The following is a 72089-nucleotide window of genomic DNA, read 5'->3' on the forward strand; positions in this document are numbered from 1 at the left end:
GTAGGAAGCAAGAAATGTTCCCTCTCTGGAATCTGCTGTCTGCTGCATCAATGTGAAAAAAAATATTTGTTTTCAGGGCTCCAGCCTGTTTGTTGTCATGCTTATGTTTATGATCCTTCTGTCAACCTGAATCCACCACTCAGTATGAGGTGCTGAAAACTGTTGTGGAAATTTAAAATAAATGGCAAACACCCGAGGATCATCTTTGAAGAGGTTTAATCACATGTTCCAACATGGAGAGAGTAGGGATGGGTACCGGTATCCGGTGCCGTTCTGACATAAACGGTAGTAACCAGACCAAAAAGCAGTGCACATTTCGATGCTTTATTTCAGTGCTTTTTTTTTTTCCTGAGATGTCATACACTTTGGATTCTAGCCAATCATTTTACCTTTGCAAGGATAGTAGGCGGGCCCAGGTACGTACGTTCTTTTAGAGCAGAGGTACAGATTAAAAATGCCCAAGGCTGACACTGTCTTCTTGTTTGATAGAGTGATACCATATATGCCCTATAGCTGCAGAGAAGGCTAACATTGTTATCTTTTTACAAAAAACCCCCAGCTAAACATGAGAGGTTTTAGGACAAAGTTTGTGTTTTCTATTGTTGGAGCACCGGTTCCAACCAAACGAGGTATGTTGTATCAACAGAAAAGGCTAACTTGGTTATCATTTTGCAGAAATAAAAGAAACTGCTAAAAATAAAAACACAAGAGGTTTTTGGACAAAGCTTGTGTTCTCCATCCTTTAAGCACCGGTTCGAGCACCGTTTAAGCACCGGCACCGTTTCAAAAGTACCGGTTTGGCACTGGTATCGGATAAAACCTAAATGATACCCATCCCTGAGAGAGAGCGCTCTAGTCAAACCCCAAAGTGGTCTTTAAAGATGGATGCTGGCTGCTCATGTCTTATATATGAACTGGCCAAACTCACAGACAAAGAAAATTCCACAGGACATCACGTAACTCTATACGTCCCAGTTCAACTCATCCTTGAACCCTTCCCCCCTAAGGAGAATTACAACCAGCCGTCACCTCCCTTAGACATGGCGCCTGGATGTCTCTCACCCACATACATTGGCCCCACTGTGAAGGTCTGATAAACATAAAGCCCGCTTGTAATACTATTATACATGCTTATAACAGCTCTAGGTATTACAGTTTGCTTTCTTGGATCTCAGATACAGTTCTTGGTATTAGAGATTGTGTTCTTGGAACCAAGGTACAGTTATTGGTGTCTGAAATTTAGTTCTTAGAACTGAGATATAATTCTTGGTATTAAAGAGTTTATTAGTGGATTGGAGATAAAGTTGTTGGCATTTGGGATTGTGGTCTTAAACTGAGAAAAAGGTTTTGGTATGATAGATTGTGTTATGGGAATTTGGATTTAGATTTTGGCTTTGGGATATGGATTTTGGAATTATAATTATACTTCATTAATTATCTAAGGATTCCAAGCCCCTCCCAGAGAAAGAATTTGGAAGGATTCCACATTTCCTAACCTTTTCCTTATCATGCTATGCCCCCGGTGGTCCTTTTTTGAAAAGTTTTTAGGTTGGAATTCCCACCAATGAATGAAATTGGAAGGGAATGCTTTCCTTAGAATTCTTCCAAACTCAATAATAAAGTCAATGGGAGATATTCCAAAAACACGATATAATTCCTTTCCCTAACCATAACCATCACTTTAATGACGTTAAATAGTGTTTTCCAAAGTGATTTAAGTAAAATGAACGAACATGTGTAGATTGATTCCAAACAGTTCTCATGTTTCCTCATGAGAACCGTAAAGTGTTGACGATTTGTCACCTAGTGTAAATTATAAAGCTTTGGGAGTGAGAATGTGTTGACAATAAAGTATCCTGATCTACACCAAAGAGTAAAACAGTGAAATGTAGATTATCAAATATTAGGTCTCTCTCTTCCAAGTCTCTGTTAGTACATGACTTAATAATTGATCAACAAATCGCTTTACTCTGCCTTACAGAAACCTGTTGCAGCAGGATGATTATGTTACTTTAAATGAATCAACACCCCATTTATCTGATTTAGTGCTCAGCTCAGATAAAATAATTATTGTGGGTGATTTTAACATCCATGTAGATGTTAAAAATGACAGTGTCAACACATCATGTAATCTGTTATTAGACTCAATTGGCTTCTCTCGAAATGTAGAAGAACCCACCCACCACTTTAATCACACTCTAGATCTTGTTTTAACATATGGCATAGAAACTGAACATTTAACAGTGTTTCCTGAAAACCCTCTGCTGTCTGATCAATTCCTGATAACATTTATATTTACAATAATTGATTACACAGCAGTGGGGAGTAGACTTTACCTTACTATTCGTCACTGATTGAAGAAAATAAGAACAACCCCAGGTTTCTCTTCAGCACCAGGCTGACAAAAAGTCAGAGCTCTACTGAGCCAACAATCCCTTTAACGTTAACTAGTAATAACTTCATGAACTTCTTCACAAATAAAATTTTAACCATTAGAGGAAAGATTACTCATGATCATCTCACAGATGTAATATTATCTACAGCTACTTTTAGTACCATTGATATTCATTTAGACTCTTTTTCTCCAATTGATCTTTCTGAGTTAACTTCAATAATGACTTCCTCCAAACCATCAACGTGTCTTTTAGACCCCATTCCTACAAAACTGCTCAAAGAAGTCCTGCCATTAATTAATGCTTCAATCTTAAATATGATCAACCTATCTCTAATAATCGGCTATGTACCACAGGCCTTCAAGGTGGCTGTAGTTAAACCTTTACTTAAAAAGCCATCTCTAGACCCAGCTGTCTTAGCTAATTATAGGCCAATCTCCAACCTTCCTTTCATATCAAAAATCCTTGAAAGAGTAGTTGTCAAACAGCTAACAGATCATCTGCAGAGGAATGGCTTATTTGAAGCGTTTCAGTCAGGTTTCAGAGCTCATCACAGCACAGAAACAGCTTTAGTGAAGGTTACAAATGATCTTCTTATGGCCTCTGACAGTGGACTCATCTCTGTGCTTGTCCTGCTAGACCTTAGTGCAGCGTTCGATACTGTTGACCATAATATCCTATTAGAGCGATTAGAACATGCTGTAGGTATTACAGGTACTGTGCTGCAGGCAGACAGGAAGAGAGGACCCAAAATGCAGGACTCACGGAGACAGAAGTAACTCAAAATACACAGCTTTATTGCTCGGAAGAAACTGAACAGAAAACTAACTAAACTGGGAGTACAGAATAAACTAAACAGGTTGGCAGGCTGGCAAACAGAACACACAGTAGAGGTGAGGGTATGACGCGACAACGAGCAGGGGTAGATGCTGGGCGTTTATCAATATGCGTACTTGTGCGTACTTGCGTTCTCGTGTACTCGTGATACGTCATCAGTCGGAGACCAAGTACTGTTCCAATTGGCACGCATCACGCCGAGAACGCGAAAAAGTCCCGGATGTGTTCTCGATCCGCCCGCTTTATCGAGCATGCGTAGACTTGGGACAGCTAAATATCCCAGAATGCATTTCGTCCAAAACTCAACAGCGACTCCCGGCACATCGTTTCCAACCCCCCGTCGCGGACTTCTCACTACTCAGGTTAAAGAAACTCCAGCAGCTGTCTATAGTATTGAGTGTCCACTAAAATAGAAATAAAAGCGTTCTAACATCTCACCTGCTTGTTTTTATTAAGGTATGTACACGTATGTACATGTACACTATTTTTATTAATAGAGGTTTCACTACTGAGGTTAAAAATGATATATGAGTCACTTAGATCACTTCTAAATGTTAATGTTTGGTTTATTTCAGTGTTTTATTTGTTCCTGAGTAAACCGGTTTGGCTGTGATTAAAGTTAAGCTTCATAACATGTTACTCACAGTTAAATTAGGAGGGGACGGCAGTAAAAACTCCGGCCCTGTGACATCATCACGTACGCTGGTGTTCCGACTGTACAAATCACGAGTCCGTGCTCGCGTACTTGAGAATTGAGAAACGGCCCACGAGTCCGTGCTCGCGTTCTCGGCGGGTACGTACTCCCGTGCGTTCTCGGCGGGTACGTACTCACCGAGAACACGAGTACGTACTCGCGTACTTGGGCATTGATAAACGGCCGCTGACACTAAATACAAGAGGTGAACAGAGCTAAGAGGAAACAGCTGGGAGACATGGCTGACGCTGATTACACTGTCGAGACAGGGGCTGTGTCCCAATTCAGGGTATGCACGCTTGAAGTATACATTTCAAGCGCGATTACGTCACCGCCACGGGACGACGGCTGTCCCAATTCAAAGTGTACTTCAAATGCATACTCCAAATGCGCCGTCGATTTCCCCAAATATCAAGTGTGGTCCGGTGCACGCTTCGTGGCCCCATATATCCCACAATCCATAGCGCGGCGGTGGGTGTGGATAATTTTGCCGCAAAATACGGCAGAAGGGAGCGGCCGAAGAGTGAACTGTCAAAAGTAAGTACTGAATATTATGTCACTTATTTATGTGCGAATGTTTAAGAACATTAAAACATTACTGTTGGCCACATGTCGGCAAAGTTATGTGACATTAGTGATGTTTGTACTTTCAGCGGTAACTTGTTTTAAAGCCTCTACTTCTAAATATATATACATATATATATATATAGTTGACCTTGATCTTACAGAGAATGTGATGATTTTATGGATAATTAAAGTCAGTCATAAATCCACAAACACAACAAGCTGAAAGTCAGTGATGCTTCTCGGTTTGCAGTCCTGAATATGATGGCACAAGCAGGATTCACTGCACTGTTAATGTTAGCTATGTTATATTGCTGCCTCTGTTCGGTGGTGTCGCCAAACGGACTTAAACGTGTGTTTGAACGAGCTGACGGTTCACTCGTTAAGCTGAAAGAAAGATGCTTTAATCACAGGAGTCACACATGTGTCCACTGGACCATCTGGAACTCTTCTTGTTTAGCACTCGTAATAACACAAACACTAAATCCTCCTTCTCTTGTGCTGTTTTGTAGCAGTGTCTACACCTGAGACTGTCACCTGTCTGTCTGTCCTGCACTCTCTCTCTGTTTCTTTCTCTCTGATTGTGGAATAAAAGTATGAACATGTATTTATAAGTTACACTTGTGTTTGAATCCTGCAGCTTATCACACATTTGATTTCCATGTGTGACAACTGCAAGTGTCCAGAGTGAGGACAGACTGAGGGACCCACTGCTGCACATCATCTGTGAGGCTTTGCACCCCTGATGATCCACCAGGACAAACTCAGCAGTGTGTGAGGAAGAGGAGGAGGAAGAGCCAGCAGCAGCTGACAGATGGAGAGAATAGACAGACTGTTCCCTGTTTGTGAAGGACTGCTAGGAAAGTTTAACATAACTAATTGTCTGTCCTGAATCAGTCTTATTAGGTAATGTTCAGATAACTTTATCATTCCAGTGTTTTCAGTGTGGGAGAAAGTACTCAGGGCCTTCAAGTTACACACTATGAAAGGCAGCAACAAGTTTAATATTCAGAAACCTAAAGTATGTATCAGCAGCAGAATGGAGCTAAAAAAATAAATGTTTGTTTCAGTTCTATGAAGCTTTGAGTATTTTGGATTAGTAGCACTGCTGTGTTTGTTGCATCATATTGCTGTAATTGTTTATATGCTTTATATATTCTGAGCTAAGTTGATCTATAGTGTTACATCATATTCTATAAGGATGTTATGTGTTTGTATAGTTTCTGCCCAGTTTGACCCATTTAGCAGAAGTCAGCCTGTTTAAGGCTCTGATATCTATTCTGTATGACTTAAAGCAGTTATGACATGGTCTGATTTTCTCACCCAATAAAGGAATATTTCATATATCAGTCTGATCTTCATTCTATCAGAATCAGTTTTCACAGCTCGTACATTTTCTTTTTACACATATATATAAGCATTGAGCCAAATTTAGTAATGCCAACATATTACACGGACAATATTTGTCTCTTATATATAATACATCTGTATATACACTGTCAGAGATACTTGTCTTTGAGTGAAGATTGAAGGTGATAGGAAATATAAATCACTGCTACTTGCATATATATATATATATATATATATATATATATATATATATATATATATATATATATACATACACACAGTGTATATATATATATATATATATATATATATATATATATATATATATATATATATATATGACAATACATATAATATTGTCCATATTATATTAACATTACCACAGTGAGATGACTTTAGTCTCATGAACAACATTAGCTAATTATTATTTACTAACTAATCTTAAATGACTGTTCAGTACAGAAATGAAGCCCAACTATCATGTTTTACAGTCCTGTGGTCTCAACTAATCAAAGTGATGTCATGACAAAAATGAATGACCAACAAAACATTTTTTCTCCTTCATTTCTGTCACACAAAGCTGTATGAAACATTTCTCGCGGTTAGTATCATGGTTGCTAGGCAACCTGAACAGCACGACGAAGGCTAGACCGTCCCATTTCACAAGCCTCGCACTTCCGCACTTCCCGTACTTGTAGTACGCACCGTACGTAGTACGCGTAGTGTGCGTACTTCAAGCGTGCATACCCTGAATTGGGACACAGCCAGGGAGAGCACAAAGCTGAACGCACAGACATAAGGCACGGACCTACAAAGTAAAACAGGAAGTACGCGACAGAGAGATCCAGACGAGACACAGAACTTAACATACGCAGACTCATGAGCAGACAAAAATAACACCATGGACAGACAGAAGGAACACAGAAAAGAAGGAGCACAGAATAAACCCTGGAAGACCAAATGACAAAACCTAAAAACAAGAACTCAGGAAGTACTGCCAAACTAGAAAGCTGAAATACTAGGACAGAAACCAAAACAGACAGTCATACTTCATAATAAAATCAAAAGAAAAGGTACAAAAGCAAAAACACTGGGTCATCGACTCAGGACCGTGACAGAAATAACAGATTTTAGGGAATTTGTTTGTTTCAGATTTGTTAATAAAAACACAAACTGTATAGAAAATATTGGATTGTAATACAGTCAGATTGTTTTATTCTAGTAATAGCTCTCGTTTTCACTTGTGACTAAGTGCAGGTGTTAACAGAACAAACCGGAATGTGTTTCAGTACCTTCAGTTAATGAGTAATTAAATCTTGCAGAGAGTTAAAGGGGAGATTGTGGTATCCTGTTTGATCAGGTTCTGGATACACTGTAAAACAGATTTTTTCTCCTATGAAATTTTCCTGAATTTTCCTGTTATTTTTAAATACTTGAAATATAATTACAAAAGTAGATTGTGAATTCATGCATCACATGAGGTCATAATTTAAGTGGAATATATCGATCCAAAATACTTACTCCAGGCAAAGAATTTAAAGAACAAAAACACACCTTTATTTTTGGATGGGACGCTCAGTTTCGACACTGTGTGGAGCCCAGATATTTGGATATGTGTATTTCATATATATTCATTTTGTTTTCTTTTTTTTAAATGTACTTTAAGAAGCAAAAACAAGTGCAGACTGCAGGCTTTTTTGATCACAAGTTTACTTTGTACTTTAAGCACTTATACATATATTTAAGTTGTTACTTAAACAATTATAAGTTGTTGCTGTATCTGCAAAAATCATCCACACTAAAAAAGTTCCCAATGCCAGCATTATTTTGTGAAAATAAGCATAATTTTTCAGCAACATTTACAACTTTAGAGTAATGTATACTGCATCATGATACTATGTGACACATTGTGCTAGCTAAAGGTTGAAGCTTCATTCTGGCTGGCTAGCTGTATGAATGTCTATTAATAAGCACTTAAGCATAGGGAGAGAGCGAGTAGAGAAGCACTGTATAAGAATCAGTCCATTTAAATATACTGATAATGTCTAATTGTGTCATCAGCTAAGAAAATTAGATATTTATTTTGATTACACATTAAAAATTATGTAGGAGCAAGTCATGGATCATAGGTATTGATATGTAAATATCTGGATGTGAATAACTTGAGCTTATACTACAATGTATTTCTAACCAACTTGGCAACTCATCATTCACAGCACTTTCTTTAAAGATTTATTTATATTGGGGTCAAAATGAAAGAAAGACAGATGTTTAATACACTGGCTATAGAACACTTGCTCATAGATGCTTAATATTATTCATATTTTCATTCATATTTTCATACATGAGAAATGATTCAGTGATCCATCCTTGGTTATATCATGGTGACGAAGAAGCACATGAACACAAACAGCTTCTCTTTCTGTACTTCTTCCACTTCGTGTCAGCTAACCTCGCACACGTTGCCCTGAAAGAAAAACATAAAGGTATGAAATTCACTGTGAGGCAATGTTTGACATTAACTGTTAATACCTTATCTCTGTGATCCTGTCCTTTAGAGTAAATTGATATACATATCAGAATGTATATCCCAGAATCAGAACAAAACTAGATAAATATGTTGTCAGTGACTGCGACTGAAGGTGGTAGGGCTCAGGATAAAGAAAAAAAGAAGAAGTGAGCTTTGCCTTTGTCTAAGATTAAAATTAGCTTCAAACATTAAGAAAATGTTAGTAATACAAGCTAATTCAAGCTATGTATATTTGTATTGACACCAGTTTTATTAAGAATTTAATTGATTTGTTTTGTTTGTTGATAACTTGTCACATCTTATTGTGTTGATACTCAGTTTCACTTTTCACAGTTTGAATGCTAACAAATACCATCAAGTAGTAGTAAATAAAGGGGAAGTTAGGATACAGCATAATAAGACCACACCCTTAAGAATCCTGTGCATCTAATATGTCATAAAGTGAAAGATTTCCCTTAAATACCCCAAAGATATTCAAAACTACAGATGAGAATCGAGAACTGGTTTCCAGTTCAGTTCCTTGGAATTGTTTGTCAATTCAATTCAATTCAATTCAATTCAATTTTATTTATATAGCGCCAAATCACAACAAAAGTCGCCTCAAGGCGCTTTATATTGTACAGTAGATAGCACAATAATAAATACAGAGAAAAACCCAACAATCATATGACCCCCTATGAGCAAGCACTTTGGCGACAGTGGGAAGGAAAAACTCCCTTTTAACAGGAAGAAACCTCCGGCAGAACCAGGCTCAGGGAGGGCGGGGCCATCTGCTGCGACCGGTTGGGGTGAAAGAAGGAAAACAGGATGAAAGACATGCTGTGGAAGAGAGACAGAGATTAATAACAGATATGATTCGATGCAGAGAGGTCTATTAACACATAGTGAGAAAGGTGACTGGAAGGGAAAAACTCAATGCATCATGGGAATCCCCGGCAGCCTACGTCTATTGCAGCATAACTAAGGGAGGATTCAGGGTCACCTGGTCCAGCCCTAACTATATGCTTTAGCAAAAAGGAAAGTTTTAAGCCTAATCTTGAAAGTAGAGATAGTGTCTGTCTCCCGAATCCAAACTGGAAGTTGGTTCCACAGAAGAGGGGCCTGAAAACTGAAGGCTCTGCCTCCCATTCTACTTTTAAATACTCTAGGAACAACAAGTAGGCCTGCAGTGCAAGACCGAAGTGCTCTAATAGGGTGATATGGTACTACAAGGTCATTAAGATAAGATGGGGCCTGATTATTTAAGACCTTGTATGTGAGGAGCAGGATTTTGAATTCAATTCTGGATTTAACAGGAAGCCAATGAAGGGAAGCCAAAACAGGAGAAATATGCTCTCTCTTTCTAGTCCCTGTCAGTACTCTTGCTGCAGCATGCCTGTAGATTTTCCTTATCAGTTCCAGTTGCACTTGAGCTACAATCAGCTGATTTCAGTTCATGCACAGCTGAGGAAAAATAGTGGCACAGTCTACAGCGTGGATATAGACATAACATATTTTGCATTGCACAAAAAGATGAGAGTGCAATAGTAATATTAATAAATGCAACAATGTGTTTCAGGTCATTTTATGGAAAAACCCGAAAGTAACGTAATGAGTAGTATAATAAATTACCTTCTCCTGGGAGTAATTAAGTAACGTACAGCAATACTTTTTTTTAAAGTGTCCTGTGTAATATGTGTAATACTATGTGTGATTACTTTTTTGAGTAACAACCCCCAACAATGATCACTGTCCTACATGGAGAACTATGTCCAACATGCACACACATTTGACCACTCAGCATGCAATTTGCATGAATGTAATGTCTTCGATATGCTGCTTAGTGTGAACCCAATGAGAATCAACAAGGAATCAAATTGTTAAGTGATATTGATCATGTATTCAGAATCACTACATTTTTATCAATTCCCATCCCTAAAATCATTATTGTGGGTGATTTTAACATCCATGTAGATGGTAGAAATGACAGCCTCAACACAGCATTTTATCTGTTATTAGACTCAATTGGCTTCTCTCAAAATGTATAGATGTCCTTCTGAAAGTGCTGTCACTGATTTTTTAACTTTCTGACTTAATTTCAATCCTAAATTATTGTAGGGTCTACCTTTCAACAAGTGCCTTGAGGCGACTTGTTGTGATTTGGCGCTGTATAATTAAAATGTAATTGAATTGAAAATCCCTAAGTATGAATAAAATGTTTACAAAGTTATGATGCTGCAATGTAATGTACGTTGTTAGTCAAGTCCTGATGAACTTTCCTTGAACTAAAGCGATGCTAAGCTAGTCCAAATTTTGACCGGGTTCTAAATGTTTAAGAGAAATATATCTGCATGTTAGCTTCTTGAGTTGAAACCTATTTTTTTTATGCCATCTCACAGCTCAGTGAGGGTAGGGGTATATAAAAAGCGGCCTCGAGCAAGAAATAGTTCTTCTTTTCCACCTGTGTCGGGAGCTTCTGTATGTGTTATATATATATATATATATATATATATATATATATATATATATATATATATATATATATATATATATATATATATATATATATATATATATGTACATGTATATACATGCAACACACACATTTCTATTTTTATATTCCTTTTTTATATTTTATTTTATTTTTTATGCTTCTCACATTTGTACACAATATTGCTCGAAAGCTTGCACACAAGAATTTCACCCACATGTGCTGTACGAATGTATCAGTAATGCAACGTGACACTAAAAGAGTTATTTGATTTGATTTTGATTGGGAGTGCACACAGCAGTCAGAGAGGAAGGTCAGTGGGCACACTATTTCTGAAGAAGACAGAAGATCATCATCATTTTTTTTCTCATGGTTGTTATTCTCCCAGAAAAGCAAATAAAATATACCTGTTCTTGTCTGGTTCTTGTTAAAGACTTTAGTGTTTTTTGCAGATAACTTTTTTATTTATTTATTTATTTTTTTTACTGAAAACTTCATCAGAAATAGTGTGCTGACTGTAAAATCCGCCTCTGACTGCTATGCGAGCTCCCGACATGAAGGAGAGAGATTATTTATGGGAAACTGAATGCTCTTGTCAGGGCCTCAGTGCCAACTGCTCTTACCGTGATTGCTGTGGCCCTCTGTTTTTAACCTGTGTTAATGTTATTTTGTCAGAATTCTTTTTTGTAAAATACATTTAACTAGAATCTACACATTTACTTTTAAAAAAGAAAATACATTTTTATTTGCCTGTGGTTCTAAAGATCTGTGTTCTTTAAGTGTTCACTGATGCCTGATTTGTGCATGCACACTTTTATTTAATTAGTTTTATTATGTCTTGGATTTCTCTGAATTTTGTGCCTGCTACTTTGTCGGCCTTTGCTCCCCACAGCTTGTGTGATTATTGGCCAGGAGGGTTTGCAGTTTCCTCAAATCATGAGTTGTTTGCTGTTTTGATTATAACTTCAACTAGCTGCTGCTTATAAATTGCATAGTAAAACTGTATTACATGAATATGTTATTAATATCTGTATATTGGTTTAATTTTGCTGTTGGACAGTTTAGTGAGTAGTAGCAAGGGACTTTTTTTTTTTTTTTTTGATTTGGTACTGCCTGGAGAAAGTGCAGTTTGGCCTACAAAGAACACCAGGTTGGGGTATCACCTTTGAATGAGCTGGGTGTGGCGTTAGTCTCAGGTTTTGTGCTGAACCTTGAAACTTGTCTGTCTTGGGTAATCACAAGCTTATTTATCTTTGGTTAAAAAGTCCCTGAAAATGCAGACAGTCTATGAAAATTCTAACTGTGATTTCAGCATTCATGTTTTCTGTCAGGCAATATTTGCCAGGAAGTTTTGCAAAGAAACCAAGGTCTCTCCTTGAAATTAGCATGTGGAAAGCAACTGAATTGACACAGTTTTTGCTTTACACAGGCGCAGTTGTTCTACTTAATAATGTACCAAACCAGATGTATAGATACTTTAAACTTTTATCTCTATCTATGAGAATTCTTCTAAGTCCTGTTTTGTGTATTGATAACTGTGATTATGCAGAGGATGTTCTGAAGCAGTTTGTGAAAGATTTTGGTTTGATTTATGGTCTTGTTTGTTGGCATCTTTTTGGCTATAACACACATTCTTTAAACATTTGAAACCTTCATGGGTAAACTGAAAAAGATTGTGCTAAGGCCTCAGAAACCTGTGGAACAAATTCTCAAGTGTATCTATGAGAGGCAAAGTGTTTGGGGAAAAAAAGAAAAGAGAAGATGTCTGTTCCCTCTCGTCTTAAACTGCCTCATATCTTTGGACCAATAAGAAGTGATCTTGGAACTTGTAAGCAGTTCAAAAAATACACTGATGGACAGACGTTTTGTTTCTTGCTCCATGGGAGATAAAATTGTTATTGTGACATACATTTTACCGGATTGCCAAGTTGTCAAAACACTGTGTCGGGTCTTTGAAAAATGTAATGCCTTTTTCAGCTATCCATTGGACTCAACATGCCTTGGGATTTACTTTGTTTCAAATTTATTTAAATACATGTTGTATTTGTTCATGAATTAAAACAGAAAATGGTGATTTGGCCCCTGAAGTCTGGATATATGGCACTGGCGCTGCTGTATTAGTTGGCTTCTTTTTGCTTTACCCCCAGCATGCTATGATTCACAGTTGTTGATTTTCTGGATGGTGGAGGTGTATCCATAATTCTTTGCAAGTGGTTTACAGAACTGGCGGAAGATTCTTGGACAGTCAATATCAATAAGGCTGTAAAGGATGGAGTTACTCGAGATGCAAACTGGCCACAGTACAGAGTTCACATCTTGGGCAAAGCTGGTAAAGGGCATAATTGTATATTGCTACCAAATATTCTCTCATTAAAAACCGAAAGAGAAGTTTAGCTGTAATTCCACTAACAACAATGTGTTCATGTGAGTATTTCAAACATTTCCTATGAATATACCAGGGTGAAACTGCGGAGGTCGGAAGCAACATCTTATTTGCAGACTGAGTCTGATTCTGGAAGCAGATTGGGAAAAGGGAAGCTTAAAAGGAGGTAATTATGTTTCTTATAAACACCTAAATATTAACAGTTTATTATGGAAATTATAAGAAACAAAAAACAAAATGACAGTATGTTTACCAGACCATTGTTGCTCACCAGATTCAGACATGATCTTAAAAAAGCACTATGTAACTTTTTGACTTTTGAAAATCTGTTTTTTTGACTCTTTTTGATGCAGGCCTTTACATTAATGTTTTGGCTTGTAGCACTAAGCACTACCTAAATCATGTGTTGTTTTTCGTTTTTTTTTTAATTACTTTTTTGATTCATTTGAAGGCCACTGATCCAGTCGAGCTCTGATCAGGATTGGGACAATACTGCAGAACAGCCAGAGACCTCACCACCATCAGCAATGTAGAATAGACATTCAAGTGAAACTCCCCACACCTGAAAATCACTCCTCCATTTGTTCAGCCACCACCACCCTGAACTCCTTCACCTGTAATTTCACAACCAATTCCAAGACAGCTTGTACACCCCCTTGGAAGATGAGAGGAATAGAAATATTTTATTGCTATTATTTGCTGCTATTTTATAATCATCATTACCATTTCATGTGATGTTGCATTCAGATGCATTCAGATGTTCAAATATATTGGTATTATATTAGTCTTTATTACAGGTCCAAAGAAGAACCATTTTAAAGGGTTCTGTTGAATCTATAATTTAAATGTTATTAATGCTTTTATGATCTCTGTGTAGAGGGCAGAGACAGGAAAATACTCTCTGTGCCAAAATGAGACAGGAAACGAAACGCTGTCTGCAGAGCATGTTTTGCAGAAGTGAAACCAAAAGCAGAGCGAGTGCAAGCCAAGAGCCAAAGAGTTAGTATGCATTTATCTTTGATTTAAGCTTTTAGTAGAGGCTTTTGATCAAAACATTAATTCAGTAGAGTACACCTATAGGGATCACTGATAGGGAAAGTTCAAGTTGCTTAAGTTAAGGTCAACTAAGGTTCAGAAAAGCAGATGCAGTACAGACAGACAAATAGTGAGAGGTCATGACACGTCGTCGCAGTACACAACATGCACGCGCCCTTGCACGCGTACGCACACACACACATACACACCATGGTAAATCTATTTTGGTAGGGCAGAAATGCAGAAGTGTGCCGAAGTACTTAGAGGAAGTGCACCCGACGAGCGACAGCGAAGAGGGAAGCACCGACCGAAGACAATGTTTTTAGAGCAATGTTAAAGGTCATGGAACATTTTGTGGTTTGGATTGACGTAAGCTGTACTATTGTCTATTTTTGTAAAAGAGGGGGGCTTTGTTATTGTACCCATATAAAACCTTGTCTCATGATTGTAAGTTCAGTTCAACACTGATTGGGTTGTTGAACTCACACATGTGTTCATTAAAATGCCGTCTAAATTGCACACGCCTGGATCTGTGGTTTTTATGGATTCTTCTCTCAACATTGAACCCTTAACATTTGGGGGCTCGTTCCGGTGAAGAGAGGGAATTAATTTTGGTGTAGATGGAGAGATCCAGGGTCCGTGGTAATTGGACGGGCAGACGGTAATCAGTGGTGAAAGTGAGTAGGCATTCCCCGGGGCATTTAAAGGTAAGACACTGCCTGTTGAAATATATTTCCAAAAGGTGTCACATTGGGCATGTCAAATTAAAAGTCTGCTCACTGAAAATTACTGGTGAATGTCTGTTTTTTAATTTTGGTGAAGTTTTCATGAAGTTTACCGGGTGAAGTAATGATAATGAAGTATAAGTGACAGTACTGAGTAATGAGAATAAGTAAGTAATAAGTGAACTTAGAGTGATAGGGAATTTGGTCAATCTGTGGGTTAGAGTCCCATTGGTCATACAATCCTGAAGAAGTTTCTCGGAGGTGACGCTCCCTGCTGGGTAAAGACGTTTATCCTTCACCTACCCTGAAGAGTAGGGATAGTTTCGGGCAACATCCGAGGAGTACTGGGGAATCTCCGAAATTGTTGAGGGTTGTCCTCAATCTTAATCCTTGTTGGGGAGGGTAAGATTGTTGACTCAAATTATTCTAAATTTTTCTAGGACGACAGCGGCGTCTGTTAAGAAGCGCATTTTCTCGGAGGTAACGCTCCCTCCTGGATAAAGACGTTTATCCTTGACCTACCCGGAAGAGTAGGGATAGTACCGTCGACAGCGGGGGAAATCTGGGGAATCTCCAAAATTGCTAGGAGTTAGAGTCTCCTATTCTTGCGCTTTTTTGGCTACAGGTAAATTAAGTTAGGGCTAGAAATCTGGACAGAGCAGTTCGAGTCTGGTCTGGTGAATTGATTGCAAAAAACCTGAGGTTTGCCCGTTCGAGTCGGTTATGGAAAATTTTCGAAATTTGTAGGAGCGACAAGGCCTAAAAAATCTGTGCAGTTGTAATTAATAAGACGTCTGTAATATAAAATATGAGATCTATGAGTAAGATCAGTCTCTGTGTCAGTCATGCACAGCCGGATGTGCACTGATTGTGTGTGTAAATGCAAATGAGCAGCAGTGACGCGCAGAGAGGGTGGTTTCAATTTTGAGAGGACTGAGAGCTTTTTGCTAAATGCCTGTATATGAGAGGTTGGTTTTGCTTATTATGAGAGTGTAAATACAGTGTGAATATATTAGTGTGGATGCATAGGAAATGACTGAATTTTGATAGATGTATAGTTCGTGAGCCATAAATGTTGGTGTGTTCATTTTCAGTTATGTGTGTGTGGGGAGAAGCTGTGAGACGATGAGAGGTTTCAGTTTTCTTTTTCTTTTTCTTTTGACTTGCTCTTTCTGATCATGGAAGGCATGTCCAAAATACTCGTATGAAAGCGTATTTTGTGTGATTTTAATTGTGTGAAGGCTGTCAGTATGTGATTTGAGTGACTCTGCATTATTTGTCTGAGTGAGTGGAAAATGGAAGTTTGAGAGAGAGAGGCAGTGTGTGAGACGAGTCAGTCATGGCGTCTGAAAGAGGTTAGAATATTTAAAAGTGTGTGTGAGAGAGGAAGGTGTGTGTGACTGATGATGTCAGGGGAGCACCCAGAGAAATAGACAGAGTTAAATTCTAAGAAGATGAAGCGAATGCATGTTTTAAGGAAAAGTAATAAAGTAATAAAATTATATTAATTACAGGTTTTAGAAAAGAGACAGACTGAGAGAAATAAATACAGGAACTAACAATTACATTAATGAATTGAAAATGCACGTACACAAACTGTTACATGTGAAATTATTGTTGGAAAGTTTAATAAAGAAAGCAGTTTACACTCCTTTAATTTCCAGAACCAGTGTGTCCCCTAGATCTGATAACACTCTTGCCCAGTTGGCTCCTGTAGTAGGCGGGCATGGAAGGCTGGACAGCCCATGACGGGTAAGATCCCACCTCGAAACCCTGGGACAACCTAAGGCAAGGCGCAGTCACGATTGCTCGAACCTAAGTCCCGGAGTGACCGTGGAGTCACTGGAGGAGACGGGATTTAACAGGTAAGGCCACTGGGCACAGGCGGAGGGGAAATGTCATTAACAAGGATCAGTGATGAACCAGAGAGAGAAAATACACCCTGTCAAAAGGAGTTTGAAACACTGCAAAAGAAACATTTACAAGATCACAAAGATCATAAAGAAACATTTATAAAACCACACATACAAACAGAAAATGCACTAACCATACAGAGATAAGCTCATGAAGAGTAATGTATAGATAGTGATTAAAACTTGGCTAAGAACACAAACATATGTAATTAAATCAGCCTGGTAATTTCAGGAGGGTTAAAATGGTGTGAATGTTGAAGAAAATACACTTAAAACACACTTGGATAAAATAGAGTTGTGGAATAACTCAAACGAAGCTGTATGACAAGGTAGTGAGTTATGGAAAAAAAAACAAAAAACAAAAGAGGAGTAATTACTTAGGAGTGCTCTTGCACTGATTTATCAAAGTAAGTGATTAGTATAGAAAGAAAATGAAAATAATTCAATAATGTGATAAGGTTTACACATGTATTCCTCTTGTTAAGTTGGCTGTTGAGCTGTGGGTTTATGCAAATTAGCTGGAGTGAGTGAGTGACAAAGACACTTCCTGTGTGCGTGTGTGTCGGAGGCTTTCAGTTCAAGAGAGATCGGGGCTGATGAAGAGTATTGGGAGAAATATATAATGGTAAAGTATCAGGATATTTGATTACGGTGGTCAGGTCTGTTCAGAGGGGCAGATTTGGACAGGAAATTTATAATTTAAGGATGATATGTGGTTGAAATTGGTTTTTATCTTGTGCTGAATGAACACATGGTAAAGTGAGGAAGGGAGACATTGTGCAAACGGTCTTTGATCTTTTGACGAGGTTTTTGGTGTGTTGAACGGGTGAAATTTAAGATTGTTTCAGATTTTTGAGGCTGTTGTTTTATTTCCAGAGAGGGTGTTTAATTAAGACATGGATATGTCTGAGAGGGGCCCCAAAAATTTTTTGTAGTAGTGCACTCAGGAAAAAACCTGTCAGGTGATTTTGTTTTGTACTTTGATGAGCTAATAATCAGCTCTCTCTTTTTTCATTTTTGTTCTAAGCAGGCCTGGAAGACAGTGAACCGACGGCGCTGACAAAATTACCAAGTACGAAATCAGGTGGGCTTTTCAGATCACAATTGGCGGCGAGTCTCTGTCTAAAAATGGATTGTATCGATTCAATCCAGTCAAAAGTATAGAGAACTATTTTCCTAAACAGGAAAACGAAATAAAACGAATGATTGAGCTCATTTTGCTGATGTGGAGCATCTGATGACGTGCGCGGAGGGCTGCAGATCAGCAAAAAATATCATGTGTGAATGCATGGGAGTGAATGTGAGTGGTTGGACCAAGGGGGGAAATAAATAAAAGGTTGACAAACAGGAGAAGTGGGAGACTTAAATCTGGGGATGCTGATTTTGGGATATTGATGTGTGCTTTGAGAAAATTATTTACTGGGGTTGGATTATGTTATTACATTATAGAATGCTAAATGCTAAGAGGGAAACATTGATGTAACTCAAGTTACCATTAACTGAGGTAACACATGATTAATAACTGTTCTGTGTGAGGTTATTTTTGCCATGACACAGACTGGATCATAAAGGGAGAGTATGAAATGTAAAGTACAGGTTTTGTTTTCAGGAAATTCCAAGGATCCAGACCTTGCATGGAGCAACGAGTTGGAGAAGATTTGACATGATGATTAAATTGATTTTGTTCCTTAAACACAGGTTTTCAGGGCTGAAGCAAAACACCGGAGAGGAGAATTGCTGAGCGGTTCTGGGAAATGAAATGACTAACCTTTTTTCCTTTTAATTGGTTAAGCTTGGGTGGAGCATGTTGAGTTTTTTGCCACATGAGATGTGTCAAAAAAGAGAGGGATTTAAGATTTAATTTGTTTAATGTGAAAGGGGTTTTACTAGGATTTTATAACGATTGGGGTTGTTTGATAATTTAGATATGGTAAAACTGAGGCAGAGATTGTTAATTCTAAAGAAAGGAGTAAAATGAACTGAATTCTGTTTAGAAGATAAATTGCTGGGGTTAAAAAGAAGTTGTACACCAAACTTAAAGGGGAAATTGTGGGAATAAAGGATATGCTTTGGGGAAGATAGTGACGATTTTATGAGTAGAAAATGTGGGATTTCTTTTTGATTTTTAGGATAAGTTGTAACAGTGACATAATGCTAGAATGTTGTTATAAGGTAGGCTTTAGGGTAGAGGAGAGCTTTTTATGAGGATGTTAAAAGTCTCGCTGACTCAAATGAATAATATTGGAGATTATATATGTAGAAAGGATTTTTCATACACATTGCATTTTGGTGCCTTTAACGGAGTTGTGGCTCAGAGAGTCGTCTCTTGAGGGTCATAAACTTTTGGTTAACGTTATGATTAGCCAATCTACTGTGAGAATGACCTGAGTTTTGAAGGATTGCACACGCTTACAGACATACAGAGTTCATCAACACACAGGACAGTATTGATTTGAGGCCTAGGGCCTGAAATTCCTTTAGCTTTTAACTGAATTTGAGTTGGCCCAATAACAAGTGACAGAAAAGAGGAACTGAATAGGAGTTTCGGTGGTAACTAAACTGAGTGACATATAAAATATTGAGATAACAGATGCAGCTCTAACTTAGTCCTCTTATATAAAAAGCAGTTACAGAATACAGAAATACAGAAAACAGAAGCAAAGGGAGAAAGCTTATATATGTTGGTTAAGTCTGATAAAGTTTAAGTTAGAAGGAGTCATTACATTAAAAGCAGCAAAATGAAATAAAATGATATATTCAAACAGGTTATCACCCAGAAAATGGGAGTTCAAAATACTGTTAGAGTTCAGCTTTTAGCTATGATGAAGTTTATCTAGGAGCAATTAACTAGGTGCTTACACTTAGTGATTAAAGTGGTCGTTTTTTCTTTGATCCTTTTAGTAGAATAAGCCCTTATAATGATTTTATGATGATTTTGCTTGTGAGAGGTGACTTAGATGAGAGGTAGGCCCTTGCAGCAGTGACAGTTGTGTGCACAGGATGTCGATGATCAGATAAGGAGCAAAGAGGAAGCACATGCAGAGACGTGCTTCCTTCGATTCCCTTAAAGGCAGTGCTTGAAGAGTTTTACAAATGCTGAGTACGGTTGATTAAGATTTGAAAATAAAAGTCAAAAAACCAAATATGGAATAAGGTTCATGTTTTGAGAACAATTGAGGAAACAGAGTAAGTTAGAGCATAGTAGGGAGAAGGTTTTATCCATTACAGTTAAGGTGGATCTAGTCTTAGACTAGGATCTACTCCGTGAATTATTAGTTTCGGTTATGCTTTTCGTTGTTTTGGTGACCTCTGGATGTCATCCAGAGGTCAAAAGGGGAAGTGAGAGGAATAGAAATATTTTATTGCTATTATTTGCTGCTATTTTATAATCATCATTACCATTTCATGTGATGTTGCATTCAGATGCATTCAGATGTTCAAATATATTGGTATTATATTAGTCTTTATTACAGGTCCAAAGAAGAACCATTTTAAAGGGTTCTGTTGAATCTATAATTTAAATGTTATTAATGCTTTTATGATCTCTGTGTAGAGGGCAGAGACAGGAAAATACTCTCTGTGCCAAAATGAGACAGGAAACGAAACGCGTCTGCAGAGCATGTTTTGCAGAAGTGAAACCAAAAGCAGAGCGAGTGCAAGCCGAAGAGCCAAAGAGTTAGTATGCATTTATCTTTGATTTAAGCTTTTAGTAGAGGCTTTTGATCAAAACATTAATTCAGTAGAGTACACCTATAGGGATCACTGATAGGGGAAAGTTCAAGTTGCTTAAGTTAAGGTCAACTAAGGTTCAGAAAAGCAGATGCAGTACAGACAGACAAATAGTGAGAGGTCATGACACGTACGCAGTACACAACATGCACGCGCCCTTGCACGCGTACGCACACACACACATACACACCATGGTAAATCTATTTTGGTAGGGCAGAAATGCAGAAGTGTGCCGAAGTACTTAGAGGAAGTGCACCCGACGAGCGACAGCGAAGAGGGGAAGCACCGACCCGAAGACAATGTTTTTTAGAGCAATGTTAAAGGTCATGGAACATTTTGTGGTTTGGATTGACGTAAGCTGTACTATTGTCTATTTTTGTAAAAGAGGGGGGCTTTGTTATTGTACCCATATAAAACCTTGTCTCATGATTGTAAGTTCAGTTCAACACTGATTGGGTTGTTGAACTCACACATGTGTTCATTAAAATGCCGTCTAAATTGCACACGCCTGGATCTGTGGTTTTTATGGATTCTTCTCTCAACATTGAACCCTTAACAAAGACTAAGGGGACGGCACTTCTGACTCATCTGTGCCCCCTGTTTGATGGGCCTGATTTGGGGCCCATCATAAACCCACCTAGGCAAACACATTTGGGGCCACCATGGAAACTGAGGACAAAATTAGCTGGGCCCCAGTTGGGTTTCCAAAGTAGGACCGAAATATTAGCCCTGTTACTCCCCATTTTGGCCTCACATGTGTGTGTTGGCTGGGCCGTTTCCCTGGCTGCTCCGGACCAATCTGCCGGGCGACAGCTAGCAGAGCTTATCCTACCTTTGGCTGCACCAGCTACAGTAGCCATTTATTACAAGTGTCATTACTGCTAAAGGAGACTGAGGAGTAACTAAACATCTGACACAATGAGCAGGAAAGTGCAGGAGGGACAGGTGAAGAGGCCATGCTGCTAGCGAGTTGGCTACGAGGTAAGCTAAGCTAGCAAAACCCTAAAAACAGAGTGAGTGAATACTTTGGCTATAAGTTAGGGAGTGAGTACACAGTGAGTGTGGTTCGGATGAAAAGCCTGAAGATTACACTAGCTATCTATATGTTTTTAATTAAATTGCTACACAGATGAGCTACACAAAAACACCACTATGTGTTGGAATAGAAACAGGAAGTGATACTCTACCGTAGAGAGAGCAAACACCAAGTGACAGCGCAGGCCCCATCTTATCTTAATGACCTAATAGTACCATATCACCCCATTTGAGCACTTTGCTCTCGCATTGCAATCTTACTTGTTGTTCCTAGAGTATTTAAAAGTAGAATGGGAGGGAGAGCCTTCAATTTTCAGGCTCCTCTTCGATGGAACCAGCTTCCAGTTTGGATTCAGGAGACAGACACTATCTCTACTTTTAAGATTAGGCTTAAAACTTTCCTTTTTGCCAAAGTATATAGTTAAGGGCTGGATCAGGTGATCCTGAATCCTCCCTTAGTTATGCTGCAATACACGTAAGCTGCTGGGGGATTCCCATGATGCATTGTGTTTCTTCTTCAGTCACCTTTCTCTCTCACTAAGTGTTAATAGACCTCTCTGCATTGAATCATACTTGTTATTAATCTCTGGCTCTCTTCCACAGCATGTCTTTTATCCTGTCTTCCTTCTCTCACCCCAACCGGTCGCGGCAGATGACCCCGCCCCTCCCTGAGCCTGGTTCTGCCGGAGGTTTCTTTTTGTTAAAAGTGAGTTTTTCCTTCCCACTGTCAGCAAAGTGCTTGCTCATAGGGGGTCATATGATTGTTGGGTTTTTCTCTGTATATATTATTGTAGGGTCTACCTTACAATATAAAGTGCGTTGAGGTGACTGTTGCTGTGATATAGTGCTGTATAAAAAAATTGAATGGATTTGACATTTACTGATGCACTAGCATGGTTTTTGTTTAGTGTATTTGCGGTGCTGGGCAGTTCAGATCCCATCTTGCACCTTGATTTGCCTCTAACAATATTTCCAGAACAGCCTTTCACCCTCTATGAAATAATTTATTTTTCTCATTTTACTCACTCAATTTCATCCAGCTCTGATTTCATGGCTCCGTAAGCTTCTTGTATTGCTCCAGCCTTCTCTCTCAGGTACCGACTGTCTTCTGTCTCATGGCTGTTCAGATTTTTACAGTTTTCGATGAGCTCTGGAACCGAAAACAGAAGCCCTACTGCCCCTGTGCCAATCTGAAAGTGAGCATTTAAGAATAAGAGCTCCAGGATTTACAGCACTGAGATTATTTTATATTGAAATATTAGTTCGAATCTGAGTATGTTGTTTAGTGCTGTGATTAGTGGTTCTAGAGTATTTCTTAACCCCGCCCATTGTAATGGCTGTCTGATACTCACTTTTCCAACTGCTGTAGTCGATGCCTTTAAACCCAGGGAATTGGCTTTGCTGACCCTATATTTCATGAGCTTTTCTTTGACCAACCCTGTAACAAAGTCTGAAAGCAGTGGCACCTCCGTTGTTGACTTTTTGAGGAGGTCTGACTCTATGTCGTTCTTAAAGATCTTCTCAAGAGGCAGCTGAGATAACAGCTTGATTAAACTGTCCTTCTCATTTAATATCAAACCCTTGCGTTTGGCCATTGCTCTCAGGATCGCCTCCTTCACATATTCTTCTGGAGAAACATTTTTACCCCGTTGCTGTCTGCCTGTTGTTTTTGTTAAGAGGGACTCCATGAGTGCTGTGATTTCTGCTGTAAGAGCATCAAGGCTTTTTGAAATATTTGTGGCCTCTTCCATAGTCCTACTTGATAAGACAGCACCAACAACATCAGAACCCACACTAGTAGCCAAACCGAGACCTGATGCCACTACTCCTGTTCCAGCTAACAAAGGTATCGATAGTCCTCCTGTTAAAACACTTACTACACCTGCTACTGTCATGGCAGCTGCACCACCCACAGACACTGAGCTCCCGACAACTTTAGTGACATTGATAGTCTTCTGCTGTTCCTCCAACTGAGTGGCTAGCTCGTTCAACTTGTCTATACTGTCCTTTTGTAGATCCATCCATGAGAAGATTTTATTCACGATCTTGTCTGCATCATCCATCTTGGTGTCACACCTAAGTCACCAGCTCTATAAGAGGAAAACATAAGTACAATCAGAAATAAAATTCAAACATTTTGTGATAAAAACAATTTTAAAATTAATAACAGAATTGTAGAATTTCCAATGTTTAAGATAAGATAAGATAAGATAAGATAACCTTTATTAGTCCCACATGTGGGAAATTTGTTTTGTCACAGCAGGAAGTGGACAGTGCAAAAGTTATATACCAAAAATTAGAATACAATAAGAATAAAATACTGTACACAACTGTACAGAATAGAATAAAATAAAATACTATATACAGTAGAATAAAATAGAATAAAATATACAATAGGATAAAAATAGAATACAAATTCTATATGCAACTGAGTAAAAATACAACTTTGTCAGAAAAGAGTATTGCACATTAGTGTTATTGCACATGTGTGGATGTGTGTGTTTGATCAGTTGAAGTCTTTGTTGTGGAGTCTGACAGAAGTGGGGAGGAAAGACCTGCAAAATCTCTCCACCGTGGTGCCGCAGTCTCCCACTGAAGGAGCTGCTCAGTGCTGTTAGAGTTTCCTGCATGGGGTGGGAGATGTTGTCCATCAGGGATGACAGCTTAGCCACCATTCTCCTGTCACTCACCACCTCCACTGGGTCCAGAGGGCATCCTAGAGCAGAGCTGGCCCTGCGGATCAGCCTGTTCAGTCTCTTCCTATCCCCGGCAGAGATGTTGCCACCCCAGCAGACCACACCATAAAAGATGGCTAAGGCCACCACAGAGTCATAGAAGGTCTTCAGGAGTGGGCCTTCCACCCCAGAAAACCTTAGTCTCCGCAGCAGGTACAGCCTGCTCAGACCTTTCTTGTAGAGGGCGTCTGAATTATGAGTCCAGTCCAGTTTGTTGTTCAGATGAACACCAAGGTACCTGTAGCTGTCCACAGCCTCAATGTCCATACCTTGGATGTTCAGTGGTTGCAGTGGAGGATGTTTGTGCCTGCGGTCTCACATACTGTGGTCAGTTGGTGAGGTAGTCCAAAATCCAGGTAGTGAGGTGATGGTCCACTCCAGAGTTCTCCAGCTTGTCCTTCAGGACCGTGGGAAGAATAGTGTTGAAGGCACTGGAGAAATCAAAGAACATGATTCTCACAGTGCTCCCAGCGGTCTCCAGGTGAGCGAGGGAACGATGTAGGAGGTGAATGACGGCATCATCCGCTCCAATGCCAGGCTGGTAGGCAAACTGAAGTGGGTCCAATGATGAGCTCACCAGGTGCCGAAGCTGAGGCAGGACGAACCGCTCCAGGGTCTTCATCAGGTGGGATGTCAGAGCCACCGGCCTGTAGCTGTTGAGGTCCTTGGGGCGTGAAGTCTTTGGCACTGGTACAACACAGGAGGTTTTCCAGAGCTGTGGGACTCTACCCAGCCTCAAGCTCAGGTTGAAGAGGTGCTCCATCACCCCACACAGTTGGTCCGCGCAGGACCTGACGACCCTCGAGCTGATGCCATCTGGGCCCGCTGCCTTCTTGGCTTTAATCCTCCTCAGTTCCCTCCTAACCTGGGTGGTTGAGAGAGACAGGCTGGAGCCTTGTGTTGAGTGTGTATTGGATGCTGTTGTTGGGGGTGGGGAGGAGTGAGCAGGGTGAATAGAGGTGTGAAGTGTCTGAGGTGTCAGAGGTGGAACAGCAGCAGTGGGGGTGGGTGAGTCTGCAGCCAATGTTGAAGACTGCCTCATGGCTGAATCAAATCTGTTGAAGAAATGATTCAGTTCATTTGCCCACCTCACATCCCTCCCAGGCAGAGAGTTCTGATGTTTGTGGCCTGAGATGGTTCTGAGGCCTCTCCAGACTTCACCAACGTTGTTTTGCTGAAGCTGGTTCTCCATCTTTTGCCTGTAGCTATCCTTCCCATTCCTTATCAGTCCCCTCAGCTCTCGCTGCACCCTTTTCAGCTCCTCTTTGTCTCTGGATTTGAAGGCCCTCCTCTTCTGCTTGAGGACAGCTTTAATTTCTGCGGTAATCCAAGGTTTGTTGTTAGAAAAACACCGCACAGTCCTGGTAGGTACGGTGTTATCCACACAGAAACTAATATAGTCAGTAATGCATGTAGTAAGGCTGTCGATGTCCTCTCTGTGGTCGTCACAGATCACCTCCCACACAGTCGACTCAAAACAATCCTTAAGAGCCTCCTCGCTCTCCTCCGACCATCTCTGTACTGTGCGGGTGGCTGGTGGCTCCCTGCGCACTAAGGGCTCATACACAGGGACAAGGTGCACCCGATTGTGGTCATATCTGCCCAGGGGAGGGAGAGGTGATTAACTGTATGCCTCTTCTGCATTGGCATACAGTAAGTCAAGTGTTTTATTGTCTCTCGTTTGGCAGGTCACATACTGGGTGAAGGTGGGCAGTGTGGAGTCCAGTGAGGCATGATTAAAGTCCCCTGATATTATGAGAAGGGCTCTCGGAGATTGTGTTTGCAGTCTGCTGACCACAGAGTGGAGAGAGTCACAGGCTGCATCCGCGTTGGCCGAGGGGGGGGGACATACGCTGTTATCGCGATAACATGCGAGAATTCCCGGGGCAGGTAGTACGGACGCATGCTAACGGCTAACAGCTCAATGTCTCTGCTGCAGAGGTTCTTTTACAGTGATGTGCCCAGGGTTACACCATCTGTCATTCACAAACACTGCCAGTCCCCCCTCCTTTCCTCTGGAATCCCGGTAGTGTCACGCTCGTGTCCAGAGTTAGCGGTGTTAGCCAGGACTCCGTTAGCATCATGATGCAACATTGGCGGTAGTCCCTCTGTGACCAGGTTAGCAACGTGAGCTCATCCATCTTATTGGGCAAAGATCTTACGTTTCCAATGATTACAGAAGGAAGAGATGGTCGATAACGTCTCCTTCTCGGGTGATGGCGCTCCTTCCCAGCACGACAACCCCGTCTTTTCTTCCTCAGCTCGCTGGCAATATCGAGTCTGTCCACCGGCAGTACCGCTGCGGGACGTAGTGCTAACAGCTGATCCCTACTGTAAACAAAGGATCCCTGCACTGGGTCCCCAGACACTGGTGAAAAAAGTGGAAAAAAAACTAAGAAAAACGACCAAGACTAACACAAAACAGTAGAACATGATTGCAGAGTCTAATTACTAATACGTTAGTTATAAAAATTACGAGAAAAAAAAAAGATAAGAAAGAAAGAAACTCAGAATGAGCAGAGCTGCTGTAACAGGCTGCCGCTCACGGGGGGCGCCGGAAGATCTGCGTTTATAACAATATCATGTCAGTTTTTTAATTTTTAAACATAATTACAGTGTCAACCAATCACCACCTGGTGGTGAGTTGGATCAGGTGGCGGGGGAGGATACTGGACAGACCTGGAACACAAGCCAATATACTGCCAAGCAGAGCACACCAGCTACCTGAACGCTATTCCAACAGAGTTCCATCCATCCATTCATCATCTTCCGATGGATGGATGGCCCTTACAAAGGGCCGTTTCGCGGGGGCAGCAGCACTAAGAAGAGAAGCCCAGACCTCCCTCTCCCCAGCCATCTCCTCCAGCTTATTTGGGGGAATACTAAGGCCAACCAAGAGATATAATCTCTCCAGCATGTCCTGGGTCTGCCCTGGGGCCTCCTCCCGGTGGGACATGCCCGGAACACCTCACCCAAGAGGCGCCCAGGAGGCATCCTTGTCAGATGCCCAAACCACCTCAACTCGCTTCTTTTGATGTGGAGGAGCAAAGGCTCTACTCTGAGCCCCTCACGGATAGCTGAACCTCTCACCCTATCTCTAAGGGAGAGGCCAGCCACCCTTCAGATGTAGCTCATTTCTTGTATCCGTGATCTCGTTCTTTTCAGTCACTTCCCACAGTTCGTGACCATTGTCCCAAAATAATATATTGTTAGTGCTTATTTAGTGCTTATTGTTACTTGTTTTTAATATAGTCTAAAAGGGCCAACTCTGAGTAGAGTCTGAGCCAAAAGTACCTACAGGAAACTGCATGCTTTTGCAGAGAACAGGAAGTTTTAGTGCACCAGACACAGAAAAAGATGAACTAAGTAAACTGTGTGTGTGTGTGTGACGTATATCAGAGATATATGTACACATGTAGCTTGTAATACTCTCAGACCTGAGCATATGTGTTCGTGTGGCGGGTCTCCATTTCCGGAAATGTAAAATAAAGATCATTTTTTGAGCTTGACCACTCTGAGTCCAGTCTTTCTCTGTCACCAAAAGAATTCAAAAGAACGGAATTTAATACCATAGGTGAGGGTAGGGACGTAGATCGACCGGTAAATTGAGAGCTTTGTTTTTACACTCAGCTTTCTCTTCACCACAACAGACTAGTACAGCGTCCACATCACTGCAGCCATAGCACCAATCCGTCTGTCAATCTCCGGCTCCCTTCTCCCATCACTCGTGAACAAGACCCCAAGATACAGTGGGATACAAAAGTTTGGGCAACATTTTAATAGTCATTATTTTCCTGTATAAATCGTTGGTTGTTACAATAAAAAATGTCAGTTAAATATATCATATAGGAGACACAGTGATATTTGAGAAGTGAAATGAAGTTTATTGGATTTACAGAAAGTGTGCAATAATTGTTTAAACAAAATCAGGCAGGTGCATAAATTTGGGTACTACAAAAAAAGAAATGAAATCAATATTTAGTAGATCCGCCTTTTGCAGAAATTACAGCCTCTAAACATTTCCTGTAGGTTCCAATGAGTGTCTGGATTGTGGTTGAAGGTATTTTGGACCATTCCTCTTTACAAAACAGCTCTAGTTCATTCAGGTTTGATGGCTTCCAAGCATGGACAGCTCTCTATAACTCACACCACAGATTTTCATTAATATTCAGGTCTGGGGACTGAGATGGTCGTTGTACTTGTTCCTCTGCATGAATGCCTTAGTGGATTTTGATCAGTGTTTCGGGTCGTTGTCTTGGTGAAAGATCCAGCCCCGGTGCAGCTTCAGCTTTGTCACTGATTCCTGGACATTGGTCTCCAGAATCTGCTGATACTGATTGGAATCCATGTGTCCCTCAACTTTGACAAGATTCCCAGTCACAGATTATTAAATCCCAGTTCTTTAAATTCTTTACGGCCAAAAAGACACAGGGCTCAAAGTGGTCCTTTTACTTTAAAAATGATCTTTATTTTGCATATCCGGGATATGGAGACCTGAACACAAAACACACAACCCCAGGTCTGAAGCACAAACGGAAGCCTAGGTATTTACTTGCTCTCTACGTCACACCACACTTTAAGTTTCGATCAAACAGCCTAGTTGGTTTCACTTTCTAGCTGCAAAAGCATGTAATTTCCTGTCAGCCTGCAACCTAGTTTTACACTGAAGTCTGGGCCTTTCTTATATAACCAATATAATCACCATATAAGCATTTAAGATTATATATTTATTACCTAACAAGATGTAACATTATCTACAGCTACTTTTAGTACCATTGATATTCATGTAGACTCTTTTTCTCCAATTGATCTTTCTGAGTTAACTTCAGTAATTAGTTCCTCCAAACCATCAACGTGTCGTTTAGACACCATTCCCACAAAACTGCTCAAATAAGTTCTGCCATTAATTAATGCTTTAATCTTAAATGTGATCAACCTGTCTTCAATAATCGGCTATGTACCTCGGGCCTTCAAGCTGGCAGTAGTTAAACCTTTACTTAAAAAGCCATCTCTAGACCCAGCAGTCTTAGCTAATTATAGGCCAATCTCCAACCTTCCTTTCATATCAAAAATCCTTGAAAGAGTAGTTGTCAAACAGCTAACAGATCATCTGCAGAGGAATGGCTTATTTGAAGAGTTTCAGTCAGGTTTCAGAGCTCATCACAGCACAGAAACAGCTTTAGTGAAGGTTACAAATGATCTTCTTATGGCCTCTGACAGTGGACTCAACCCCGTGCTTGTCCTGCTAGACCTCAGTGCAGCGTTCGATACTGTCGACCATAATATTGTATTAGATCGATTAGAGCACGCTATAGGTATTTCGAGCATGCTGTAGATATTACATGTACTGCGCCGCAGTGGTTTGTATCAGTATTGTATCTATCTAATAGACTCCAATTTGTTCATGTAAATTGAGAGTCTTCTTTACACACTAAGGTTAACTATGAGGTTCCACAGGGTTCAGTGCTAGGACCAATTCTGTTTACTTTATACATGGTTCCCTTAGGCAGTATCATCAGAAGACATAGCATACATTTTCACTGCTATACAGATGACACCCAGCTCTATCTATCCATGAAGCCAGATAACACACACCAATTAGTTGAACTGCAGGAATGTCTTAAAGACATTCATAACTTTCTGCTTGTTAATTCAGATAAAACTGAGGTTATTGTACTTGGCCCTGAAAATCTTGACGCTGAAAAACTAGTTCATGCATTTATTTCTTCCAGGCTGGACTACTGTAATTCATTATTATCAGGATGTCCTAAAAACTCCCTGAAAAGCCTTCAGTTAATCCAAAATGCTGCAGCAAGAGTCCTGACAGGGACTAGAAAGAGAGAGCATATTTCTCCTATAATGGCTTCCCTTCATTGGCTTCCTGTTAAATCCAGAATTGAATTCAAAATCCTGCTCCTCACATACAAGGTCTTAAATAATCAGGCCCCATCTTATTTTAATGACCTTGTAGTATTATATCACCCTATTTGAGGCTTACCTGTTGTTCCTAGAGTATTTAAAATTAGAACAGGCAGCAGAGCCTTCAGTTTTCAGGCCCCTCTTCTGTGGAACCAGCTTCCAGTTTGGATTCGGAAGACAGACACTATCTCTACTTTTAACATTAGGCTTAAAACTTTCCTTTTGGTAAAGCATAAAGGTAGGGCTGGATCAGGTGACCCTGAATCCTCCCGTAGTTATGCTGCAATAGACGTAGGCTGCCGGGGATTCCCATGATGCATTGAGTGTTTCCTTTCCAGTCACATTTCTCTGTATGTGTTAATAGACCTCTCTGCATTGAATCGTTCTTGTTATTAATCTCTGTCTCTCTTCCACAGCATGTCTTTAATCCTAGAGTTTTTCCTTTCCACTGTTGCCATAGTGCTTGCTCATAGGGGGTTATATGATTGTTGGGTTTTTCTCTGTATGTATTATTGTAGGGTCTACCTTACAATATAAAGCGCCTTGAGGCAACTGTTGTTGTGATTTGGCGCTATATAAATAAAATTGAATTGAATTGAATCCCTTGTAGTTGGAACACACTCTATGGTCCCCCTTCTTAAAAATGGGGACCACCACCCCCCACATAGCAAGCAGGTCTGACCCAGATCTGGTATCAAGCCGGCACTGCTGGCTGACTTTTGGCATGATAAGACGCATGTCATCCAGATATGGGCCAGGCCTGACATAGATGGCACTGTCTATGTGGTGGCATGCCATATCTGGCTCGATTGTAGTTTGGTGTATGTGGGCCAGGCCCAGGCCCACAGAAAACAGGTCTGGCCCGGATCTGGCATCAAGTTGGCACTTCTGACAGACTGGTGTCATGGCAGAGTGTATGTCAATCAGATGTGAGCTGGGTCTGGCAATGATGGCACTATTTATGTTCCTATTTTCCTATTTTAGTTAGAAGACCCAAATGCCATTTTGCAATACTATACTGCTATGGTAGCCAACGTTTACAATGGTTTACTCATCTTTATCAGTGGGTGGCTGTAGCTCAGGAGGTAGAGCAGATCACCTAATGATCGCAAGGTTAGTGGTTCGATCCCTGGCTCCTCCAGTCTGCATGTCAAAAGTGTAAATGTGTATGAATGTAGTTAGGAAGCATTCAGTTTAGAGAAAGTGTGTAATTGGGTGAATGCAGCATGTTGTATAGAGCACTTTGAGTAATCTGGGAGAGTAAAAAAGCGTTATATAAGAATCAGTCCGTTCACTGTCTGAACAGAGTTTCGTCATGTTACTTTTGCACTATTATGTTCTGGCACATGTTGTTATTACATGGCTTGATTAAGGTACACATTAGGCTGACCTTCGCTCTGGGCCGCTACCCGGCACACAATGCACCTGACCCCTCCTGCGGGTTGTGGGCCTGCAGGGCACCCTCCCCAGGCCTGGCTCCAGGGCGGGGCCCCAGTAACCCTATCCCAGGCAGGGTGAACTGTTCCCTTGATGGTCTTTTCATAAGGGTCTTCTGAATCACCCTTTGTCTGGTCCCTCACCCAGGACCAATTTGCCATGGGAGACCCCACCAGGGGACAGAAGCCCCTGGACAGCATAGTCCCTGGGATCCCTGGGACACACAAACCCCTCCACCATGATAAGGTAGCAATTCGGGGAGAGGCCAACAGTGGTCAATTATCTTTTTAATAATTTTATCTCTTCTCAACATATATTATTATTACATGTATTATTATATTTATTATAATTTTGCCTCCTCGCTATATATGGCACTGGATACTGTGAAAAAGAGAGCCTCAGATCAGAAGTACTCCGTGGTATAATTCTCAAACACGTAGCCTAAAGCAGATAACTCGTAAGCTGGAGTGGAAATGGCGTATCACAAATTTAGAAGATCATCATTTAGCCTGGAGAAATAGTTTGCTGCTTTATAAGAAAGCCCTTCATAAAATTAGAACATCTTACTTTTCATCATTGATTGAAGAAAGTAAACAACCCTAGGTTTCTCTTCAGCACTGTGGCCAGGCTGTCAAAAGTCAGAGCACTGTTGAGCCAACCATTCCTTTAGCGTTAACTAGTAATGACTTCATGAACTTCTTCACAAAGAAAATTTTAACCATTAGAGAAAAAAATTACTCATAATCACCACACAGATGTAATATTATCTAGAGCTTCTTTCAGTTCCATTGATATTCATCTAGAGTCTTTTTCTCCAATTGATCTTTCTGAGTTAACTTCAGTAATTACTTCCTCCAAACCGTCAACCTGTCTTTTAGACCCCATTCCTACAAAACTGCTCAAAGAAGTTCTGCCATTAATTAATCCTTCAATCTTAAATCTGATCAACCTATCTCTAATAATCGGCTATGTACCACAGGCCTTCAAGCAGGCTGTAGTTAAACCGTTACTTAATAAGCTACTTTTATTCCTTGACTTTTAAATCAGAATGAGTTTCAGCTACTTTTGTGTTACTCCTTACTCACATTTTTCATTTTATGCTTCCATTCTCAAATTTTGTCATGTCTTCCTATGATTGTATCTCATTTGACTATTTTAAATGTACAGCACTTTGGTGAACAGGTGTTATTTTAAATGTGCTATAATAAATATATTTACCTTCGACTTTAAAAAGAGAACGGGAGGCAGAAGATATGGGCTCAAAATGTGGTCATAAATATTTTGTACTTGTAAATAAGTTTTGTACTTGTAAATCAGGATTTGTATGTGTAAAAAAGATTTGTGTGTGTGTAAAAAAGATTTGTATGTGTAAAAAGAATTTGTGCGTCGTGTAAAAAGATTTGTATGTGTAAAAAAGATTTGTGTGTGTGTAAAAAAGATTTGTATGTGTAAAAGAATTTGTGCGTGCGTAAAAGATTTGTATGTGTAAAAAGAATTTGTGCGTGCGTAAAAAAAGATTTGTATGTGTAAAAAAAGATTTGTGTGTGGACTTAGCCAAAAACCCCCTGCAAGTTACAAGTACGAATTTTGACCCTATTTTTCTTCCTGTCATCTGATTGGTCAATGTCATGTCAATCACAAATGTAACAATCAATCAGAGAACAGATGGGTTTGGCTGTCGGAGGGGCACTTTTTGAACTGCAGGTCCTTGAAGGGTAATACAGTTTGAAGCTGGAGGATCTCTATATAAATATCCGATAGCAGCTAGGTCCCCTTACTTTCAGCAGCTGTTGAAAGGATAAAGTTGTGGTATGTCAGTGGTTAGAAATACCATTATTACTTTAGGATTAGTTTAACACAAAGTCAGGGCTGACCGGGACCATTGCTGTGAGAGTCACAGTGCGCAGCATGAAGGTCCTTTCACATCGGACGCAGGATGTGCTGCTAATGCTAACTGCTAACTAAAAGCAAAGGATCCAGAATTTGTTGCGCTGGCTGCTGAGCTCTGTGGGTTTTGCAGCAGCTCTACCTGTACTAGATGCACCTGCTCCTTGTCGTTTCTATCTCTGACTTTATGTCCTCTACAACAGTTTCTGGTTTTTGCTAGTTCTTCAAATGTTCAATAAAAACATGTATGCTAATTCATAACGAAGAAAGCTTTGTAATGAAGACTGTCATTTCAAAACACTGCCCCCCCCGGTCCAGCAGCGCTGTTGAAAAGGCTGTGGAAGTCCCTGTATAAAGCACGTAGACCTGTGACACAAAAATCACCAAACTCGGACGACCACAGACTGTTTTCCTTCGTGGTGATAAAGGAAAACGCTGGGTTGGCATGTAAAAGGGCATTTATTCCCTTCAAGGACCTGCAGTTCAAAAAAGTGCCCCTCCGACAGCCAAACCCATCTGTTCTCTGACTGGATTGTTACATTTGTGATTGACATGACATTGACCAATCAGATGACAGGAAGAAAAATAGGGTCAAAATTCGTACTTGTAACTTGCAGGGGGGTTTTTGGCTAAGTCCACACACAAATCTTTTTTACACATACAAATCTTTTTTACGCACGCACAAATTCTTTTTACACATACAAATCTTTTTTACACATACAAATCTTTTTTACGCACGCACAAATTCTTTTTACACACACAAATCTTTTTTACACATACAGATCTTTTTTACGCACGCACAAATTCTTTTTACACATACAAATCCTGATTTACAAGTACAAAACTGATTTACAAGTACAAAATATTTATGACCACATTTTGAGCCCATAAGAAGAGGTAGAAGAAACACTCAGTGCATCATCACTCAATGCCCTCGCCCTGTGAGCTGGCACAGGAACTGGTGATGGCTGGACGTCAGCTGCCCCGACCCGAGGAACTGGCATGGGTACAGGGGAGTACTAAGTACTCTCATTAGTACCAGAATGAGAGAAATGATTGGATTTGAAAGATTAAATGTTCTTGGTGAAAGCCTCAGAGGGCAGAACAGTCTTTATGGGTGCAGGTTGGTAATTAACATTTATCGGATAGTTGGTTGGTTACAATGGTTACAATAAATCTTTAGTTTTGGTGGGCGGTGAACAGCGGTCATTAAAGTTATTGAAGGGTGAATAGGAGTATCTGGGTTGAGGTGAGGAGGAAGAAAAAAAGTCTGTTTCACTCACCGCCAGATATTGCGGCCTCCCCTTGGCGGAAAAGCAGACCAGCTTCCATCAAGCCGAGATCAGAGGCGGAGCCACTGTGCCACCGTGAGGTGGGAGTGCGGGTGAGTGATTTCAAGGAACGGACAGGCGAGAGAGTGAGCAGGTGGGGAACCGCGGCGTCTTTGAGGCCTGGCTAGAGCCAGACGAGTCCCCTTGAAGACATGCTCATACTCCGGGAGGGGCCACGGCTTCCACCTCACCTCTCCCTCCAAAATGGAGAGCGGTGCCTGCTGCAGCTCGTACAGTTCAGATTCGGCTGGGTCCATTGCGTGTCGGCACATGAGTTGTCATTCTGTCAAGGGTCGCTGTGTGGATGTGGAAAAGAGAGGACCCAAACACAGGACTCGGGGGTTGGCGAAGGATGAAGATGGTTTTTATTAGGAAGGCAGGATGAACAGAACATGAGACTGACTGACTGAAAGATTGAGGTTTCAGTCAGTTGGCTGAATTGAACTGAACTGAAACACAAAAGCGGAATTGACCACAACAATGACAAGACAATGAACTGGAGGAAACTAAGGACTTAAATGCCAGAAGTGGGTCAAGTATCTAAAAAACTGAAAACTGAAATAATAGTAGCATTACTTTAAAATATTATTACTCAAGTAAAAGTGAAAAGTATTCATCCCAAAAAAATTACTCAAGTAAGAGTAAAAAAGTAGTTGGTGAAAAGACTACTCAAGTACTGAGTAACTGGTTGTAAAGTCTGACGTAATTTTTACTTTTTTAAAATAAATGCTATCAGACAAACAAAAATAAATGTACAAATGTTAGTATTTTTGAAGAGAATTTATGTAAAAACATCAACAAATTAAGGCACAACAATTCTAATTTCCAGATTTCAGTTTTTCACAACATAAAGCTTTTTTTAACCCATACCTACAGTAAATAATATAAATATATGAACAGTGCAAACCATTTGCAGTGACACGATGTGCTGTATACTCAGCCTCAGAGAAAACATTAGAACGAGGCAACTTCAACATATGCACATACAAGGCAGCTCACTTTACCAGAAATTTAATGAGTGTGCATCTATCTCTGCATATTTAGCAAAAGTGTGCCATTTCTACACTCAGTGAAATGATTGTTAAGCTTCAGCAGCAGTTTGCTCTCAAGGTTCTTGCTGTGAAGCTGTAATTGTTTAGCAGTGAACAGGAGTCCTGCCTGACTAAAATGTCCCTCACAGGCTCCAGATGCAGGAAGAGCTGTATTGATTTTGATCGACAGCTTCTTGATGTGAGGAAGGCTTTGCAATAGATCAGCACCTCCAGTGAATGGACATGAAAGGTACCAGTCCAGCTCCCTTGCTTCTGGCTTCATCTTCATCAAATAGGCTGCCGTTTGTGCTGGTCTCATCCAGCTCTGTGTCTAGGTGATGTCTGATGAAGTTGAGACCTGTGGAAATATATAAGGTTTTCAAAAGAATTAGGTCTAGGAATTATTGTGCTGTATAGACTGCCAAGCTGCAGATGTTTGCCATGAAAATTTTATCACACTGGAGATGTTTTTTACCAACTCTTATTCTTGTCATTCATATCCCACACAAACAATTTGCGATGGATTCCAGATTAAGTTCAAAATAAGAACGTATGTAATAGCTAAGCAGTGCTAGCCCATAGATTCTCCTTCAAAATTGTTTAGCTGTTCCTCTTAGTTATAAACTCCTACACGTCATCGCTGTTGTTCATTGAAGGAGGATTCAGGACAAAAAGTCACTTGTTGAAGAAAGAAAAATATTAAAATGGCTTAATTACTAATACAGTTTCTAGCAGAGAAAGGGAGTTATTCTGGACATGCGCAATTTTTTAATCATTTAATTTTTAATGTGGCAAAGACCTAAGACTGATCCTGTAACCAACGGGTGTCAAGCTACAGTCCTCAAGGGCCAGTGTCCTGAAACTATTAAACATGTCCAGCAACACACCAGAAAAAAATTATTAGGTCATTAGCAAGACTCTTGTTACGAGCCTGCATTATATGTGTTTGTTTTGTGCAATCAACACATCTGTTTATGTTTATTCACCTGTGCCGGGGCCCTGCTGCTGTGACTGGTTCCAGCTGGAGGACCTGCCCATAAAATGGAGGCTTGAGCGCCGCAGCAAGAGGGGTTCTCGCGTTTCTCCCCACGACCAAACAGTATACCTTTGCCAGCTGCTGGCTGCAGTCACGTTGTGACAGTTGAGAAGGTGGAGTGGGTAGAGGTGAGCTGCCGTTTCTTTTCATCACCCATTTTCTCCTGTTTTGAGTGAGTTAAGGAGGTCAGACTCTGTCTTTATTTTTGGCTTTTGTTTTGGTAAGGTCGGGTGTGTGGTAATCAGTTTAGATTCATTTTGTTTTTTATTTTGGCCTTGGATAACCCTGAAGACACCACATTATATAGCTGTTCTTTTGTATTGCTTTTAAGCAAAACATACTTTGAACATGAGGCCAAGTGTGTTCATCCTCTTCAGTTCAGCGGAGACACATGCCTCTGCCATTTTTTGATGCATTTCTTCTTTCCGTGTGTATGCTGAAAGGCTTGGGCCGCTCTGGTCATGTGACTGCATGGCTACAACTGATTGGTGAAAGAATTACAGGTAACTCCACTGGCGGCCTGATCCATTTGTAGTAGTAGCTAATGTGTTAAATTCCTTATTTTTTAAAAAGTAACAAGTTGAATTGGACCACTGTGAGCGACATCAGACGTGTGCACTGTGGTCACACCAACATCGAATCCATCCAAGTTACATGGTTTATTAAAATAATCAAATTACAACATTTACATTTATGTTAGACTACTTTTAATGAACTGCTTGAGCCCACTTACAATGAAAATTAAAAAAAAAAATCTTGTTCATGACCTGTGTAGTATGTTAACACTATTGGAAGTAAAAATAACTTGAACTCCAATTTTGAAAACACAACTTTCTGGGTTTTTTTTTTTATAAATCTCTGACTTGTATTATGAGTCTGTGGTCTGAGAGAGAGTTCTGTAAGTCTCTCTCTGCAAAATACAGTATATAATGACCAATGTTGGGCAATTAATTATATAGTTACTTCTTCAAAAAAGTAACTGAGTTTTGCAAACAACAAAGTTTTTTGCAACTGTTTACCTAAAAATGCAGCCAAGGCGTTTTTTAAAATAAACATTTCAAACTATTTACAGAACAATCAGCTGTTCTACATTAATCTGATGCCACACAAATTATTTGTGCCACTCCAAAAAATAATTTCTGTCCACTATGAGATAAAGGAGAACAACAGCCTGATACCTGCAGGCCTGACAACAGGAGATGTATCACTCCTGTAACACCTGTAACATTCAGCAGTCGCCTCATTGTTCTGACACACCAACAAAACTATTGACTACACTACACACTAACTACACAAGATTTGCGCTAAACGTGGCAAATCTCTCACATCTCAAAACACCGCCGTCACTATTGCAGCATAAATAAGGGAGGATTCAGGATCACCTGATCCAGCCCTAACTATATGCTTTAGCAAAAAGGAAAGTTTTAAGCCTAATCTTACAAGTAGAGATAGTGTCTGTCTCCCGAATCCAAAGCTGATACCAAATACTTTTAAATACTCTAGGATTTTAGATTTTTTTTTTAACAGACAGGTTTCAGAGGGTGAGAGTGAATGACACACTGCCCGAGTATCATTCCTTCTTCACTGGCTCTCCTCAAGGATGTGTGCTTTTGCACCTGCTAAATGTTCTTTATACCAATGGCCACAGGAGCTAGCGTGTGAGCAGGCACATCCTTAACCCTTTAATGCCATTTGTATCATATTTGATACATGAGTTTCTGAGGGGAAAAACTGTAAAACACATTCTGTAATTTCAAAATGTTATGGACAAAACTCTTTCGTTGTCAAAAATTAACACTGTTATTAATAAAAAGTTGCCAAAAACACCCAATCTATCAAATGCAATAAATAACATTTGTAATAAACAACATGATAATGCAAGGAAAATTTTTGTGGATTTTGTTAGAAGGGTTAATAAACATCTCAGTTCCAAAAAAAACCGATTTTTGTTACTATTTTTGATAGGTTGGGTCTTACAGGGTTAAATTTGCAGATGACACAGTCATCATTAGCCTGCTAAATACTGATGAAGATCAACATGGGCCAATTTTGGAGGATTTTGTCAACATGTAAATATTTGAAATTGCATTTTTTGGAAACTTTTTTAATTACTCATTATGTTTCAGGCTTCGTTTTCACTGCAACATACGTCTGCATTAAGGTTTAGTTCCTCTTGTACCGAAATACTGCCAGGCTCCAACTTTGTATGTAAACACCTCCTCAAACCCAGGAATAAAGCAGCCTGTGATGATAAACATTTGAAATGACATTTTAAACTGAGAGAAAAAATTCTATTGCTCACTGTGTCTCAGACTTCGTTTTCACTAAAACATCCGCCCGCACTCAACTTTACTTCCTCCTATACCCATAATATTGTCAGGCTCCACCTTTACCTGGAAATACCTGAGTGATACCAGGAATAAAGGAGCCTGTGATGATTTTCAAAGCAAAGCTGGAAAATCAGAATAACTGTCATGTTTCATGATTATGTCTGTGAAGGTTCTCAGTCATCCAGGTGATCGTAGTCATGATTATGTCCTCCTGAAACCCAGCCTATTCATTATGTCCTCTGTAGTGGACAAGTGTTAAAGTGAAAGACATTTTTTCCTCTGTCCTCAGGAGGATATGTAACAGTAGTAATAAGTTTTAACTTTGGATGATAAAGTGCTCAGCTGTAGTAAATAATAAACACAGCAGTTTGTGAACTTTGTGTCATAGATAACCGTATCAACACAGAGGTTGATATCAACCTTTCAGGATGGGGTGAGTGAAGTCACATTCAGGTGGAAAAATTGTTAGTTGACTTTCTTTCTTACTGCTCCTCCACACCTTTGCATGTACGTGTTATTTTTAGTTTAACACAGGTGACCAAAGTGGTTTTGTGCAGGAAATGTATGGAATACAGAATTTGTTATAGCCAACCAAAGCCTTAAAGACTGCAGTGGATCCTAACTGAGTTAGTCAGGAGAAAGCATAATTACTTACAAATTCAATTCAATTTCAATTTCAGTTCACTTAAATTCAGTTCTAATTAATTTATACAGCGCCAAATCACAACAACATCTCCCTTAAGGGAATTTATATTGTAAGCTAGACCCTACAATAAAACAACTGAGAAAACCCCAACAATCATTTAACCCCTATGAGCAAGCATTTTGGCAACAGTGCGAAGGAAAAACTCCCTTTTAACTCTGTTTTCAAAGTTCCCCAATTGTCTATAAAGCTCACATCATTTTTTTGGACACCACTCAGACAGCTAGCAATTTAAGGAGAACATGCGGCTAAACGTTTCATAAAGATTTCACTCCTGGGCCGATTGGGGAGGACACCAGAGAAAACTACATAGTTTGTTTTGACAAATTTACACATTGATTCAATATTGATTTTAATGACCTCCGATTGATGTAACCAGGTGTCATTACTGCCAATGGGAATTACAGTTTTATGGAATTTCCATTTGTCTTTAGCCAGCAGTTTTAAATTTCCCTCAGTTTTGCCTGCTCTGGCCCCTGGAAGACAATTGACTATGGTTGCTGGTCTCTCTAGATTCACGTGTCTCAGAACAGAATCACTGATTACCGGGGTTTGATCCCCTGCAGGCATGTCATTGAGTGGGGAAAAGCAGTTAGACACATGAACAGGCTGATGGTGTACCTGGGGCTTCTGTTTAAGACTACGCTTCCTTAATCCCTCAGAGGGGTTTTAAAAATCTCCAAAGATCAGAAATGTTTAACAGCAAATACAACTCAGATTCAAACAAGATGAGAGCTTATTGTTGATCTAGTGATTAAATGCACAGAGCAGTACATAAACATTTGAAATGACATTTTAAACTGAGAGAAAAAATTCTATTACTCACTGTGTCTCAGACTTCGTTTTCACTAAAACATCCACCTGCACTCAACTTTACTTCCTCCTATACCCATAATATTGTCAGGCTCCACCTTTACCTGGAAATACCTGAGTGATACCAGGAATAAAGGAGCCTGTGATGATTTTCAAAGCAAAGCTGGAAAATCAGAATAACTGCCATGTTTCATGATTATGTCTGTGAAGGTTCTCAGTCATCCAGGTGATCGTAGTCATGATTATGTCCTCCTGAAACCCAGCCTATTCATTATGTCCTCTGTAGTGGACAAGTATTAAAGTGAAAGACATTTTTTTCTCGGTCCTCAGGAGGATATGTAACAGCAGCAATAAGTTTTAATTTTGGATGATAAAGTGCTCAGCTGTAGTAAATAATAAACACAGCAGTTTGTGAACTTTGTGTCATAGATAACTGTCCACATAGCAAGCAGGTCTGGCCCGGTGGTCCTTTGCTGTGCTGCTGTGGAATACAGCCAGAGATAAATAACAGGTATGATTCAGTGCAGAGAGATCTATTAACACATAGTGAGTGAGAAAGGTGACTGAAGAAGAAACACAATGCATCATGGGAATCCCCCCAGCAGCCTACACCTATTGCAGGATAGCATAGCACATCTAGAGGTCTGTTTCACCCAGGTTCCCGACAGCATCCTCCATGGGAAAGGACTGGGTGAAACTGACCTCTAATTAGGAGTACTGAACATTTAACAAAGCCAAAATAATTTTCTAGCCTGTCAAAGTTGTTGTAAATGATTTGTGGGTGTCCTACAGGATAAGCCTTTTTAGACTGCACTGTGGGATAGAGGCAGAGGTGGGACCAAGTCATTGTTTTGCAAGTCTCAAGTAAGTCCCAAGTCTTTATCCTCAAGTCACAAGTCAAGTCTCAAGTAAAGTCAAGCAAGTCAGAGTCAAGTCGCAAGTCAAGACAGACAACTTTCAAGTCAAGTCCCAAGTCCGAAACTTTGAATTTCAAGTCCTTTCAAGTCTTTTTTTTAACCCTCTGGGGTCCCGGGTATAATTGGCCGTTCTTGACTACTTTTGATTTTACTTCTATATTTCACTTTTAAAATATGTTTTTCTTGCCTTGTTTGGTATCATTATTTACAGCACAACCTCAAATATCTGAAATTTGAGTTATTTTTTCATTTTGGTATACTATATTAGCAAAGTTGATCTAAATTCAGACAAAAATTCAGAATCCGAGTAGAAAAAAGTTATATTTTTTTTTTTACATGTTTAACGAATCATTTTCATAACTTGAAATGCAAATAGAAATTGTACATTTCTAAAAATTATGCACAAGTTTTGCAAACAACAAAGTTATATGGTACTATTTACCTAAAAATGCAGCCAAGGCCTCAGGCGTTTTTTATATAACCATTTAAATCTATTTACAGAACAATCAGGTGTGCTGCATCAAATAAGAAGGCACACAAATTATTTGTGCCAGTCCAAAAAATGTAGTTTGTGTTCAGTATAAGACAGAGGAGAACACCACAGGCCTAAACCCTGCAGGTCTGACAACTGGAGGTGCAACAGTCCAGTTTTCTATGTGGAGACAGCGTTTACACTGGAATCTGCCTTTGACAGCTTTTTAGATCAAATATGAAATTCAGCAGTCTAACCGACACACAATACAAAACAATAACTACACAACAAACTAACTACAGCCTCCAAACACGCTAAACGTCACTAATGTCTCACAAATGAAAACTCTCTCTCTCTCTTTCTTTCGCTCGCCCGCTTTCCGTCATGGTGTCACTCCTAAAAACTTCCCCTTCTCCTAAACAACCAAATGTCACATGTTGCCTTATCATTTTTTTGATTGGCTGACATGGTAAACTCTAACACCAATAGGGAAGGGGTGTTTTTCTTTTCACTCGCAAGTGGAGAGCGTATGCTAGGCTGTCTGTAGAAAACGCCGTTTTTGTCTAGCATCCCTGTTGAGAATAACCTTTGCAAATAAACAACAGCTAATAATATAAGATCAAAGTATTTTATTTGATGTATTGACATAAATGACAGAAGAAAAAGGCCATGTATAGCAGGACTACTCAATTACACACTAAGGTGGGCCAGATTTTCTAACCAAAAATTTTTTTTCCTGGCTCAGACATGCAAAAGTTAAACACGACCATACACTAATTGCAAATTAAACACAGTGATTTTGAATTGTGATGTGATGGTAAAATAAATATTTGTCAGTCTAAACTGGGTTAAATCTACGGGGTTAATGATGGGGAGGAGACGGAGAGAGACTGAGTACAGCTACAGAACCCACTTTCTGAAACGGACCCTGCTCACCATTCACCGACAATTCTGAGCTAACAAGTTGCATGTTATTCTTGGATGCGCTTGCAGGACCGGATTTAAAATAGCATGACAAACATATCATACCTGTTAAAGCCAAACAGTATCATCAGCGTAGCCGAAGAACATTTGCTAATAAGATGAAGTTAGCTAAGTCAGCTGTCTCATCGTAGCAAAAAAAAAAAAAAAAAAAAAAAAAAGCACCACCTACCGTTCTTTATGCAATTTCAAATGTCGGACAAAGTTGGAAGTTGTTCCATCTCCGTCTGTGATTCTCTTCTTGCATGTTTTGCATATTGCATTTCGTTTTTTTGTTGACTACTTCGTAGTTTATGTACCCGAAAGAAATTACTCTTGGAAGCATTTTTGGCTCGAGCGTTTTTGTTCTTGTTTTTTCAAATCTGGTTAATTTGATTGGCTGTGCTACAGCTCACGCTCACATACATACGGAGTGTGGTAAGAATGAATGAATGAATAAAGTGAATTAATGGTCCGCACTTTTTATATAATATGTATGTTAAATTTTAGATTTGGGTAAAATATCAAGTCTTTTCAAGTAAACAGGTTCAAGTCCAATTCAAGTCCCAAGTCACTGGTGTAAAAGTCCAAGTCAAGTCACAAGTCTTACAACCTTTTTTCAAGTCAAGTCTAAAGTCATAAAATTAATGACTCAAGTCTGACTCGAGTCCAAGTCATGTGACTCGAGTCCACACCTCTGGATAGAGGCTGGTAAAATCATAGTAAAATATTTTTTCATCACATGTAGTCTTGTGGTACAGTTTCATGGCATTGGTGTACCCTCCAAAGAGTGCGTCTCGAGAGTTCACATTTTCTGGCTTTCTGTATATGTGCTCGAAAGCCAAAACTCTGGGGTCTGTCTGTTTCAAGGCAGCCCATTCACACTCCCACATCATGACCACGTTCACACTGTGTTGTGATCTCAATGCATCCACTTTATCACAAAATATGCGATGCAGCAGTCCATAGGATGCCTTGCTGACAGGGTTAACTTCACTCTCGGGGTAGCATTTAACAGAACCGTGGTGAAAACACCCTGCAAATTCATAAGCCGTATTGCTTGTGGGGTCAAAACCATCCACAAAATATGGTTCAACTCTCTGGTCGCCTCCTCGGAGCGCATGTTTTACCCGTGTTGGTAGTGTGGGCCACATTTTGAAGCCATTCAATAGAGACGTTAGAAAACGTCTTATTCTGCTCAACTTATGCACCATCATACATTAGAGCAGAGGTTCCCAAAGTGTGGGGCCCGCCCCCTAGGGGGGGGCGCAGAGCCATTGCAGGGGGGGCGCGGTATGAAAAGAAGAAAAAAAAAAAGAGCGCTTGGACACTGCTAGTGGACAGGTTTTTGACGGGGCTCGGTCGGTGGGGGGGCGCGAACATTTTTCTTGTAAAAATGGGGGGCCTGGCAAAAAAAGTTTGGGAACCACTGCATTAGAGCAAGAGTGTCTGTAGGCAGAAACAGTGTTTTATACACACCGATACTGAATGCAGTTAAGGTGGTATACATGAATGGATCAACATCTGTACAGCCCACTAATGTGTCGTTTTCAGTTTCCTCTTTGTATTTTTGTTTTGCTTTTCTTTGCATGTTTCTCATCAGCCTAATAATTGGTTTGCTTTTTGTTAAACACACTGTGTCTCTGCACATTTGCATTTGAGTCCTCAAAAACTCGGCCTGCATGTTCTGCAGACCATGACAAGTTAAAGAGGGTCAATGTTCAGATTTACTATCAGCTCGACAAACCTGTGATTTACAGGAGGGGCATTTATCCGATACCTAATATGAAGCCTCATTTACGGCTTTGTTTTTTACCACTTAGTGTCCAAATATCTGCTGAGTGAGGGTTTTTAACTCCTCAGTGATGTAGTTTGTCTCCGTGTCTTTGACCCTGTGCAATGATTATCGCCTCTATAATAAACCGAAAATCTCAAACTAGATAAACTTATTAGGCTTCACACACAAAGTACAGCATAATCTGCTCAGATACTGTCCTGAGATCCTCTCATCACGTTTCATGGCCTCAAAGGAAAAAAGTGCTGGTAGTCGCATCGTTCTGTCATGGAACGGCTGTGTGCAGACAGGAGAAGAGGATCCAGAGAGGCAAAACGTGAACTTAAAAACACTACTTTACTGCAGGCTCGGAAATAATACAAAACAACATCAAAACTAAACTGGGAGAATTCTAAGAATACAGGAAGACACTGGGAAACACACAGAAAGAGGGTGAACGAATGTTAACGACGCAACCACGAGCACTGGAGGACACACACTATGGCTGTGTCCCAATTCAGGGTATGCACGCTTGAAGTACGCACACTACGCGTACTACGTACGGTGCGTACTACAAGTACGGGAAGTGCGGAAGTGAGAGGCTTGTGAAATGGGACGGTCTAACCTTCGTCGCGGTGTTCAAGTTGCCTAGCAACCATGATACTAACAGCGAGAAATGTTTCATACAGCTTTGTGTGACAGAAATGAAGGAGAAAAAATGTTTTGTTGGTCATTCATTTTTGTCATGACATCACTTTGATTAGTTGAGACCACAGGACTGTAAAACATGATAGTTGGGCTTCATTTCTGTACTGAAGTCATTTCAATATTAGTTAGTAAATAATAATTAGCGAATGTTGTTCATGAGACTAAAGTCATCTCACTGTGGTAATGTTAATATAATATGGACAATATTATATGTATTGTCAGATTATATATACATATATACACACATGAGCTTGAACTCTGGGTCAAAGATGCAAGTTGCAGTTATTTATATTTCCTATCACCTTAAATCTTCACTCAAAGACAAGTATCTCTGACAGTGTATATACAGATGTATTATATATAAGAGACAAACATTGTTCCTTCAATATGTTGGCATTACTAAATTTGGCTCAATGCTTACATATATGTGTAAAAAGAAAATGTACGAGCTGTGATAACTGTTTCTGATAGAATGAAGATCAGACTGATATATGAAATATTCCTTTATTGGGTGAGAAAATCAGACCATGTCATAACTGCTTTAAGTCATACAGAATAGATATCAGAGCCTTAAACAGGCTGACTTCTGCTAAATGGGTCAAACTGGGCAGAAAGTCTACAAACACATAACATCCTTATAGAATATGATGTAACACTATAGATCAACTTACCTCAGAATATATAAAGCATATAAACAATTACAACAATATGATGCAACAAACACAGCAGTACTACTAATCCAAAATACTCAAAGCTTCATAGAACTGAAACAAACATTTATTTTTAGCTCCATTCTGCTGCTGATACATACTTTAGGTTTCTGAATATTAAACTTGTTGCTGCCTTTCATAGTGTGTAACTTGAAGGCCCTGAGTACTTTCTCCCACACTGAAAACACTGGGATGATAACATTATTTGAACATTACCTAATAAGACTGATTCAGGACAGACAATTAGTGATGTTAAACTTTCCTAGCAGTCCTTCACAAACAGGGAACAGTCTGTCTATTCTCTCCATCTGTCAGCTGCTGCTGGCTCTTCCTCCTCCTCTTCCTCACACACTGCTGAGTTTGTCCTGGTGGATCATCAGGGGTGCAAAGCCTCACAGATGATGTGCAGCAGTGGGTCCCTCAGTCTGTCCTCACTCTGGACACTTGCAGTTGTCACACATGGAAATCAAATGTGTGATAAGCTGCAGGATTCAAACACAAGTGTAACTTATAAATACATGTTCATACTTTTATTCCACAATCAGAGAGAAAGAAACAGAGAGAGAGTGCAGGACAGACAGACAGGTGACAGTCTCAGGTGTACACACTGCTACAAAACAGCACAAGAGAAGGAGGATTTAGTGTTTGTGTTATTACAAGTGCTAAACAAGAAGAGTTCCAGATGGTCCAGTGGACACATGTGTGACTCCTGTGATTAAAGCATCTTTCTTTCAGCTTAACGAGTGAACCGTCAGCTCGTTCAAACACACGTTAAAGTCCGTTTGGCTCGACACCACCGAACAGAGGCAGCAATATAACATAGCTAACATTAACAGTGCAGTGAATCCTGCTTGTGCCGTCATATTCAGGACTGCAAACCGAGCAGCATCACTGACTTTCAGCTTGTTGTGTTTGTGGATATATGACTGACTTTAATTATCCATAAAATCATCACATTCTCTGTAAGATTAAGGTCAACTATATATGTATTTAGAAGTAGAGGCTTTAAAACCAAATTACCACTTAAAGTACAAACATCACTAATGTCACATAACTTTGCCGACATGTGGCCAACAGTAATGTTTTAATGTTCTTAAACATTCGCACATAAATAAGTGACATCATATTCAGTACTTACTTTTGACAGTTCACTCTTCGGCCGCTCCCTTCTGCCGTATTTTGCGGCAAAATTATCCACACCCACCGCCGCGCTATGAATTGTGGGATATATGGGGCCACGAAGCGTGCACCGGACCACGCTTGATATTTGGGGAAATCGACGGCGCATTTGGAGTACACTTTGAATTGGGACAGCCGTCGCCGCGTGGCGGTGACGTAATCGCACTTAAAATGCGTACTTCAAGCGTGCATACCCTGAATTGGGACACAGCCTATAAATACACAGGCTGGAACATGAGGGAACGAGGAACAGGTGGCAACACAGCTGGAACTAATTGGGAAGAATAGACAAGGAAGTAAAACAAAATACACTAACATGAGACAAGACCTTCAAAGTAAAACAGGAAATCCACAGACTGAACTCAGAGGCACAATACTAACACAGAACAGTGGGAACAAAGAACCAAAACCTAAGAACTAACGAAGACAAATCAAGAAATAAAAGATTAATAATACAAAACAGAAAACACTGGGTCACCGAAAGAGGACTGTGACACAAAGTGTAGATTTACAAAAATAATTACTGTTTAAAGTAATACAAAAAATTTTTTAGAAAAAATAGAACATGCAATAAACTTTTACATGTCAACAATAAATAACTTATCTTAAACAGAAATAATGCGGTCAGAGACAGAAATACACACATCACATTACTAAAATTGTGTTCGATAGTTGTGCAGCTGAGCCACATTCCACACACTGCCACAATTTAAAATACCAATGACGAACATAAAACACATACACAGAAATTAATTAACAAATTGATTAACATTAGTAGTGGGTGACAGAACAGCAGCTTGAATTAAACATTTCTCTCTTTTTCAAGTCCAGACATTTTTCTGATTTTTGTTGCTTTCTATTGATCACAAAAAGAACCACAAAAATAATCATGGCATAATAATCTGACAAAACTGTGAGACCGACTTTCAGTCCTACAGATCGATCCTTTCGGAGTCCTCCTGGTGTAGGTGAGGATCTGCAGGTGAGAAACAGCTTTGTTTGCTCTTCAACAACAACAACAACAACAACAACTCTACTCACTCACCTGAGGGAACAACCAGGTAGATGATGCTGATGGATTTCCACATTCTTGTTTCTGCCATGAAGACACCACACTCATATGTTCCAGTGGCATTAATTGTCACATTGTCCAGAATAAAAGACATCTCCATCCATCATCTGTCTGTCCTGCAGGTTTTAGATATGTCCTTCTTCTTCTACTTCTTCTTCCTACATTTATATTGGCGGTTGGCAAACAACTGAAAGGTGCATTACTGCCACAACTGGTATGGAGTATGATCTGGAACGACGCTCAAAAAAAAAAAACAAACAAACAAAAAAACAAAAACCCTGAAATCCTGCCAAACAGGTTCCCCTCTTTTAAAAACTGAAATAAGGCCTGATAACTTTTACTTCCCGATTCCTTTCGCAACAAATCAACAAGATCCAGTTTGATTTTTAGGTTACTGAGATTTTGAATCAATTGTCTCCTCTCAACCTGATACCTCTGACACTGCAACATGACATGTTCTATAGTTTCCTCTACCCCACAGTAATCACATTTTCCGGTACTATGTTTCCCTATCATGAATAAAGTATTATTCAAGCCAGTATGTCCAAATCTCAGTCTGGATACAATCACCTCCTCCCTCCTAGTCCGTCCTGCGTTTCTCATTCCTCCCACCCTCCTTTGAATCTTATACAACCATCGTCCCTTCCTTCCCCCCTCCCACTGCTTTTGCCATCTTGCTCTCATATCTTGCCTTACCATACTCCTTATCTCTGCTTGGCCAAAACTAACAGCCATGTCAACCACCCGATGTCTTACGGCCTCCTTTGCAACTCTATCTGCCTTTTCATTCGCCCATACGCCACAGTGCGCTGGCACCCACAAAAACACGACTGCAAGTCCCATCATGCGTATCTGGAAAAGTGTCTGCTGAATTTCCGCCAAAACATCTGCTCTACTGTCTGAGTGACTATGCTGTAGACTGATCAATGATGAACTTGAATCTGAACAAATGACAGCATGTAATGGTCTCATGTCCTCCACCCACTGAACAGCTAATAATATTGCGATCATTTCCCCAGTGTATACAGAAAGCCCATCACTAATCCTTTTACCCATTTCCACCGAAAACTCTGGGACCACAACTGCAACACCGGTTTGACCGGTTGTGTTCTTTGAGGCGTCTGTATATATTTGAACATAACTATAATATTGGTCAATGTAAGCCTGTACCGCATGAGAGTTCAAAGTAAATGCCTTACCCTCAGTCTTCTTGTTCAACAATGTTAAGTCTACTGTAGCATCAGGAAGTAGCCATGGAGGCACTGCTGGTAACGGCACTCTGTGACTAATGTTCAACTGATCTAGATGTGTCCTTGATCCAACATAGATGATTTAAAGGCTAAATCACCCCCTCAACATGTCTTGTAGTTCTCCAGAGGTCTGGTAATGAACTAATCATTTGATTCAGGTGTGTTGACCCAGGGTGAGATCTAAAACCTGCAGGACATCGGCTCTTGGCTCTTGCCAGTGTTGAGTGTGATGGTGGTAGAGCAGTTATGGCCTGACTTAACATGCTAGGGTCTGTTGGTCAGAAAGTCCATGATCCAGTTACAGATGGAGTTGCTGATTCCAAGGTCCACAAGTTTGTTGATCAGCTTGGAGGGAATGACTGTACTGAACACTGAGTTGGGGTTAAGTGACATGTTAAAGATGTCTGTGAAGACCCCTGCAAGCTGCTCAGCACATGCTCGAAGCACACGTCCAGGAATGCCGTCAGAGCCAGCAGCTTTGACCGTTGATACTGCTCAGTGCATTATGGGCATCTGTGATGGTAAGAGTGGGTTTTGTGACTTTATGGTGGCTCACAGTTTTTGGGGGGTAGTGTTTTCAGGAAGTCAGTGATGGTCAACCTGCATGAAGCCTTTCAGCCATGACAGCATATCAGTGGTTAAAGCGGAGAGATGCAATCAGTCAAACAGCATTCGTACCACCTCCATCTCACTTCCTCTCAGTTGAACTGCGGTCAGCTACAGGAAGATGCGAGGTATTTCCAGAAATCTGCAACACGATCAACACAACCAAGGTTTAAGATAAAAATTAAATAAATCATTAATGATCAATGTTGAGATAAAAATAGTTTACTCTATAATGACAAAGACATAATCCCATCAGTGAAGGCACCATGCGGGCAATCTATAAATATAATTTTTAGTTATTTACATGTTATTTGGGGGGATTTCTTTTGCGTGTGTGGTTTCCTGACTGACTTCAGCCACTCACAATGTTTTTTTGTTTTTTAACTCAGTGAAGGCATCACAGTGGTACCCATGTTCCCCTTTATGTCAACCAATTTTGTTGGGGCCCATGTCTATAGTCATTATCTGTCAGTTTTACCATTTTAAAGCTTTTTTCTCTCATAATTGTTGGAGTCAGATAAAGAAACCTTTGCTTCCACTAAAAACCACAACACTGGCATCCTGTCACAGAGGAAGAGGAGCAGGGTTTGACTTTAACTGACTGTGAACTGGTCAACGTATCGGTCTGATATCACTGAGAGGATGATGAAGAACACATCTGCGCTGTGGCTGCTCAGTAAGTACACTGTAATGATCAGCTATGAAAATCTGTTATTTCTTCATGAACATGCATTCAGGTTAGATTAGATTAGGATTCATTGATTTACAGTTTCATGTACAGCCCTCATACAGATGCATGACATTTAAAGTGGTTTAAACACCGTTTGTGTTGAACTTTCATAAATATCAGAAAGTATTAGTACAGAGATTTTACCATCCAAAAAGTTAAATTACCAAAGAAATAGTACTGTCATTGTCCCTGGATTTTGGGATTTGGGTTTAGGGTTTTGGGTTTTTTGGGGGGGGTTTAGATTTTTCTAGTTTTGTATCTTTGTAGTTTACTTATGTATTTTGTGCTGTTGCCATGTGTCTTTCTGTTATTTCTTCTAGTTATGGGTCTTTATTTCAGTTTACCTGATACTAGTTCCTTTTGCTGTTATTTCATGCCTGCAGTTCTTCTGTCCTTGAAGTTTGTTTAGGTTCATTCTGTGTGTTGTGAGTTTGTGGCTTCCTTTTGGTTTTAATATTGAATTTATATTTGCGCTCCAAAGCCTTCTGCTCATGATGTTAATTTTGCTTTTCTGGTGTTTCTGTATTTCTCGTCACATTATTTCTGATTTCTTCCCACCTGTATCGTCTCCCCTCTTAACCCAGTGTATATTTATACTCTCCCCTTGTCCGCCATTGTGTCTGCAATGCTGTGTGCTCCGGTGTTCTGTGTCTTGTTCTAGATTCCTTTTTTTGTACCCCTAGCTCCAGCCCTGCCTTGTTTTGCTTCTTTAGGGTTAGGCAGACGTCTCTGCTAGGGCGAGACGTCCCTCTCCTCTCCTCCTCTTCAGTTTGCCTCAACATATGCTCGTCATATTCTGTGATATGATTTACTCTCAGGTGTTTGACGAGGTTAGTGGTGTTGCCACAACACCTCACTTTCTTGCCACAAGTATCACAAACTGTGTCTTGGCTGTTTGTGGAGGTAAAATACGTCCACACATGACTCCATTTACGCTCAGCCATTGTTGTGAGTGCACACGCCAAAAGGCTGCGACACATTTATACAGCTGTATTTCGCACATGACTATGAAAGGCGGAAGAGGAAATAATTCCTTCCAATGTAGACAATCCGAATGAAATAGGTTCTTCCCACTGTGTTCCTGTTAATGATAAACTACAAATTTACCCTAAATTACTAAAATATCAATATTTTAATATGAGAATTGATTCTAAAACAATAAATGACTGGTAACGGAGGAATCGATATTTCAGTATCGATCCGCACATCACTATAAGTAACTTTATCTATAATAATATAACAACATATAGTAAAAAACAAACAAACAAACAAAAACTTTAAAACATATTGTGTGGAGTACAGTGTTTGAATCCAGAATGTGGCAGAGCCAAAGCAGAAAGCTGTAAAACAAAGAAATACTTGAATATAGTATAAAGTAATTTCAGTTGACTTGAGTACTACTCAAGTCAATCTTGAGTACTACTTTACATTGTGTGTTGAGAAATCAGTTTTACCCCAGTTCTTTTTTATTCCTCGGGCCTTCAGAGATGGCACCGGAACTCAGTAGTCATTTTTACAAAATCTTTATTCATCTTTATTCATCTTCATTTAAGCATGCACTTCTAGAAGGGAAGACGAGGCCGGTGTCCCTCTGAAACAATCTTCACCCCTTTGTTAGTTCCACCCAGCTTTATAGGAGCGACCCCATCATAAATCCCCCACAGTGTGCTGCAAACTCTGTGTCTGTGTCTATGTGCACGAGCACATGAGTGCCTGTGTGTGCGCGTACCCGCGTGTCTATGTGAGTGTGTGTGCATGTGGATGTGTGAGTAACAGTTAAAACACTGTGGGTGTGTGTCTCTTCCTAGGGGCCATAAATACCATCTCCCTTCCAGACCACAGTTATCAAGTTAAATGTTGAGACCCCCACACAGGTATCCTCTGGGGAATTTCCACTCAGCATTAACTCCTCTTTGTCTTACTTTCACAGTTCAAACTGGGGAGGGTCTCCTAAGATCTACTCCTAAGTTCATGACACAGTCAGGCCTTTATTTATATCCAGGGCAGTGTCAGTGTCTCTACCATAATTCTACATTCTATCTTAACACATGTCTAAACTCTAAAATAAGCTAAACATTCCTACATGTGTCACTAGTGATATTAACAAATTGTCAACACTCTAGTCCAGCAGACATGCCTCTGTAGGACACGAAAGAGAAAACGGTTTCATCTTTTCTCCACTCATCAGTGGATAACGCAGTAAAAACCCGTGATGTCTGTGTTCTCCACAGTCTGGTGGATTTATTTTTACTGTGTCACATTTAAAACAACCTGAGTGTCATTTCTCTTTAGTTCTGATCTCACTGCTGAGCTGCACAACAAACCAAGGTCAGTAACCTTCTTCTGTCACAGTTTAAACCTGGCATGAACTAAGCCTCACTAAGTGCCCTGTCCTTTTTTAAGCTTTGTTGTAGCATGACATGATAATACAGAAATTGATCACTGCATAGTATAAAAGTATAATATCCTGAAGTATAGTCAAATAATTTATTTTATGCGCATAATATTCCATAAAGTCGTCTTCACAGCTCGTCTGACTGTGAGTCCCAGCAGCTCTCAGTTCTTTGAAGGAGACTTTGTGTCTCTGAGCTGTGAGGAGGACGACAGCTCTGCTGGATGGACTCTGAGGAGAAACACAAGCAAACAACAGAGGACTCAGTGTGGAGATGGGTGGGGAGAAGGAGCTGGTCCTTCCTGTAATATTAGCTACATCTTCACATTGGATAGTGGAGTTTACTGGTGTGAGTCCAGAGAGGGTCCCATCAGTAACATGGTTAACCTGACAGTCACTGGTAAGCTGAGTGTGTGGAGTTAGTGTTGATGAAGCTGTGTGTAAATGGATGAAATGCTGTAGTTTGTCTCTGTGTTGAGGTGGATCAGTGATCCTGCAGAGTCCTGTCCTCCCTGTGATGGAGGGAGATGACGTCACTCTGCTCTGTAAAACAAAGACTCCTCCAACCTCCCAGCTGCTTTCTATAAAGATGGCTCCCTCATCAGGAAGCAGCCTACAGGTCACATGACCATCCAGCATGTTTCCAGGTCTGATGAAGGCCTCTACAAGTGTGACATCAGCGGTCATGGAGAGTCTCCATCCAGCTGGATCACTGTCACAGGTGACACACTCACCTGTCTGTGTTTCTGCAGCTTTCAACATTCACAATGTGACGACAACTTAATGACTGTGTTTGCTTTATTTTAGACAAACACACCACCACACCTCCACCTACATCAACAACTCCATCTTCATCCACTTCTCCTCCATCACTGTCCTCCACTGCTCTCTCTGTGTTGTCATTTCTTAAATCGATCTGTGGGTTCTTACTGGTGTTACTGGTTCTATTAGGGAGACGATGTGTTCAGAGGAAAACTGAAGGTGAGACTCAGATTTTGTTTTTCACAGTAAATTATTTTAATGTGGTACTCACTAATATTTTTCTCACAGAATGAAACAGTAAATCCATTTGCTGTTCATTCTGGCTCATTTCAGCTGATGGAGAAGTTAGAGATGACATCACGTACAGTCACAGAAAATCTCAAGTCATCAACAACAGCCAATCAGAGGTAGTTTTTAATGCGCTGTGTGTTTATGCTTCATGTTAATATTTAGAGGAATTATAAAACTTGGCTAAAGGAACTCTGTGAACTCACTGAGCTCAAACTAATGTGTCACACGTCTTGATGTAACTGACCTTCCAGCCCATTGTTCCTTCAGTGGGCTGGTTTCAGTCATTATGCAAATGTATGGTTTATAAGATTTGGGGAAACCTGCAGTCAGCTGAGACTGAAGAAGTCACTTGGATGAGTGACGAAATGTTTCTCCCACAAAACGCTACGTCCAGATGAACAGAATCAACTTTTGGAGATAATGTGTCACACAACTTTATGAATACAACAACTCACTACGTACAAAAAATCTCATACAAGTTCAAACATTGGTGACCTTGACCTTAGATTCAGATGTAATGCTGTCTGAAAATGTTTTTATCTCAGGAAGAATATCATATAGGCTTCTCATACTGATAGATTAGCTGCATCTACTGATAATCTCTGACAGTCTGGAATTTGGCAACTTTAACACAATTCGTGCACATTTTATTTTAAAAGTTTCTGAGTGTTGCAGTATAATATGTAGCTATAGTAGCAGCACTGTTTCAGTCTTTGACAAAATAACATTTAAAACTTTTTCCCAGTTGACATTCAGTGATTGTTCATAATAATCACTCTCCTGCTGTAAATGGACGGATTTTTTTTTTAAAATTGATTTTCATTTCAGCATCAAAGTCTGAAATATCTTTAAACCTGGTAAAAGATGACCTGGTAGTCTTGTCTTCTAGAACTTGTGCACTCTGGAGTTTTTGTGCCACCGAAATCCAGGAGAGATGAAGAGGCCAACAGAGAGCAGAGAGCTTGAGAAAGCTGAAAGTTGTGAGACGGGAGAAAGAAAAGCTGTTTTATGCTCAGGCCACTTTCGGCTGACAGAACAGAGTTGTATGTTCTGAGTTTGTAGGTGATGTTAATGAATGCTGTTCTTTGCATGTGTTTTTCAGCCTGTGGTTAGTCCGTTAACAGAAACTAACAGCTCTGTGGTCGTCATGTTTCCTCTGTCAGATAAAAATACTTCATCTGCTCAGGTTGTACTGCAGGACTGTTAGTGTGCAAACAGAATCAAACTTAGATCAGTTCTGCTCACATATATGTCACAGTTTTGTGTTTTTATAGTTTGCATGACATCCTGTTCCAGTCAGTCTCAGGACCCCTGGTTATTGGGCTGTTCTTAGTTCCACACGTACAGACACTATATTTGTATTTATGAGTAAATCTGTTTTATGCCTGTGATAGCTCAGCTGAAGAAGATCATGAGAGTTTATGATAGGCCACAGTATCTCACTTTGAGTTGTTATGCCTGTGATCACGATGTATTTGTGCAGGACAGACGTCATGAAGTGCTTAACAGGAAAACTGCAGCTGCACCGTGAACCAGCCTCAATCCAGTAAATTTGTCATCACTAAATGATGAATATTTGTATAAAACATAAAAACAGAACTCTTTATTCTACTTTTTATCAATTAAAAGACAAATTAACATTAGAACTCCACATGAAAATAATGTTTGAAGTAAAATTTAAATGAACCACATCTCACCACCTCAAACTGTCCTTTAAAAACACTGCATGTAAAACCACAGCAGCTCCTCCTGCTGTTTCCACTGAGCTGTTAAATGAAGACAAACAGCAAACTCTCATCACAGTGTGACAAAGTATGGGTCTGTTTTGTACCTTCTGATAAAATGTGGGTTTTTTTCTCGTTATTTTTGAAAATTAGTGAACAAATATAACAAGTGGCTATTGTTTTTTAACACAAATCCCATTTAATGGGATTTTATAACTTGTAGCACTTGCACTGATGCCATCTGTGTGTGTTTTATTGTACAGAAAGTGATCCAGCTGTTGTCCACTCAGCCCTGAGAACTGAAGACATCTTTTATGGACAAACAGCTGCCTGAACAAACAGGTGCAGCTGCTCTTTATTCATTAAAAGCAGAATATTTCTTTTTTATTTTCCACATTTAGTAAAAACAGTAAATAAATGTCTGAAGTTGTTAGAGACCTGCAGCAAGCTTTCTTCTCCACACTGATCTTAGCTCACTATGCTAGTAAATAACAGTTTGAAGTAAATCATCAACAGCTCAGTGAGAGGAAACCGAAACTAAAAATACACCTTTAAAGAAATCCAAGGTGAACAAGATGATCCCTTAAAAATGTCAAATCACTGATATGATGTTATGAATTATAACTGTTACATACTACATTAATGCTTTACTGTTATAAAGAATTTTGCAATCAGGCTTCATGTTTACTGTGTACAACAACAACAACAAAACAACAAAACAAACAAACATTTGCATCACTTACTTCATAATTAATACTGAAACTTCTTCAAATTCCCAAAAAGTTTTAGCTTAATTTAAATTGAACTCACATAAATGAAGCTTTATCTTGAGTTTGTTTCTCCTGTAACCAGTTTGATCCTTGAAACAATGTCTCCCTCACTGTCTGAACACTCAACATCACATGTAAATTTATTAGAAATGTGCTTTAAATCCTCTCCCCATTCTGTTAGTTTACTTCACATAAACATAACAGAGTTTTAGAGTTGCATATTCTTCTCATGTTGAACTGTGTGTGTTTGTGTTAATACTTTAAACCAGAGCCAGACGTCTCCTCTTCACTGAAGTAGTCCACCAGTCCAACCAATGACCAGCTGCTGGTCTCTAACTGGTCCACACAGCACATCAAACCTGAGGAATTTGACTTGTAATATTTGTTTGTTATATTGTGTTGTGTCTTCTCATTATAATATACACTCTCTGTGGTTGTATAAGTCTGTCTGTATATAGTTTAACTAAAAGTAATTGAAAATATAAATGTAATGCATTATTTTAAATGTCCTCAGTAACTTTGCTGTTTGTTACATTTCATTTCTAAGCGTGGCACCATGCTGTCACTTCTACAGCAGTGACCTGGTTTCTCTGCAGCATCAATAAACTTTGTTGTCACATTTTGTTTCTGTAATGTGGTTCTGTGGGTTTCAGAAAGAGCACTGATGAAAAATGTGAATTGTTTCTAACCGATACACACCTCTATTCAGAGGAGATAACAAAGAACAGGCAAACAGCTTAACCTCAACCACAGACTAACCACAGACAGCAGGAACAACATTCAGAGACTTAAAAGAACAACGTGTGTGTGTGTGAAGAGTTTTAATTCAAGGAAGTCAAATCTGTAAGAATTTTCTGCCGGGTAGCTTGGTGTTAGTGTGCTCTTTGTGTAGATGTTGTCACGGTCTGTGTTGGCAGACCGTGGGGAGGTGGGGAAACAGGACCCAAACGCCGGACTCTTCAGTGCAACAGTGTTTATTTACAGAGTGGTGAAGTACGAAACAATAAATTCCCCAGTTTCCCAGACTCCCGTGTTGTGTCTTCCTCCCAAAAAGTCCCTGTGTTGTGCTCTCTGCTTCAGTGTCCCTGCACTCCCCGTGCTCACTGCTCCTTCTCATCCCACATTCCTCCTGAGGGAAAACAATAGAGGCAGTCGTTACACACTTTATCCAAGCAGGCATACACTCACTTTCTCTGATTCTGATTGAAGACTGACGTGAAGTCAAACGCAATAATCCAGCGTCAGTGGAAGCTCCATCGCTCATCTAAATAGCTCCCCCAACGAGCCCAGATGAGAAGCAGGTGTGCGACAAGGACTTCGGGTGTGGCCAGTCCTCAAGTCAGGCCACGCCCCTCAGGCCTGAAGGTGCCTGTAACTTGGCCACAGAAGAAAGGCAACACACACACACATACCTGCCTACAAACAGATGCGCACAGGGGCAGTGCAGAGAACACACCAAATAATAATAGTAATGACAATAATAATAATAATAGTGATAATACTAATAACAATAATAGTCATAGTCCCCACTGCCCATGGACCCCGAGTCCCCAGAGTCGGATCCGTGACAGATGTTTGCACAGAGCTGAAGTCACGATGGCGATGTTTTGTTTTTTTTTTCTGTCCTTGAAGCAGTTTACACTTTACCATCACACTCTCAGCCTCTCATGCTATCTACCTCACCACCATTTTCCTCCTCCATGCACACAAACTGACATCAGCTGATTGTAGCAGGAAGAAACACACATCTGATTCATGTTTAATCCATCCACTGTGCAGATATTTCATTTGTTGTAATGCCAAAAGTGACCACTAGTACATAAAATAACTTAGTTTGGCATCTGGCAACACAAGTGACCTAAGTGCTGAAGCGAGATCGATCAACTGCAGACCAGACAACAAACAACGGAGGCACCAGACAAATGCAATCAAACGATGAGTTTATTAACACAGGAGAGGAAACATCAGCATATGTCCTCCTCTGACAAAAATACATCAAATGCTGGTCTTATAGCATAGAAAATTAATGCCCACACATACACGTCAATACAAGTCAAAAATACATTGTTTACAGACATGAGCACATCTCGTACATCTTAATAACTATAAACAGTCATATAACTTCTCTTTTCTATAACACCTGCCTTTTAAGGTAATAACTTCAACCTTCGGGATCGTTAAGGGCTAATAATTGGCCCTCGTCACCAATCACTAAGTAGACTGAATTGGCGCAGGTCTCAAATAAGAAGCAGAAGACACTTGGGCCTTCGCTCAGGCCTGCTACTAGATTTATGTGTATTGTAAGCATGCATGCAATTAACCTGCTATGTTCTCATCTTCCCTCAACATGTATCACCTGGACACTCTCACCAGTGAAGCTTAAAACCCTCTTGGATGGAACATCAACTCTAAACAAGCACAGATATGCAATGTGTATAAAATGAACTCAACCTGTGAATAGAAAGGTCAATGTGATAACAAACATATTCAATGCAATATAAACCCTGTAAGAAATATTACTGATAAAATAATACTGTAAACCATGTTATTAATGCATTCATCATAAGGCAGGTTATATCGTAGCAATAAAAGAATCTCTGAATCCCAACAGTGCAGATGATAGTTTAGGATGGAACCACACATCAGTATGTGTGTGCGTCAAGCTTTGTGTTGAAAAATGCTCTTCTAACTGCCATCCCAATATGAAACCATGGTCTGGTGCTGCCACCTACTGACAAATCAAATCAAATCAAATCAAATCAAATCACTTTTATTGTCACGTCACATGTGCAGGTACACTGGTACAGTACATGCGAGTGAAATTCTTGTGTCCGAGCTTCACAAGCAACAGAGTTGTGCAAAAATACAATAACGTAAAACAAGCAAAATATAAAAATGGTTAATCTAAAAAGTAATAAATATATGTACAATATATAAAGGTATATACATTACTGAACGTGTGTACTAAATATGTTTTTCTACGTGTGTGTGTGTGTGAGTGTGTATATACATGTTTTACAAATGAAATAAAGTAAACAATAAAATAAGATATATAAAATATACAGAGGTTGGTATGTGCAAAACAGTGGCATTAATGTACAGTATGGAGTGCATAATGTTGAAGTTCCAGTAGTGAGGGTGAGGTGTCTATGACGTGTTCAGCAGTCTGATGGCCTGGTGGAAAAAGCTGTCTCTCAGTCTGCTGGTTCGGGACTGGATGCTGCAGAACCTCCTTCCTGATGGAAGTAGTCTGAACAGTTTGTGGCTGGGGTGACTGGAGTCCTTGATGATCCTCCCCGCTTTCCTCAGGCACCGCTTCCTGTAGATGTCTTGGAGGGAGGGAAGCTCACCTCCAATTATCCGTTCAGCACACCGCACTACTCTCTGGAGAGCTTTGCGGTTGTAGGCGGTGCTGTTGCCATACCAGGTGGTGATGCATCCAGTGAGGATGCTCTCAATGGCACAGCGATAGAAGGTCCTGAGGATGCGGGGGCTCATGCCGAATCTTTTCAGTCTCCTGAGAAAGAAGAGTGTACTGACCACGTAAGATCCTCAGCCAGATGTACACCAAGGAAGCGGAAGCTGCTCACTCTCTCCACAGCGGCGCCGTTGATGGTGATGGGGGTGTGTACTCCTCTGCACCTCCGGAAGTCCACTATCAACTCCTTTGTCTTTGCGACGTTGAGGGTGAGATGGTTGTCTTGACACCAGTGGGTCAGGGCGCTGACCTCCTCCCTGTAGGCCGTCTCATCACCGTTGGTGATAAGACCCACCACTGTAGTGTCGTCCGCAAACTTCACAATGATGTTGGAGTTTCTAGTGGCCGTGCAGTCGTAGGTGTAGAGTGAGTACAGGAGAGGGCTCAGTACACACCCCTGTGGAGCACCAGTGTTCAGTGTGATGGGGGATGAGGTGGTGCTGCCCAGTCTGACCACTTGGCGTCTGTCAGACAGGAAGTTAAGGATCCAGCTGCAGAGGGAGCTGCTCAGTCCTAGATCCTGCAGTTTCCTGTCCAGCTTCGAGGGAACGATGGTATTGAATGCTGAGCTGTAATCTACAAACAGCATTCTCACATACGTGTCTCTCTTCTCCAGGTGTGACAGGGCAGCATGGAGTGTCAGGGCTATGGCATCATCAGTGGACCTGTTGTGGCGGTATGCGAACTGTAGAGGGTCCAGTGAGTCGGGTAGTGCAGAGCAGATGAAGTCCCGAAGTGCCTCAAGCACTGTCAAGGTTAAGCAGCTGTTTTATATCTGATATGGAGGAAACTTAACACTGACACATAAGTGTCACAAAATTACTCCTGTTATAACTCTTTATATGTTTGTAGACATCTGAGGGGTGGTCTCAGGCGGTAGAGCAGGTCATCTACTGATCAGAAGTTTGGTGGTTCGACTGCTGCCTTCCCCCAGTCTGCATGCCAAATATCCTTGGGCAAGATACTAACTCCAAGTTGCTCTCCGATGCATCCATCAGAGTGTGAATGAGTTGGAATGTGCTGGTGTGAATGGGTGAATGCACAAGTTGTGTAAAGTGCTTTGAGTGCTCAGAAGAGTAGAAAAGCGCTATATAAGAACCAGTCTATTTATGATGTTCCCAGTTTACCATCCAATTTCTAACAAAGCCCAGCATCTGAAACCAGACAAGATTGGGGATGGATGCTCAGCTTTCTGTGACAATCTTAAGAGAAAAAATTAAAAAAAATTAATCTGTGTCCTCCATAGTTTCCCACACACTGAATGCTTGCTGTATAAAACAGTTTTATTTGCAGTGTTTTAATGAATCAAACATCATATTTCCTTCACTGTCCTTTTGCCCCATCATCAAGTATGTAGCTGAAACCTCCATGGTTGGGCTCATCTTTGAAGAAGATGAGAAAGTGTACAGGGTGGAGATGATGATCTGTTGGTGCTCACAAAATAACCTGAAGCTGAACGTCCTTAAAACAAAAGAACTCATAATGGACTTCAGGAGAGACAGATGGTCCACTCCCCTCTCATAATAAATGGTGAACACATCTCCCACAGCTTCTTCTGCTGAGCCATTCGGACTGTTAACAAACACTATCCCCCAACACCCCACCCTGATCCTGCCCACCCACCTATCTCACCAATCTGAGCCATGGCCTAAATAACCCCCATAACTCAGGCCACTCACACAAAGACTTTATTCAGATCAAGTCTTTTCTTTGTGCTACTTCCAAGCAGTTTGCAACTATTTTGATGCCTTTGTCTTATTTTTGTACATATTTTTGAATGTATTCCTCCTGATTGTATAAATTTCTTATATATTTGTTATTTATTCCTGCTAATATTTTATTTTACTCCACAGTTGGTGTCGAGCACTTTAATGTACATGTTCAATGAGCATAAAGGGTTATTCTATTCTTCTATTGTAGTCACTTATTCAGTTATTAATGTTGGGGAGCAGACCTGCCCAGTCTCTATAATTTATAAGTTTGCAGTACTGAAGCTTTGCTGATTTTGATTTAGCTTAAGAATTTTGATGAACAAAGTTGAACTAGGTTGTGTTTATGTGTTTTTTGCAATATATTTGTTCAGTACTTCATTTTCAAACTTAGCAGCGAGATCAGAATTAAAGCAGAAAAACTGAGTTGCACGGGTGCTGAGCTGCATGCAACCCAGTGCCAGCAAGGTGTTCCTAATATAGTGGCTGCTTGGTATTTGCATGGTGTATAAAGGCATCAGTCACAGAGATGGCAGAGGAGGAGCTTCAGTTTGTCCAACACATGATAGTTAGATCTGACCTTTGGCCTTCACAGTATCTCCTCTCAGGGCTGGTTACTGCTTGATACACCTGCTCCTTGTGTCTTCTTTGCTTGCTGACTTTATGACTTCCTCTTATATACATTCTGTCTACAGTGCTGGGGGCAGTATAGAATTCAGTTCACAAAGACATTCCCTCAACAAGTTATTTTGACTGAAATTGGATCTTGTATACTAAATGAACAAAATGTAACTGAGGACATAGGTACCGAATAAAAGGGGCAAAGAAATAAATTGATAATTTATTTATTACATTAATTACTTTTCCCAGTTATTTCCAGACAGGACTTACAACACATCCTGCTGATATCCCAGCTGCACATGAGACCTACCAAACAAACGGTGCAAAAAATAAAACGACACTGCAAACCGCCACATCCCGTTTAGAGACACTGCAATCAATATACCTGTGGGCACCCACTGCAAACAATTCGGGTCTCAGCACAGCTGGGAATTAGTGCTATGCATGACCTGCAATCTGGGATATGAAGGGAAGTGGCACAAAAGAATAAACAGCCCTGCGTCAGACTGGCGACCTGTCCAGGGTGCACCTTGTTTCTCACCTTAAGACACCTCAGCCCTCCTGCACCCCTGGCAAGGATAAGTAGAAGAGAATGGATGCATGGGTGTGCTTACAGTAGTTAGCTGTAACTGAGCTCATGAGAAACTGTATTAATTCTGTCATTCAAAGCCAAATTATGAAAATAAAATAATAAAATCTTTCCCTATGTCACCAAAACAACACTTTTTTCCTCTCAGAGGCTTTGATCCACTGAAATAAGAACATTTAAATGTGATTGACTTAGCCACCAATTTTTCCTCCACATTTGACATTTGAAACTTGTTAAGTTAGTGAACTATATTCTCCCTCCCTCTGATGCTGGTTTGAGTGCCTGAAATAGGCAGAAATATGTGGACTTCATTCATGAAGAGCAACAGCGGGAACTCAGAAAAAAATAAATTGCTTACAACTACAAATTCAAAAATTAAAATAAAGAAATAATTAACAAAAATCAAGTTATCAAGGAGGAAAACCTTAAATTTACAGAATTCACATATTTAACATTTGACTGGTGGTCACCTAATATCCTGTTTCCACAAAGGTATCATGGGGATTGTGAGTACTGTGCTGAGTCCTGTCACACTTCTCCAAACAACAACAACAACACTTCTCCATTAAATTCTGTTTCACCAGAAAGCTGTCTCAATGACTGATAAGGGGCTTTTAACTTTACGTATCATGAGAGAAACAGGCATGTTTAGAGTCTGCGGGCATGTGTCAGATTTGATGTTTCTACATTCAGAGGTTCCTCCTGCCAAATCGCCTCTGGGTTTGTTAAACCATTTTTATTAAAGTGAGAAAGCATAAGTAAATGTCCATCCTGTTTATCCGAACAGCCTCACAGGGTTTAAAGCTGACCACCAGAGACCCACAGAATTCAAGTAGTTTCATTTTACGGAGCCTTTGTTCCAACACACAGACTTGTGTATTTAACATTGTAAACCTGCAGCAGAGATTGCGTTAATCCATCTGAGAGGGATTTCTGTGATTAAAACAATTTTAAAACCAGAGAACATTGGAAAATTCTGATAAAGTGATTTAAAGCTTCTCAAAATAACAACCCAAAAATGCACACTTTACAGAGGAAACAAAGACATTTTAGAAGTATACTTCATGAATTTATTTGAAGTCATCTGTTTGCAATAACCGAAATCATCTGTATCTTTTCCTCATCAGATTTTGGAAAACGTCAAATGGCACAGGAAAACATATCATCACAGGATGTCCTGAAGAAAACCCCTGTGTGTCCTCCTGTCTGACCTGCAGGTGAGAAACAGGTGTGAGGTGTCAGCTGTCAGGTAGGTGATGAGTGAAGAACAGAACAGAATCCATTTCCTCTTCAAACTGCTGTCAGACATTATCTACTGCACTCTGATCACATCACTCAGACCAGCTGCTTTCTACAAAGTCTCATCAACAACATCTTTAGAAACAAACATCAACAACCAGGAAGCAGCTTCACCTCTGATCACACACACACTCAACTCTACTCACTCACCTGGAGGATCAACAACACTCAGGAAGATGCTGCTGATAGATATATGATCCATTCATGAAGGCATAATACTCATATGTTCTGGTGTCATTATCCAGAACATCTGGTGTCGGAATCAGGCTTGCTTTTTGATTGATCTCTTGGTCATGCTGATGCATCTGAGTGATTGGATGATGATTGTATTGCTCGAAGTGCCCATCCCGTTCTAAAAAGACATAATACAAAGCGCTTCGAGGTGACTGTTGTTGTGATTTGGTGCTGTACATATAAAATTGTAAATTGAATTGAATATTCTTCTCCCTAGTCAGGTCTGCTCCACTTTACAACTATAAAGTTCTAACCTGGAACTCGGCAGCGTGACATTCTGCCCAGACTCAGCTGTGACGTTTTATTTTGTATTTTTGTACAGCACTTTGTCAACATTGCTGTTGTAATTAAATGTGCTATATAGAGAAAAATACACAAATTAAATGAATAATGTTTTTCTGGTCTGACAAAGGAAACAGCATAGAGCAGAGGTTAAAGTGAATAGACTGTTAACATCTACAGCAACGAAGATGTTGATGAGCCACAAGTAAAGACCAGTGGTCTGTACTGAACCAAAGACACAGATTCAGAACACACAAGTTGCTGATATCTGGCACACATTTTTTTTTTTAATTAGAGACAACACACAATGAATCCTCAGTTAAAATCTGGGATAACTCAGTAAGAAGTGTTTCCACTGGCGTGCTAAATTAGCCAATAAAAAAAGCACAAACATGTGAACCAATTGTGTTTTTGCACTGACTCACAGTGGAGGTATACAGAATAGTTTCAACTATTTTGGGGCAGACTGCTGATTTTGTGATTTCATGCATGCTGTTATGGATTTCCTGCCATTCATAGAAAATAAAGAAATCCATAACAGCCCCACGTGTCTGACAGACTATAAAAAACGAAGAGTTACGACGTTGGTGACACGCACAGTGTGGTCTCACTAAAATCTCTTCACACATCAGTGAACGTCTGGTGGGTCGAACAGCCTCCCGAGGAAACCAATCTACAATTCCAAAAACAAATTACACTAGTATGAATTCCTCTCATAATTTTCTTACATGTAAGTGAACTGAAAAAGAATTAAAAAATTAATAATCAAGTGAAAACAAAGTATAAAGAGTGCATTTAAGAGGCTCAGCAGCTAATAATAACCAACAGAAAGTTCAGTCAGAACAAATAAAGCTGGTTTCTACAGTAGGCGTTCTAAAAAGGAGAACCATGAATATGCCCATCATATATACGTTACTAGGTGTTATTTATAACACGCTTCGGATTGATATTAAGACAACCCAAGTGCACGTTTCCGCGAGTGCCCACCCTGACTGCGCAAGGGAACTATTTTCTGTTATTTTCAGTTTTTTGAAATAATCAAATAAATTAAATAAAAATAAATAAACAAAATAAATACATAAGGAAAAACAAACTTAAAAACAAAACTTCAAACAAATATTATGTTATGATTATAATTCTGACCAAGGTTGTTCAAAACTGAGCAGTGTGTCAGAAGAGGATGCCTAATTTTGCCGTGGATGGTGTATAACTGAAGGTAGCATCGGACGCGTAAAATCCTTGTGAATGTTTCGTGTGTTAAAAATAATTCAGTGCCTTTTAAAGGAATAAAACGTGATTTAAGATGAGACAAATCTTTATTAGTCCCACACGTGGGAAATTAGTTAAAATTAGTAAAAACAATGGAATAGGATAAGATAGAAATGATAAAATAATAAGAATAAGATACTATATGCAATAGAATAAAATACAATATTCAATCAATCAATGAAAATTTATTTCTATAGCACATTTAAAAAAAACACCACAGTATATCAAAGTGCTTCACACAGTGAGGATTACATCAATACAAGTCAAGGAGGTCGGTTGGGTAACTGTTAAAAAAAAAAAATCTTAAAAAAAACCCGGTAATATTCCGGCAGCTGGGGCGCCAAAATACAACCGTAAAATAACAGAAAATAACTCCCGCATAAAAATACGGTTATTTCCAGTAATGAAAATACAATTAGTTGCGCTAATTTGACATGGGATCTTGCCTTTTTCAAGTGCCGCTAAACATTCAATTAGGAACATGTTAATGTCATTAAACAGTGACATGTTAATGTAAGTAAACGATGAAATCATCTATAAATAGGGGAAAAAAAAAACATCTTAAAAAAACAGTAATATTCCGGAAGCTGGGGCGCCAAAATACGACCGTAAAATAACAGAAAATAACTGTCCCATAAAAATACGGTCATTTTCAGTAGTGAAAATAGAGTTTGTTGCGCTAATGTTACATGGGATTCTGCCTTTTCCAAGTGCTTTTAGACATTAATTAGGAACACTGTAACGTGATCAAACAATGAAATTACCTATAAACAAGGTCAATGAATGTGGCAATATGAATCATAATACGTAAATGTCCAGAAATATACAGTTAACAGTTGGTTTAAATAATAAGGGATTGCATGCTCTGGGACAGACTGACAGAGGCGAGGCTGCCGTATCGCACCATCGGCCCCTCGCCAGTAGGCGGTAGATGAAGAGTCTTGACCACGGACACAACGACCAAGAGTGTCCGAGTCGGGGCTCGAACCGGCAACCTTCTGATCACAAGGCGAACTGCCAACTCTTGAGCCACGATCGCCCTAACTAGCAATGATAATAATACTTATGTGATGTAACACAAGCTTATAGGGATCATGTTATATACTTTACCGTAGCATTACATTTGAATCCAACAGTTCAGTCTTTCAAATAACGGACAGATATTTGTGGAATCATGATACATTTGTGAATGTATGTTAGCAATCTAAATATGCATATGTACAGACAGATACATTTAATGATCATGACAATTATGTTTTATTACATTACAGTGATTTAACGTTAATTTACATTTGAAATGTGAAGTCAAAGTCTATTTACGTAACTTTAATGATATTCTAGAAGAACAGAACAAAACTGTAAAATGCACATAAAATACCTTCATATTAGGATTTTTTCCTACAGTGCAGCCATACCCGCGACCTTGTGGTTGTTAGTTCACATTCATTGGCCGATGTTTAGCGTCATGTTATTATGTGTCCCAACATCCAGTGGCATATCACATTGTTTTCATGGTCACACCCTCACCCCAGGTGCAGAGGCCTATTTCTGTTCAGGAATGTTGTGAATACTTTGAGATTTATATTAATTGCAATTCCTACCTCTACATTTATTTTTCAAAATATATAATTAGCACAGCGTGGCCGTGCAATGTTTTATATGTTTTTTTTAGTTTTTATTCCTATTAATTACATTTTCACTTGTTACCTCTGAATTATTGAATCAGACCCTAGATGACATGAAATTTTCAGCAAAATTATAATTCAAATACTCCTTTAATTATTGATTATTCTCATTAATATTCGATCATTTTATATATTTTTCCATAGTATTACATTTGAAATTAACAGATCATTCTCTCACATAACAGACAAATATTTGTGAAATTATGATACATTTCTGGATGTATTTTTACAATCTAAATATGCATATGTACAAAATATATATTTAAAAACAAGTAAATTGTGTTTTACTATATTTACATTGATGTTACGTTATATTACCTTTGACATGTAAAATCACAGTCTACTTATGTAAATTTAATGATATTCTAGAAAGACAGTACAAAACTGTAAAATATACAGTAAGATACTTTGACATTACTATTTTTTGGAACAGTGTAACTAGGTGTCACATTATTTAGAATTTTAAAAGTATACACGGATTTTAAAAAGTATACGGTATTTGACAGGGAACCAGTAAGTTTAGAAATCGGCCTGTAATTTGAAAGAACAGTAGGATCAAGATTGCTTTTGTTAATAACAGGTTCCACGACTGCATGTTCGAAGGCAGTCGGGACACAACCTAATAACAGCGATGCGTTCATTAGAAGTAAACAGGGACCAACAGTGTTCAGGGCACCATTGATAATAGGCGAAGAGAGAATGACATGTCGGGAATTAGAGCTTTTCAATTGGTCTTTTATTTTCTTAAGAGTCGGAAGACTCAAAGGCTCAAATTGTCTAAAGGCCATTGAAATCGAAATGTGGTTTACTGCCGGTAGAAATGAAGCCCTTAGTACTGAGACTTTATCTATAAAGTTATTTTGGAATTTGTCATGGAGAGCCGGGGAGGCCTCCATCTGAGTGGCAGAGAATTAATCACTGATCTCCAAAAGTTGATTCTGTTCATCTGGACGTAGCTTTTTGTGGGAGAAACGTTTCATCACTCATCCAAGTGACTTCTTCAGTCTCAGCTGACTGCAGGTTTCCCCAATCTTATAAACAGTACATTTGCATAATGACTGAAACCAGCCCACTGAAGGAACAATGGACTCCGCGCTCAAACCAGCGTTCCTCCCTGTCCAGGATGTGTACATCCTCATCACTGAAAGAGTGTCCACTGGCCTGTAGGTGTAAATAGACTGCAGAGTCCTGGCCTGACGAGGTAGCTCTTCTGTGTTGTGCCATCCGCTTCGCTAGAGGTTCAGATATGTGGATGACACCTGGGTGAAAATCAAGTCAAGTCAATCTTTTGGAGATTTACTTTCCTGGATGATTGAGAATGCATCAAGACAAATTAATCACTGAATTAAAAAGCCTAAACAGAACTTGGGGCTTGTGGCTATTAGTCACAATTATTTCTGACTAGAAGCAAGCTTTTGCGATTTTAACAGTCTTCTGATATTTCGATCGGCAGTTGTGCAGGATATCCAGGCAGATCTGTAGTTTGTCTTTTTTCCCCATTTCATTTCGGCTTGGTGGCATTCACCTCTGAGAGTGTGGGTAGATTGATCCAGCCAGGGTTGGCAAGACGACACAGTAGAATAAAATGTGATGTTGTCATAAAAAAGAAAGAAAAAAAATACTAGTTATTTATGCTAATTTTGTATGTTAATGTAAATACAAAACTAATTTTTTCAGGTGTGAGACACACAAAAAAGTATTTTAAACACTGAATTTAGGGTTGGACCTGGACATTGCATTGTAGTCGTGCTGATGCAAAATTGTTTAAGTGTCTCACTCACTGAATACTGTAAGATCAAAACAGAGCTGGTGTTTTTGGTGTTTCATAAACTACAAACTAATACTAATTACCACTTAAACTACAAACCCATGAACATGTGAGTCAGACTGGACTTGTGATATTTTCTCCCCTGTTCCTCAATCAGCATAAATCCACAGTCTGAAAGCTAGACTTAAGACTTTAATCCACAGTGAATGTCTGCTGCCATCTACTGGTAATGCAGGTGTACAAGCAAGCAGAGCTGCAGATTTGTATCACAATACAGGGCTCTAGACTAACTTTTTTGCCATAGGCGTACCGGCACAAAAGTTAGGCGCACTCAAAGTTTTCAACCGCATCGCTTACCACTGCAGTTTTACATGTGCACTTCTTTTGGGGGTTGCAGTCCATACAGACAATATTCATTTCTAAATTATTAACTAACAAACTTGTGCTTAAAGTGCTCTGTCAATATTGTAGAAAATGTTAAACTTAATCATCATCTTGGCTCCTCTGACGACCTGTTTGCTGATGCCTGCTGCTGAAAGGCAGTGGGGACAGGGGACACTTGGGCAGTGCATTTATTGCAGCATATAATGTGTTTTCTGGATACACTGCTGCTTTTTCAGCGTTCAAAGATGGATGGCACCGTGTCAGAGCTGGCTATGAATTTCAGAAGGATCAGGCCTTAACTTAACACAAAAGTTATCAATAGTTCTTTTCATCTTTTCTTATTACCCACAGCTACATCCACCTCTGTCAGGCCTAGGCTGCTCACTAGTGCTGGGTATCATCACTGATTTCTATAATCCATTCGATTCCGGTTCTCAAAGTCCTGATTCGATTCAATTTAGCCTCAGACAGTCAGAAATATTATAATTCTGATCATTTATCAGTACTGATACATGTGAGACTTCATCAGAATTGTGAACATCACAGCAGATGCCTTTGTGTCAAAGTAACTGAGAATAAAACAGAAAAACATGAAGGAGATTTTCCTGGTCTGGCTTTTTATAGCAGATAACCTTAAAAATATTCTGCAATATTCTGCATAATTTTAAAAAGTTTAGATTTCTTCAGTATTGAACAACAGAAAAATAAATAAATAAAAATAATAGGCTTTCTTGTCCGAGGTCCTTTAAGTGAAAAAAAGAGAAAGAAAACTATAAGACAGCGGCCGACAGAGCTGTAAACAACGGTAGACTGGTGGGTGATAAGTGAATGAATAATGCAGAAAACAGATTTGAGATGGGAAACTGTTCTTGAAGTACAGAGAAAGAGAGAGGGAGCTGTGCATGAAGTGTGATTTTTATCGTGGTGGAAGCAAAACAGCAAAACTCATGACAACACTGATCAAATGTGAAGTGCAGTTTGCTGCTTCTTTTGCTGTTGGCTTGGTGAATTTTAGTTGGAGAGACAAAACCTGCAGCTCAGAATCAGCGCAAAAGATGTAAACAACGCGGACAAAAACAAAAAACAAAAAGAGGTTAGTCCGCCCTTACACGGCTCACTCTCAATCATAAACCGCCTTTATGGCTGGACGGACTAACCAAAACAAAATTAAAAATCAAAAGAACGAAAAAGGACAGCAGAGACAGCACAACAACAGAATATTGATCGGTTTTCCTGCGTGCAGTCGATCTAGGGCTTGATCAGTTTCTCCATTAAAACTCGTGGTCACACAAACAATATACCCACTCGCATCAGAGTTAATCACCTCTGGAATTTCCCACAGAAAAGCGCTGACCTCACCCCACACACCCACTACCTTTTCAAAGCTCCTCTGCCAATCACCTGGCATCTTCATTGAAGATGACTCATTACAGCTGAAATCATCAGTGGCAGCGTGCATGTATGCTACTCTGGTTATTTCTTTTATGAAACACAGAGTGAGCTGAAACAAACATCTCGTGACATTCTGTAGATATTTTACTGGGCTGTTAGTCAGCCGAGGCTTCTCTGGAGCT

The 72089-nt window shown here is 39.8% G+C and overlaps 1 protein-coding gene and 1 long non-coding RNA gene across 3 annotated transcripts; one reads left to right on the forward strand and one right to left on the reverse strand.

Moving 5' to 3' along the window:
- Positions 1–7546: 7546 nt before the first annotated feature.
- Positions 7547–37052, reverse strand: LOC116324511. Of its 2 annotated transcripts, XM_039607953.1 has the most exons (5): positions 36985–37052; positions 36227–36356; positions 23011–23748; positions 22685–22848; positions 7547–8305 (listed from the first exon to the last, which is right to left on the reverse strand). In XM_039607953.1, the coding sequence occupies exons 3-5, from the start codon at positions 23719–23721 to the stop codon at positions 8218–8220; spliced, it is 963 nt and encodes a 320-aa protein (XP_039463887.1). In that variant the 5' UTR covers positions 23722–23748; positions 36227–36356; positions 36985–37052; the 3' UTR covers positions 7547–8217. The 2 variants fall into 2 exon arrangements, with proteins under 2 accessions (XP_039463887.1, XP_039463888.1); XM_039607954.1 differs by lacking the exons at positions 36227–36356; positions 36985–37052 and adding an exon at positions 26556–26590.
- A 17265-nt stretch (positions 37053–54317) lies between these two features.
- LOC120434768 lies at positions 54318–56769 on the forward strand. The gene is made up of 4 exons (XR_005609344.1): positions 54318–54371; positions 54458–54631; positions 54746–54819; positions 56691–56769. It is a non-coding gene; the product is annotated as an uncharacterized LOC120434768 (long non-coding RNA).
- Positions 56770–72089: the final 15320 nt, after the last annotated feature.

The sequence above is a fragment of the Oreochromis aureus genome, linkage group 3 (assembly GCF_013358895.1).
Source record: "Oreochromis aureus strain Israel breed Guangdong linkage group 3, ZZ_aureus, whole genome shotgun sequence".
In the NCBI taxonomy this organism is placed as follows: Eukaryota; Metazoa; Chordata; class Actinopteri; order Cichliformes; family Cichlidae; genus Oreochromis; species Oreochromis aureus.

Coding starts and splice junctions, on each gene's coding strand:
- LOC116324511 (XM_039607953.1), bottom strand. CDS start 23,721: ATGGATGATGCAGACAAGATCGTGAATAAAATCTTCTCATGGATGGAT. Junction 22,849..23,010: donor CGACTACAGCAGTTGGAAAA/GTGAGTATCAGA, acceptor GCTCACTTTCAG/ATTGGCACAGGGGCAGTAGG. Junction 8,306..22,684: donor TCAGAGCTGGATGAAATTGA/GTGAGTAAAATG, acceptor TTTTTCTTTCAG/GGCAACGTGTGCGAGGTTAG.